Source organism: Leptosomus discolor, chromosome 2 (genome assembly GCF_034619465.1).
Source record: "Leptosomus discolor isolate bLepDis1 chromosome 2, bLepDis1.hap2, whole genome shotgun sequence".
NCBI classification, from domain to species: domain Eukaryota; kingdom Metazoa; phylum Chordata; class Aves; order Leptosomiformes; family Leptosomidae; genus Leptosomus; species Leptosomus discolor.
In genome coordinates, this window is record NC_141392.1 from 9,784,505 (window position 1) to 9,856,349 (window position 71,845).

Sequence of the window (71,845 nt, forward strand, 5' to 3'; positions counted from 1 at the left end):
GACTGGGCCTCCCCCAGACACCCCGGGCCCAGCAGCAGGCTGCAGGCAGAGGGAACAACCCTGCACAAGGGCCCCCCCAACGGAAAACGCGGGAGTTTGGCCTAGACAAAGAGTTTTCACAAATTTGCGTTAGTATTTCCTTCCAGTTTAATAACTGTTGTTCCAAGAATCACGCTCTCTCGGCATTGCCCACCAAGGGGCCGAGGGGATACCCTGGACTTCATTCACGATTGACGGAAGAGCAGGAGATGTCCAGGGAGAAGCCCCAGCACGTCCTGGTTCGTATTGACTGGTGACTGGGAGAGAAGAAGAACAAGCAAGATCTGATGTTAGTTCTACAGCAGACCTGACCCAGGAAGGCAACTCTCCACTGTGACAGGGCACCGGAAAGTTCGGCGGGGGTTTACACCCACCAGAGGAAACAGAGGAGGAAAGGGACACAGGCAGAGGAAGAAATAAGGTGGTCCTCGTTTCGTTTCACCGTCAGGCAACTAGCTTGCCAAAGCCCATGAAGGAAATCCCGGAGCCCGCGCACAACAAACGAACCCGCGCAAACCCCACGAATGGCATCTGCTTCCACTTCAGACCCCCGAGACCTCTTTGCCTTCAAGAGCCCTGTTTTCCCAGCTCCGTCCTTCCCAAGGGGAGACAGGTAGAACTTGTCCTGCCAAATCACTTTCTTTCTACACCCACCGTATTCGGACAACGTCTCAAAAGCAAATCAGCGCTATGGCACCTCGGGACTCCCAAGGAACAACGGTCCTGAAACAGATTCGATTCCTCTCTGGAGAATCAGCTTCGTGTTTTGAGTCTCCAGCTAACAGGACCTGCTTTGTGCTCTGCAGGATAAGCAAGCAACTTCTTTCCTCTAGTGCCACCTGGCCAGCAATCCCCTAGAGAAGACTTCCACTATTTCAGCGTGGCAGGCAAAGCCCAACCGTCATCCCCAACCCACCCGACCACCGAAGAATCACACCTGCAGCTGCTCATATGAGCCCGAGGGCTTTGCGCTTCGTCCCCTGGTCTGGCTCCGGCTCTTTGCCCTGGGACTGAAGAGTCGGCACGGCTGCTCCCGAGGGCTCTTGAGTGTGGGCTTCTGCTAGCCTCTCAGCGGCCCTGTGAAAAATGCAGGAGCGTGCAGGAATGACTGTTGCTCATACTGGCACAAAGGTGTTCCCCGAGTGTGGCAGTGCACTGTTGGACTTGCGAGCCATCCAAGTGTCCTGCTTCTCAGCCTTCCAGGCAATCTCTGTTGCGCCTTTGCAGCACCTTTCCTAGAAGGCAGCAAGGACTCTGGCTTGAGTTTACCTCCTCCCGCTGTGAACTCCAACTGAAGTTTGAGGCTGCACCGTCGTAACGGCAGCTGACTAGATTCTTTCTGCCTCACAGGCTGCTGTTCTGTGCCCTCTGCCTTTCCAAGTGGCTCTATCCTAGGTTGGAGGGTAACAGGAGCAGCAATGAAGCTCCTCCTTTCCACCGTGCATGTGGGAAGGAGATGGCTACAGAAAAGTGTGAAAAGAAAACTTAACTGAAACATCCTCTAGAGAGGCCTGAGTAGTTTTCTTGCTTCAGGGTCAGTAAAGAGAAAGGAAAACAGGCCTCAGTACTGGGGGAGCCTCTTTTGAGAGGTACGCTGTCTTGAAGGGGCACACATCATGCTGACCCCATCCAAGAACGGGGCGTGGGACGGCAAAGCCACGACGAAAAGGCTCGTGGTGTATTAGGTGGGGGAAAAAAGAGAACGTTTGGACTCACTTTTCCACTGTGTTTGTGAGCTGTCTCATCATTTCCATGCCAACCAAATAACGCTTTTCGGAGCTTTTCCGCTCTGCCGGCGCATAGGCCAGCTGCAGTGTGGTCTCCTCCTGCACGCTCCGTGCTGTCTCCAGACCTGATTCCAGAGCTCCGATCCTCTGCTGCAGCTGTCTGCTCCAAGAGGCGTTGATGGTGTCGACCTCTTCTATCCTGGCTTCAGCGGCTGCCTGTGTCTAAAGCAGAAGAGGCGACTTCAAGAAACAGGAAGAAAAACACACTGCCCACCCCTCTCAGAAAACCTGCTCCTTCCGCCGTCTTTAGAGGAAAGCCAGGATTAAACAGCCTACAGCGCTGTACGGACGAGGACGAGGGAAAGGCTGGCTACTGCTCACACGCACGGGTCCCACGACACGCACAGACGCCCTTTGACGCAGCCTTTTGCAGCCCCCAGCTTCCCTGCAGGAAAGCCAAACCCACAGCCCTACCAGAGAGAGCCACGTGCCCGAGACCAAGCGCCTAAAAGCCGCGACCACAGATGAGGGCAACGCCGACTGCCGACACAAATGGCACACACACTGACCTGCAAGGGCAGACTGACATACTGCTTCTCTCGCGTGTCTTCTTGCGCTCCCTGCTCACGCTGTTCTCCACGAGGCGCTGCTGTGGCATGGCCCAGCCCAGGAGTCCCCAGGTGATGTGGCAGAAGATCCACCAACTTTTTCAGCTCCTGATTGGTAGCTTTGAGCTGCAGACATCTTTGGGACTCCAGCTGCAGCTGCGCAGAGAGATCGTTCACCTGTATGGGGGGAAAAACAACCTGCCTTAGGCAGAGGGGTCCAACAGCTCTGTGAAACTCAATCAGACGTATGGGTGGAGGTCACAGCTGTAATCCACCGAGTCTGCATTGCAAGCCAGGGAAAAGGCACTTGGAGTTCTGAAAGTAAGCGCTCCTTTCGAGCCCTTGCCAAAAAGACTGCTCCAGCTCCATCCATCCCTCCTTTCCAAGAAGGCACCACGGCAAAGGCGCTCGACTGCTCCTCCAGCATCCTACAGCACCCACGCCTGGGAAGATGCTCTTTTGCATCTCATCCCATTCCCCGCATCTCATGTTGCTTCCGTCGCACTCCTGTTCCGGCCCGTTCCTTCTCACACACCCACCCCTGTGCTAATGCCGGGGACAGACAGTGGCAGGGGAAGAGACAAGAAGGTCGAGGCCTTACTTAGAGGCAGGGTGCAGCCCAAGGCAAACAGAAGGTTACTTGCCTTCCCCCAAAACACCACTACCAGGCCACTAGACACCACCCTTGTGCAGAGAGCGAGAGAAGAAAAACTCTGCAAAGAAAGCAACCAAGCCCAGAGACATCTGGGAGCGTGAGACTTGTCATATGACATCATGGCCACAACATTTGGACCGTCAGAAGAGAAGAGAGTCTTGAAAGACCACAGCCGCTTTGTTCTTCCCCACCCAGGTGCTGCTCCCCACACACTGCTTTCTCCCTCAGCCTATAAAAGAGTTCCCTGAAGAGCCGGTTGAGTTTTTGAAGGCGAGAGGGGAGCAGGCAGGGACAAGAAAGGAGCTAAAGGCACCCCCTAGTCAGGAAAACGATTGTTAATGGTGTTGGAGCTCGTCACGTCCTCAGACAAATCTGTTCTTCACTATTGGTTCCCAGAAGAACGTCTTCTCTTCTGGTGACTGAAGGAAAAGTGCAGCTTCACGCGCACTAACATGTTTACAGACGTTGTGTACCTTGGCATTAGCCTTGTCCAAGTCCTCTTGCAAGCGCGGGTTTTCTTCCTTTAGGTAGTTGCACTGCTGTGTCGAGGCTTTCAGCGAAGCTTCTGCTGTCCATTGCTTCTTGCAGGTATCAGAGAGCTCTCCTTTCAGCCGTCCCACTTGTCTCTAGGGAAGCCATGGCACAGGAGCACAAAGGAAAAGGTCAGAAGCCAACAATGTTACTTTCAGTTACTCGTTAAGACGCCGAGATCAGTTTTCTAAGTGCATCGCAAAGTGAAGGAATCTCCTCCACGGGAAGATGATGGCATCTGCACAGCTGATCATCTCTAGCCGTCCTCGGACACTGAAGGCAGCTAAAGAAGTGTCATCCCTCCATGGTGATTTCCGTCTCCTAGCACGTTCTTCTCGGAAGATGCCGAGACTGTGCCTTCGTGGGGTTTGGCTTGTTTCTTAAGAGAATGCTAAAATCTAATCGGGGACCAATGCAAGAGCTGGAGTTGGACTGCAGCCCTTTCTCCAGCCATCAGAGGCAAGGCCTCCTATAGCCGACTCCATGGATCATCCTTGACGCTATTCCGCTGCTGCTCCACAAGCGAAAACCAACGAATGCCTCAGCGTTTCTAGATACATAGGTGTCTATCAGCGTGTCCTGAGGCTTGCCAGAACCTGCCGCAATCCCAACACGACCAGGACAAAACCGAAACAAGCCCAGCCATGGACTCCTGTGCACCTACCTTCTACCTGCTGACGTTTGGAAGCGCCAGACAACCTTGGGAACTGCTCTCCTTTAAGGCACTCTTGCTCAGTGCTCACCCCACCCCTTTATCTCCTCTGATGGCCTCGCATCCTAAGGCATCACTCACCGTTCGTGCTTGGACAAACTCCCGCGCCTCTCCCAGATGCCGACGGAGGAAAAGGTTTTTACTTTTCAGCTGGGCCACTTCCTCCTGCAGCCCTTCTGCCTTCTCGATGATGTGTTCTCTCTCCTGGCCTTTCTGAAGTAGTAGAGCATGCCACTCCCTTGCTTGCCTCTGGACTTGATGTAATTCTCTTTCTTTTGCCTCTAACGCCCATGTCTTCTCCGAGAGGGCTTTTCTTAGTTCCTCCACTTCCTTTTCCAGGCTCATAGCTTCTCTTGCATCTTTGCTCAGCTGCTGAGGCAAGCTCCGCTTGGTTTCTTGCACCGGAGACATGTCCTCATGCACACTAAGCCGTCGCTCACCCACTCCCTGAAACACTCGCGCCTCAACATGTTCTGATGGCTGACGACTTCCAGGGCTCAGGTGGGAAGGGGGCGAATCCGACCCTGTCTGTTCAGAGAGAAAGAGCACAGATTGGCAGAACCTAAGAAACCGGCTCAAAACAGGGGGGATAGGGGCAGCATTTCAGAGAACCAGGACTCTCACCAGCTTGACGTCAGATTAGAAAAGAGTTTTCAACAACTCTGCATCAGACCTTATTCGAGGAAACATCTGATTTCGTGCTAGCATGTAGTGCCATCCTAAGAGGAGGACTGCAATTTAAAATCTTTGTTTTTACATACCTTCCCCCCAAAGCTTTTGCTCTCCTCGACGGCTTCTTGGTCTCCTGGCGACTTATGGAGGGCAGACTGCGAGTGTACGGCAGGCTCACCTACGTTAAAAGCACATGGTTTGGGAACCAGAGTGAGCTGATACAGCTTCCTGATGCCCAGGGTGCTTTCCGCATCCTCGTGCTTCCAGAGACAACCGGAGCACAAGCACACGCCCCAAACCCCTGAGATCCCAGCGAGCGACCTCTCAAAACGCAGGGTCAAAATGCATCTCTCTTCCTGCTTGGGAATTGGATTCCTCCAGCACGCACGCCTTTCCCGTGGGCCAGGGAGATCGCTCCAATGATCAGAAAGGAGCCCAAAGGGAACCAGCGCCTCAAGACATCTGTTCTCCAGGGACAATGCCTGGCAGCGCCTTTTCTCCTGGCTCGTACGCAAGACCACACCGTCCTTTTCCAAGGATCCTCTCTCGAAGGCAACCCACCGGAAGGGCAGGCAACAGCCCTTTTCTCCATCACCGCCCTCACCCCAAGAGTCCTACCTGCTCTCCCCAGAGCGGGTGCAGGCTGCGTAACTCCAGCAGCTCCTGCCCGATGGCCAGCGTTGTCTTTGTCCCAGCAGCCGGTGTCATGGCCGTGCGGCCGGAGCTCATCGGCACCAGAGGTCCCAGAGGGCTCGGGTGCCACCCGCGCCGTCCTGCGCCGCAGGAACCGCCAGATCCTCTTCATGGCCCGGTGGGAATGGGCTCTGCACGGCCTCGCCTCCCCTCTCCCCGGGCAGCAGGGGCAGGCAGGACTTGGCGGGCACTGCCGGGTGCTGGCTGCGAGCGGCGGAGCCGAGCCCCGAGGATCAGCAGGGCACGGGCAGCTGCCTGTGGGCTGAGCTCCACCACCAGCACCAGCTCCACCAGCGACACGAGCACCAGCACCACTTCCACCAGCTCCACCAGCAGCAACAGCACAAGCAGCACTGGCAGCACTGGCTGCACCAGCACCAGCACCACCAGCACCAGCACAACTGGCACAGCACCAGCAGCACCAGCACGACTGGCGCAGCACCAGCAGCAACCAGCAGGTACTGTGTGTGCAGGGACTGTGCCAGCGCCCCAGGTCTAGTGGACCTGCGCGCTGACATCATAAACGGCTGCGTAACAGCATAAGGGTCAGGGGGCTGGGCGGGGCTGGCTCAGAGGCCGGCGGGGCAGAGGGCCCCGCGTGCTCAGAGCCCTTCTGCACACACGCAGCCCACGGGGCCAAGGGGAACGGCCGCTGGCGCACTGTGGCCAGGGGCACAGGCTTGCCCAAGGCCACCTCCCCAAGGCTCCCACCTCCCTGCGTGCTCTGCGCTCCCACCGTCCCCCTCTCCTCTCCCAGCCCCTCCGCAGCGCTCGCCTGCGTGGGAGACGGATGGGCTCGGCAGAGCGGGCTCTCTCCGGCCAGGCTGCCTGGAAGCACAGGCGATGGTCCTGCACACCCCCCTCTGCCTTCTTGTGCTTCCTGGGATCTCGGCATCACTTTTGGGGCATCCTGCACCCCTGGCTGTGTCCCCTCCGCGTCCCTGGAGCCCTGGCTGTGGCTTTGAGGGTACCCCAAGCCCTCGGGGTCCATTTTGGGGTACCCCTACGCCTGGCTTTGCTTTCTAGTGTGCTCGTTCCCTGCGAGCGTGCCTTTCAGCGCAGCCTGCACCCCTGAGTGTGATGTTGGGTCTCCCCACGCCCCTCAATGTGCCTTTCAGCGCACCTGAAACCCCTGGGTGTGCCCTTTGGTGCACCCTGGAGCCTTCTCTTTCTTTGCTAGAGGGCTGCCCCAGGCCACCTAGGGTACGTTTTGGGCTGGGCAGTGGCCTACAAGGTGGAGTGAGGGCATTTGAGCACCCAGGATGGGAACCGAGGAGGAGATTTGAGCATGCCTGGCAGGAAAGAATGGACTGTGAGCCTCCCGGGAGGAGAAGGGAGGGCACCGGACCACCATGGGTGGGACAGAAGGGGACGTGCGCATGGACGAAGGAGAAAGGGGGAGCTCAGAGCCTGCAGGCAGGGTCGGAGAGGAGACGTGAACGGACATCGTGGGCAATGGCGAGAATCTGAGTGCTCCCAGAGGGGAAGGAAGTGCCCGGCTGTGCCCTCGGAGGGGAACCGAGGCTTTCTGAGTGCTGGCAGGGCCACCGAGTCTGTGTCATCATATTCAAAGCGGCCACCAAGCTTGTATCATCATGTTCAAAGCTGGAAGCGCTCTTAGCGTCACCGATGCTGAAAGCGTTGTCAATTCCAATCACAGCCAGACCGAGTTTGGGGAGCTCCCCCAGAAACCAAGAGTCCTGCCAAGCTTGACCGCCAGGTGCTGTGCTCAACACTTTCATGCACACCCGGCGTCCTGGTTTGGGCTAAAGCAGAACCGATCCTGTTTTAGTGCTTTAACTTTTCATTTAAGTCTCCTCTAACTAACGGCACTTTCTGAAACAGCAGCCTGTTTTTCCAGGCAGGGACTGCTCCCAGCAGTGCTAAGGCCTGAGGTTTCCAGTCAGTCCCAAGGAATGGGATGCAGAGAGGCCCTTGCTTATCCTTGTTCTTAGAGCGACCAAGGTCGCTGCTAAACCTTGGACTCCGTGTTGGGGTGCCGGGAGTGAAAAGGGTCGCAAGCACGTAAAAGGTGGCCCCTGCAGGGAGGAGCGGACTGGACAGGTGACCCAAAGCTGAGCAACAGAGTATTCCATCCCATAGACGTCATGTTCAGCATAAAGCTGAGAGATCACGAGGGCCTCTCTCTCTCTTCTCGGACTGCCGACATCTGAGGAGGACTCTGTCTGTTCTTCTGTCATCCATCCCGATCCGTGCATCCCTGAATCCAGTGCCTGAGTCCAGCTCCTGCATCCCGTCCCTGCCTGCTGCCGAGTCGAGCCTGGGACTGCCCCAGGGCCATCCCTGCAGCGTGCTGGTGACGTGTCGTCACCGGGCTGGGGGCAGTTGGGTTCGGTATTGGTGTTGTATCTGTTTGTATCTATTTGTACATATTGTATATATTTCCTTATTTCCTTATTCTTATTACTATCTTTTCTTTTGTTGTTATTGTTTCATTAAAGCTGTTTCAGTTTTCTTTTCCAAACCGTAAAGTCTCTCTCCCTTGTTCTCTCTCCCTTTCGCTTTTGGGAGGGGAGAGGGGTTGATAGGGAGCGTCTGTCATTCGTTAGTGGCCGGCCCAGCCTCAACCCGTGACACCCGGTCCGCCAGGTATTTAGCACTGGCTGTAAGTAATGCCTCAGCATGCCCCACGTGCACCCCAGGCACCACCTGCATCTCCACGCACACGTGAGGCAGAGGTAATAGCCAGCTTGCAAGGTCCTGCTGCTGGGGAGGGCATCAAACGAGCCTGTCTTTGGTGCGTGTCAGCTTAATTATTACAACCGCACCATTCATCCAAAGCTGATGAGTGGGTAAGTCACAAGAGCCACGGCTTCCCCGGCTCGAAGGTTGGAGCCATCACATTCTACCACCTTGCAGCCAAGGTACGGCAGGGTGTTCAGATCTGTGTAATATTCCCCATTGCCAGCTGTGAGAAATCCAGAGGCGCAGCCTCTGCAACAGCAGAAAGAGGAGGCACCTCGGTAAACTGGCTTCTTCAAGGCTGCCCTGCGTTGGGGACACTTCAGAGAAACCCAGCTCGTGTTCGGTACGCTCTTCTGAGCAGTCACGAGTGAAAACCATCCCTTTCGAAAGGTATTTCCTTTCCTAGTAGGAGGGGACCTCTTTGTCAGGCTTTCTTGTCTCTTTTGCGTGATGGAGCCTGCCTTGCCCTTCTTCTTCTTCTTCTTGTCCTAGTCCACCTCTTCTCTGTTTCCTTTGTCTTCTCAAGGGCTGGGGTGGACCTTCCCTCCAGGGGCTTGACCCAGCTCCTTCTGTGAAGGCTTTTTCTGTGAATATAAGCACGTCCCTAGTGCTCCTGATCGGACAGTGTTTCCAGCTTACCGTCCGTCACAACTTTGGAAGCCCCTTTTTGGCAATATCTCGGGTGCTGCTTTTAACACGTGACTTAACAAGCGCCCAGCTTCTTTTCAGAAGAGCCTTTCTAAACAGGCCGTGGACGTGCCTCCGACACCTGCACCAGACACTGCAGCAAGACCGTTGCTGGCCTGAGCTCTGTATTCGTGTTCAAGGACAGGTCCCCACCAGCTTTTACCGCCCCTGTTTAGGGGTGGTTTCTTCAAATATCAGAGGCTTCCAGGGCTGAAGATGCAGCTTCGCAATCTCCTTTCCCAAAGCCAAAGGAGATGTGCTTGTTCTGGTCTGTCTTTGAACGGTGGCCGCGTCAATGTGCTGGCATTCCACCCGCTGGAACACAGCACACTACGGAGAAAAGCTGGACACGAGCCGGCAGTGTGCGCTCGCCGCCCAGAAAGCCAGTCACGTCCGTGGCGGCATCAAAAGCAGCGTGGCCAGCTGGTGGAGGGAGGGGATTCTCCCTCTCTACTTTGCTCTGGTGAGACTCCACCTGCAGTGCTGCGTCCAGCTCTGGAGCCCTCAGCACAGGAAAGACGTGGAGCCGCGGAGTGGGTCCAGAGGAGGCCCCAAAAATGACCGGAGGGGTGGAGCACCTCTCCTGTGAGGACAGGCTGAGAGAGTTGGGGTGGTTCAGCCTGGAGAAGAGAAGGCTCTGGGGAGACCTTACTGCAGCCTTTCAACGCTTAAAAGGTGCTTATGAGAAAGACGGAGACAAACCTTTTATCGGGGCCCGTTGCCATAGGACAAGGGGTAACGGTTTTGAACTCAAAAAGGGCAGCCTCAGACTAGATAGAAGGAAGAAATCTGTTACAGTGAGGGTGGTGAACCAGTGGCACAGGCTGCCCAGAGAGGCTGTGGGTGCCCCATGCCTGGAAACATTGGTGGTTCGGTTGGACGGGGCTCTGAGCAACGTGATGTAGTTGCAGATGCGCCTGCTCACTGCCGGGGGTTGGACTAGATGGCCTTTAACGGTCCCTTCCAACCCAAACCGTTCTATGATGCCATGATTCTTCTCTCCCCTGCTCCACTGCCAAGCCTGCACTTGGGAGGCTTCTACTCAGCTGTCAAATTTCTGTGCCCAGCCACGTCACTGCACCAGCAAGATGCTTCTTTCTACCGTTCCCTGTTGCAGCCATGATGCCACTTTTGTAGAGCCTGTCCTTGTCCGGGTTCATGTTTTGAAGATCGTCAGGGGAAAACGGCCCCTCCACTGCCCCGTCATCACTAAGCAGTACACCGGTACCCGTCCTCTTCTCACCATTTCAGCCGCTACGAACGTTTCCTTTCTAAATGTTTGTTCATAACCTTTCTCAAACCTTCCATCATTCTAGACACCCTGACGCCGTCTCCCTCTTTGAGCAGAGGCACGGAACCTTTGAAAGCACCGGCTATGCACTTTTCTAACCTCTTGATGAGTTTGAAGCGTTCACAGCTGCAGGCCTGGCTCTGGTAGTGCTGTGGGAGCTCTGGTTCTAGCTCTTGATGAACTCCGACAGCAAATCGTGTAGCACTAGGCGGTGCGTGCTGTACAATACCTCCGCATCTCTGTTCTGAGCACCCCGTTAAAATGCTCAACGACGGAGGCTTTTCCCCCATTGTAAAATCTCTGTGAAACTCAGTCAATCTCACTATGGATCATAGCAGTATTCCGCCCAGTTTGGCTTTCTCCGCAGGGAAATCCTGCTTGGATTTTTGAACGCAAGCACGCCTCGCAAGCCCTTGCCTCCCCGAAACACCCCTGGCCCCAGGGAGAGTCTCCGGGGAGCCCACCTCACCCCATGACCTGGACTGGGCCTCCCCCAGACACCCCGGGCCCAGCAGCAGGCTGCAGGCAGAGGGAACAACCCTGCACAAGGGCCCCCCCAACGGAAAACGCGGGAGTTTGGCCTAGACAAAGAGTTTTCACAAATTTGCGTTAGTATTTCCTTCCAGTTTAATAACTGTTGTTCCAAGAATCACGCTCTCTCGGCATTGCCCACCAAGGGGCCGAGGGGATACCCTGGACTTCATTCACGATTGACGGAAGAGCAGGAGATGTCCAGGGAGAAGCCCCAGCACGTCCTGGTTCGTGTTGACTGGTGACTGGGAGAGAAGAAGAACAAGCAAGATCTGATGTTAGTTCTACAGCAGACCTGACCCAGGAAGGCAACTCTCCACTGTGACAGGGCACCGGAAAGTTCGGCGGGGGTTTACACCCACCAGAGGAAACAGAGGAGGAAAGGGACACAGGCAGAGGAAGAAATAAGGTGGTCCTCGTTTCGTTTCACCGTCAGGCAACTAGCTTGCCAAAGCCCATGAAGGAAATCCCGGAGCCCGCGCACAACAAACGAACCCGCGCAAACCCCACGAATGGCATCTGCTTCCACTTCAGACCCCCGAGACCTCTTTGCCTTCAAGAGCCCTGTTTTCCCAGCTCCGTCCTTCCCAAGGGGAGACAGGTAGAACTTGTCCTGCCAAATCACTTTCTTTCTACACCCACCGTATTCGGACAACGTCTCAAAAGCAAATCAGCGCTATGGCACCTCGGGACTCCCAAGGAACAACGGTCCTGAAACAGATTCGATTCCTCTCTGGAGAATCAGCTTCGTGTTTTGAGTCTCCAGCTAACAGGACCTGCTTTGTGCTCTGCAGGATAAGCAAGCAACTTCTTTCCTCTAGTGCCACCTGGCCAGCAATCCCCTAGAGAAGACTTCCACTATTTCAGCGTGGCAGGCAAAGCCCAACCGTCATCCCCAACCCACCCGACCACCGAAGAATCACACCTGCAGCTGCTCATATGAGCCCGAGGGCTTTGCGCTTCGTCCCCTGGTCTGGCTCCGGCTCTTTGCCCTGGGACTGAAGAGTCGGCACGGCTGCTCCCAAGGGCTCTTGAGTGTGGGCTTCTGCTAGCCTCTCGGCGGCCCTGTGAAAAATGCAGGAGCGTGCAGGAATGACTGTTGCTCATACTGGCACAAAGGTGTTCCCCGAGTGTGGCAGTGCACTGTTGGACTTGCGAGCCATCCAAGTGTCCTGCTTCTCAGCCTTCCAGGCAATCTCTGTTGCGCCTTTGCAGCACCTTTCCTAGAAGGCAGCAAGGACTCTGGCTTGAGTTTACCTCCTCCCGCTGTGAACTCCAACTGAAGTTTGAGGCTGCACCGTCGTAACGGCAGCTGACTAGATTCTTTCTGCCTCACAGGCTGCTGTTCTGTGCCCTCTGCCTTTCCAAGTGGCTCTATCCTAGGTTGGAGGGTAACAGGAGCAGCAATGAAGCTCCTCCTTTCCACCGTGCATGTGGGAAGGAGATGGCTACAGAAAAGTGTGAAAAGAAAACTTAACTGAAACATCCTCTAGAGAGGCCTGAGTAGTTTTCTTGCTTCAGGGTCAGTAAAGAGAAAGGAAAACAGGCCTCAGTACTGGGGGAGCCTCTTTTGAGAGGTACGCTGTCTTGAAGGGGCACACATCATGCTGACCCCATCCAAGAACGGGGCGTGGGACGGCAAAGCCACGACGAAAAGGCTCGTGGTGTATTAGGTGGGGGAAAAAAGAGAACGTTTGGACTCACTTTTCCACTGTGTTTGTGAGCTGTCTCATCATTTCCATGCCAACCAAATAACGCTTTTCGGAGCTTTTCCGCTCTGCCGGCGCATAGGCCAGCTGCAGTGTGGTCTCCTCCTGCACGCTCCGTGCTGTCTCCAGACCTGATTCCAGAGCTCCGATCCTCTGCTGCAGCTGTCTGCTCCAAGAGGCGTTGATGGTGTCGACCTCTTCTATCCTGGCTTCAGCGGCTGCCTGTGTCTAAAGCAGAAGAGGCGACTTCAAGAAACAGGAAGAAAAACACACTGCCCACCCCTCTCAGAAAACCTGCTCCTTCCGCCGTCTTTAGAGGAAAGCCAGGATTAAACAGCCTACAGCGCTGTACGGACGAGGACGAGGGAAAGGCTGGCTACTGCTCACACGCACGGGTCCCACGACACACACAGACGCCCTTTGACGCAGCCTTTTGCAGCCCCCAGCTTCCCTGCAGGAAAGCCAAACCCACAGCCCTACCAGAGAGAGCCACGTGCCCGAGACCAAGCGCCTAAAAGCCGCGACCACAGATGAGGGCAACGCCGACTGCCGACACAAATGGCACACACACTGACCTGCAAGGGCAGACTGACATACTGCTTCTCTCGCGTGTCTTCTTGCGCTCCCTGCTCACGCTGTTCTCCACGAGGCGCTGCTGTGGCATGGCCCAGCCCAGGAGTCCCCAGGTGATGTGGCAGAAGATCCACCAACTTTTTCAGCTCCTGATTGGTAGCTTTGAGCTGCAGACATCTTTGGGACTCCAGCTGCAGCTGCGCAGAGAGATCGTTCACCTGTATGGGGGGAAAAACAACCTGCCTTAGGCAGAGGGGTCCAACAGCTCTGTGAAACTCAATCAGACGTATGGGTGGAGGTCACAGCTGTAATCCACCGAGTCTGCATTGCAAGCCAGGGAAAAGGCACTTGGAGTTCTGAAAGTAAGCGCTCCTTTCGAGCCCTTGCCAAAAAGACTGCTCCAGCTCCATCCATCCCTCCTTTCCAAGAAGGCACCATGGCAAAGGCGCTCGACTGCTTCTCCAGCATCCTACAGCACCCACGCCTGGGAAGATGCTCTTTTGCATCTCATCCCATTCGCCGCATCTCATGTTGCTTCCATCGCACTCCTGTTCCTGCCCGTTCCTTCTCACACACCCACTTGTCATATGACATCATGGCCACAGCATTTGGACCGTCAGAAGAGAAGAGAGTCTTGAAAGACCACAGCCGCTTTGTTCTTCCCCACCCAGGTGCTGCTCCCCGCACACTGCTTTCTCCCTCAGCCTCAAAACGAGCTCCCTGAAGAGCCGGCTGAGTTTTTGAAGGCGAGAGGGGAGCAGGCAGGGACAAGAAAGGAGCTAAAGGCACCCCCTAGTCAGGAAAACGATTGTTAATGATGTTGGAGCTCGTCACGTCCTCAGACAAATCTGTTCTTCACTATTGGTTCCCAGAAGAACGTCTTCTCTTCTGGTGACTGAAGGAAAAGTGCAGCTTCACGTGCACTAACATGTTTACAGACGTTGTGTACCTTGGCATTAGCCTTGTCCAAGTCCTCTTGCAAGCGCGGGTTTTCTTCCTTCAGGTAGTTGCACTGCTGTGTTGAGGCTTTCAGCGAAGCTTCTGCTGTCCATTGCTTCTTGCAGGTATCAGAGAGCTCTCCTTTCAGCCGTCCCACTTGTCTCTAGGGAAGCCATGGCACAGGAGCACAAAGGAAAAGGTCAGAAGCCAACACCTACAATGTTACTTTCAGTTACTCGTTAAGATGCCGAGATCAGTTTTCTAAGTGCATCGCAAAGTGAAGGAATCTCCTCCACGGGAAGATGATGGCATCTGCACAGCTGATCATCTCTAGCCGTCCTCGGACACTGAAGGCAGCTAAAGAAGTGTCATCCCTCCATGGTGATTTCCATCTCCTACCACGTTCTTCTCGGAAGATGCCGAGACTGTGCCTTCGTGGGGTTTGGCTTGTTTCTTAAGAGAATGCTAAAATCTAATCGGGGACCAATGCAAGAGCTGGAGTTGGACTGCAGCCCTTTCTCCAGCCATCAGAGGCAAGGCCTCCTATAGCCGACTCCATGGATCATCCTTGACGCTATTCCGCTGCTGCTCCACAAGCGAAAACCAACAAATGCCTCAGCGTTTCTAGATACATAGGTGTCTATCAGCGTGTCCTGAGGCTTGCCAGAACCTGCCGCAATCCCAACACGACCAGGACAAAACCGAAACAAGCCCAGCCATGGACTCCTGTGCACCTACCTTCTACCTGCTGACGTTTAGAAGCGCCAGACAACCTTGGGAACTGCTGTCCTTTAAGGCACTCTTGCTCAGTGCTCACCCCACCCCTTTATCTCCTCTGACGGCCTCGCATCCTAAGGCATCACTCACCATTCGTGCTTGGACAAACTCCCGCGCCTCTCCCAGATGCCGACGGAGGAAAAGGTTTTTACTTTTCAGCTGGGCCACTTCCTCCTGCAGCCCTTCTGCCTTCTCGATGATGTGTTCTCTCTCCTGGCCTTTCTGAAGTAGTAGAGCATGCCACTCCCTTGCTTGCCTCTCGACTTGATGTAATTCTCTTTCTTTTGCCTCTAAAGCCCACGTCTTCTCCAAGAGGGCTTTTCTTAGTTCCTCCACTTCCTTTTCCAGGCTCATAGCTTCTCTTGCGTCTTTGCTCAGCTGCTGAGGCAAGCTCCGGTTGGTTTCTTGCACCGGAGACATGTCCTCATGCACACTAAGCCGTCGCTCACCCACTCCCTGAAACACTCGAGCCTCAACACGTTCTGATGGCTGACGACTTCCAGGGCTCAGGTGGGAAGGGGGCGAATCCGACCGTGTCTGTTCAGAGAGAAAGAGCACAGATTGGCAGAACTTAAGAAACCGGCTCAAAACAGGGGGGATAGGGGCAGCATTTCAGAGAACCAGGACTCTCACCAGCTTGACGTCAGATTAGAAAAGAGTTTTCAACAACTCTGCATCAGACCTTTTTCGAGGAAACATCTGATTTCGTGCTAGCATGTAGTGCCATCCTAAGAGGAGGACTGCAATTTAAAATCTTTGTTTTTACATACCTTCCCCCCAAAGCTTTTGCTCTCCTCGACGGCTTCTTGGTCTCCTGGCGACTTATGGAGGGCAGACTGCGAGTGTATGGCAGGCTCACCTACGTTAAAAGCACATGGTTTGGGAACCAGAGTGAGCTGATACAGCCCCCTGATGCCCAGGGTGCTTTCCGCATCCTCGTGCTTCCAGAGACAACCGGAGCACAAGGACACGCCCCAAACCCCTGAGATCCCAGCGAGCGACCTCTCAAAACGCAGGGTCAAAATGCATCTCTCTTCCTGCTTGGGAATTGGATTCCTCCAGCACGCACGCCTTTCCCGTGGGCCAGGGAGATCGCTCCAATGATCAGAAAGGAGCCCAAAGGGAACCAGCGCCTCGAGACATCTGTTCTCCAGGGACAATGCCTGGCAGCGCCTTGTCTCCTGGCTCATACGCAAGACCACACCGTCCTTTTCCAAGGATCCTCTCTCGAAGGCAACCCACTGGAAGGGCGGGCGACAGCCCTTTTCCCCATCACCGCCCTCACCCCGAGAGTCCTACCTGCTCTCTCCAGAGCGGGTGCAGGCTGCGTAACTCCAGCAGCTCCTGCCCGATGGCCAGCGTTGTCTTTGTCCCAGCAGCCGGTGTCATGGCCGTGCGGCCGGAGCTCATCGGCACCAGAGGTCCCAGAGGGCTCGGGTGCCACCCGCGCCGTCCTGCGCCGCAGGAACCGCCAGATCCTCTTCATGGCCCGGTGGGAATGGGCTCTACACGGCCTCGCCTCCCCTCTCCCCGGGCAGCAGGGGCAGGCAGGACTTGGCGGGCACTGCCGGGTGCTGGCTACGAGCGGCGGAGCCGAGCCCCGAGGATCGGCAGGGCACGGGCAGCTGCCTGTGGGCTGAGCTCCACCACCAGCACCAGCTCCACCAGCGACACGAGCACCAGCACCACTTCCACCAGCTCCACCAGCAGCAACAGCACAAGCAGCACTGGCAGCACCGGCTGCACCAGCACCAGCACCACCAGCACCAGCACCACTGGCACAGCACCAGCAGCACCAGCACTACTGGCGCAGCACCAGCAGCACCAGCAGGTACTGTGTGTGCAGGGACTGTGCCAGCGCCCCAGGTCTAGTGGACCTGCGCGCTGACATCATAAACGGCTGCGTAACAGCATAAGGGTCGGGGGGCTGGGCGGGGCTGGCTCAGAGGCCGGCGGGGCAGAGGGCCCCGCGTGCTCAGAGCCTTTCTGCACACACGCAGCCCACGGGGCCAAGGGGAACGGCCGCTGGCGCACTGTGGCCAGGGGCACAGGCTTGCCCAAGGCCACCTCCCCAAGGCTCCCACCTCCCTGCGTGCTCTGCGCTCCCACCGTCCCCCTCTCCTCTCCCAGCCCCTCCGCAGCGCTCGCCTGCGTGGGAGACGGATGGGCTCGGCAGAGCGGGCTCTCTCCGGCCAGGCTGCCTGGAAGCACAGGTGACGGTCCTGCACACCCCCCTCTGCCTTCTTGTGCTTCCTGGGATCTCAGCATCACTTTTGGGGCATCCTGCACCCCTGGCTGTGTCCCCTCCGCGTCCCTGGAGCCCTGGCTGTGGCTTTGAGGGCACCCCAAGCCCTCGGGGTCCATTTTGGGGTACCCCTACGCCTGGCTTTGCTTTCTAGTGTGCTCGTTCCCCGCGAGCGTGCCTTTCTGCGCAGCCTGCACCCCTGGGTGTGATGCTGGGTCTCCCCACGCCCCTCAATGTGCCTTTCAGCGCACCTGAAACCCCTGGGTGTGCCCTTTGGTGCACCCTGGAGCCTTCTCTTTCTTTGCTAGAGGGCTGCCCCAGGCCACCTAGGGTACGTTTTGGGCTGGGCAGTGGCCTACAAGGTGGAGTGAGGGCATGTGAGCACCCAGGATGGGAACCGAGGAGGAGATTTGAGCATGCCTGGCAGGAAAGAATGGACTGTGAGCCTCCCGGGAGGAGAAGGGAGGGCACCGGACCACCATGGGTGGGACAGAAGGGGACGTGCGCATGGACGAAGGAGAAAGGGGGAGCTCAGAGCCTGCAGGCAGGGTCGGAGAGGAGACGTGAACGGACATCGTGGGCAATGGCGAGAATCTGAGTGCTCCCAGAGGGGAAGGAAGTGCCCAGCTGTGCCCTCGGAGGGGAACCGAGGCTTTCTGAGTGCTGGCAGGGCCACCGAGTCTGTGTCATCATATTCAAAGCGGCCACCAAGCTTGTATCATCATGTTCAAAGCTGGAAGCGCTCTTAGCGTCACCGATGCTGAAAGCGTTGTCAATTCCAATCACAGCCAGACCGAGTTTGGGGAGCTCCCCCAGAAACCAAGAGTCCTGCCAAGCTTGACCGCCAGGTGCTGTGCTCAACACTTTCATGCACACCCGGCGTCCTGGTTTGGGCTAAAGCAGAACCGATCCTGTTTTAGTGCTTTAACTTTTCATTTAAGTCTCCTCTAACTAACGGCACTTTCTGAAACAGCAGCCTGTTTTTCCAGGCAGGGACTGCTCCCAGCAGTGCTAAGGCCTGAGGTTTACAGTCAGTCCCAAGGAATGGGATGCAGAGAGGCCCTTGCTTATCCTTGTTCTTAGAGCGACCAAGGTCGCTGCTAAACCTTGGACTCCGTGTTGGGGTGCCGGGAGTGAAAAGGGTCGCAAGCACGTAAAAGGTGGCCCCTGCAGGGAGGAGCGGACTGGACAGGTGACCCAAAGCTGAGCAACAGAGTATTCCATCCCATAGACGTCATGTTCAGCATAAAGCTGAGAGATCACGAGGGCCTCTCTCTCTCTTCTCGGACTGCCGACATCTGAGGAGGACTCTGTCTGTTCTTCTGTCATCCATCCCGATCCGTGCATCCCTGAATCCAGTGCCTGAGTCCAGCTCCTGCATCCCGTCCCTGCCTGCTGCCAAGTCGAGCCTGGGACTGCCCCAGGGCCATCCCTGCAGCGTGCTGGTGACGTGTCGTCACCGGGCTGGGGGCAGTTGGGTTCGGTATTGGTGTTGTATCTGTTTGTATCTATTTGTACATATTGTATATATTTCCTTATTTCCTTATTCTTATTACTATCTTTTCTTTTGTTGTTATTGTTTCATTAAAGCTGTTTCAGTTTTCTTTTCCAAACCGTAAAGTCTCTCTCCCTTGTTCTCTCTCCCTTTCGCTTTTGGGAGGGGAGAGGGGTTGATAGGGAGCGTCTGTCATTCGTTAGTGGCCGGCCCAGCCTCAACCCGTGACACCCGGTCCGCCAGGTATTTAGCACTGGCTGTAAGTAATGCCTCAGCATGCCCCACGTGCACCCCAGGCACCACCTGCATCTCCACGCACACGTGAGGCAGAGGTAATAGCCAGCTTGCAAGGTCCTGCTGCTGGGGAGGGCATCAAACGAGCCTGTCTTTGGTGCGTGTCAGCTTAATTTTTACAACCGCACCATTCATCCAAAGCTGGTGAGTGGGTAAGTCACAAGAGCCACGGCTTCCCCGGCTCGAAGGTTGGAGCCATCACATTCTACCACCTTGCAGCCAAGGTACGGCAGGGTGTTCAGATCTGTGTAATATTCCCCATTGCCAGCTGTGAGAAATCCAGAGGCGCAGCCTCTGCAACAGCAGAAAGAGGAGGCACCTCGGTAAACTGGCTTCTTCAAGGCTGCCCTGCGTTGGGGACACTTCAGAGAAACCCAGCTCGTGTTCGGTACGCTCTTCTGAGCAGTCACGAGTGAAAACCATCCCTTTCGAAAGGTATTTCCTTTCCTAGTAGGAGGGGATCTCTTTGTCAGGCTTTCTTGTGTCTTTTGCGTGATGGAGCCTGCCTTGCCCTTCTTCTTCTTCTTCTTGTCCTAGTCCACCTCTTCTCTGTTTCCTTTGTCTTCTCAAGGGCTGGGGTGGACCTTCCCTCCAGGGGCTTGACCCAGCTCCTTCTGTGAAGGCTTTTTCTGTGAATATAAGCACGTCCCTAGTGCTCCTGATCGGACAGTGTTTCCAGCTTACCGTCCGTCACAACTTTGGAAGCCCCTTTTTGGCAATATCTCGGGTGCTGCTTTTAACACGTGACTTAACAAGCGCCCAGCTTCTTTTCAGAAGAGCCTTTCTAAACAGGCCGTGGACGTGCCTCCGACACCTGCACCAGACACTGCAGCAAGACCGTTGCTGGCCTGAGCTCTGTATTCGTGTTCAAGGACAGGTCCCCACCAGCTTTTACCGCCCCTGTTTAGGGGTGGTTTCTTCAAATATCAGAGGCTTCCAGGGCTGAAGATGCAGCTTCGCAATCTCCTTTCCCAAAGCCAAAGGAGATGTGCTTGTTCTGGTCTGTCTTTGAACGGTGGCCGCGTCAATGTGCTGGCATTCCACCCGCTGGAACACAGCACACTACGGAGAAAAGCTGGACACGAGCCGGCAGTGTGCGCTCGCCGCCCAGAAAGCCAGTCATGTCCGTGGCGGCATCAAAAGCAGCGTGGCCAGCTGGTGGAGGGAGGGGATTCTCCCTCTCTACTTTGCTCTGGTGAGACTCCACCTGCAGTGCTGCGTCCAGCTCTGGAGCCCTCAGCACAGGAAAGACGTGGAGCCGTGGAGCGGGTCCAGAGGAGGCCCCAAAAATGACCGGAGGGGTGGAGCACCTCTCCTGTGAGGACAGGCTGAGAGAGTTGGGGTGGTTCAGCCTGGAGAAGAGAAGGCTCTGGGGAGACCTTACTGCAGCCTTTCAACGCTTAAAAGGTGCTTATGAGAAAGACGGAGACAAACCTTTTATCGGGGCCCGTTGCCATAGGACAAGGGGTAACGGTTTTGAACTCAAAAAGGGCAGCCTCAGACTAGATAGAAGGAAGAAATCTGTTACAGTGAGGGTGGTGAACCAGTGGCACAGGCTGCCCAGAGAGGCTGTGGGTGCCCCATGCCTGGAAACATTGGTGGTTCGGTTGGACGGGGCTCTGAGCAACGTGATGTAGTTGCAGATGCGCCTGCTCACTGCCGGGGGTTGGACTAGATGGCCTTTAACGGTCCCTTCCAACCCAAACCGTTCTATGATGCCATGATTCTTCTCTCCCCTGCTCCACTGCCAAGCCTGCACTTGGGAGGCTTCTACTCAGCTGTCAAATTTCTGTGCCCAGCCACGTCACTGCACCAGCAAGATGCTTCTTTCTTCCGTTCCCTGTTGCAGCCATGATGCCACTTTTGTAGAGCCTGTCCTTGTCCGGGTTCATGTTTTGAAGATCGTCAGGGGAAAACGGCCCCTCCACTGCCCCGTCATCACTAAGCAGTACACCGGTACCCGTCCTCTTCTCACCATTTCAGCCGCTACGAACGTTTCCTTTCTAAATGTTTGTTCATAACCTTTCTCAAACCTTCCATCATTCTAGACACCCTGACGCCGTCTCCCTCTTTGAGCAGAGGCACGGAACCTTTGAAAGCACCGGCTATGCACTTTTCTAACCTCTTGATGAGTTTGAAGCGTTCACAGCTGCAGGCCTGGCTCTGGTAGTGCTGTGGGAGCTCTGGTTCTAGCTCTTGATGAACTCCGACAGCAAATCGTGTAGCACTAGGCGGTGCGTGCTGTACAATACCTCCGCATCTCTGTTCTGAGCACCCCGTTAAAATGCTCAACGACGGAGGCTTTTCCCCCATTGTAAAATCTCTGTGAAATTCAGTCAATCTCACTATGGATCATAGCAGTATTCCGCCCAGTTTGGCTTTCTCCGCAGGGAAATCCTGCTTGGATTTTTGAACGCAAGCACGCCTCGCAAGCCCTTGCCTCCCCGAAACACCCCTGGCCCCAGGGAGAGTCTCCGGGGAGCCCACCTCACCCCATGACCTGGACTGGGCCTCCCCCAGACACCCCGGGCCCAGCAGCAGGCTGCAGGCAGAGGGAACAACCCTGCACAAGGGCCCCCCCAACGGAAAACGCGGGAGTTTGGCCTAGACAAAGAGTTTTCACAAATTTGCGTTAGTATTTCCTTCCAGTTTAATAACTGTTGTTCCAAGAATCACGCTCTCTCGGCATTGCCCACCAAGGGGCCGAGGGGATACCCTGGACTTCATTCACGATTGACGGAAGAGCAGGAGATGTCCAGGGAGAAGCCCCAGCATGTCCTGGTTCGTGTTGACTGGTGACTGGGAGAGAAGAAGAACAAGCAAGATCTGATGTTAGTTCTACAGCAGACCTGACCCAGGAAGGCAACTCTCCACTGTGACAGGGCACCGGAAAGTTCGGCGGGGGTTTACACCCACCAGAGGAAACAGAGGAGGAAAGGGACACAGGCAGAGGAAGAAATAAGGTGGTCCTCGTTTCGTTTCACCGTCAGGCAACTAGCTTGCCAAAGCCCATGAAGGAAATCCCGGAGCCCGCGCACAACAAACGAACCCGCGCAAACCCCACGAATGGCATCTGCTTCCACTTCAGACCCCCGAGACCTCTTTGCCTTCAAGAGCCCTGTTTTCCCAGCTCCGTCCTTCCCAAGGGGAGACAGGTAGAACTTGTCCTGCCAAATCACTTTCTTTCTACACCCACCGTATTCGGACAACGTCTCAAAAGCAAATCAGCGCTATGGCACCTCGGGACTCCCAAGGAACAACGGTCCTGAAACAGATTCGATTCCTCTCTGGAGAATCAGCTTCGTGTTTTGAGTCTCCAGCTAACAGGACCTGCTTTGTGCTCTGCAGGATAAGCAAGCAACTTCTTTCCTCTAGTGCCACCTGGCCAGCAATCCCCTAGAGAAGACTTCCACTATTTCAGCGTGGCAGGCAAAGCCCAACCGTCATCCCCAACCCACCCGACCACCGAAGAATCACACCTGCAGCTGCTCATATGAGCCCGAGGGCTTTGCGCTTCGTCCCCTGGTCTGGCTCCGGCTCTTTGCCCTGGGACTGAAGAGTCGGCACCGCTGCTCCCGAGGGCTCTTGAGTGTGGGCTTCTGCTAGCCTCTCAGCGGCCCTGTGAAAAATGCAGGAGCGTGCAGGAATGACTGTTGCTCATACTGGCACAAAGGTGTTCCCCGAGTGTGGCAGTGCACTGTTGGACTTGCGAGCCATCCAAGTGTCCTGCTTCTCAGCCTTCCAGGCAATCTCTGTTGCGCCTTTGCAGCACCTTTCCTAGAAGGCAGCAAGGACTCTGGCTTGAGTTTACCTCCTCCCGCTGTGAACTCCAACTGAAGTTTGAGGCTGCACCGTCGTAACGGCAGCTGACTAGATTCTTTCTGCCTCACAGGCTGCTCTTCTGTGCCCTCTGCCTTTCCAAGTGGCTCTATCCTAGGTTGGAGGGTAACAGGAGCAGCAATGAAGCTCCTCCTTTCCACCGTGCATGTGGGAAGGAGATGGCTACAGAAAAGTGTGAAAAGAAAACTTAACTGAAACATCCTCTAGAGAGGCCTGAGTAGTTTTCTTGCTTCAGGGTCAGTAAAGAGAAAGGAAAACAGGCCTCAGTACTGGGGGAGCCTCTTTTGAGAGGCACGCTGTCTTGAAGGGGCACACATCATGCTGACCCCATCCAAGAACGGGGCGTGGGACGGCAAAGCCACGACGAAAAGGCTCGTGGTGTATTAGGTGGGGGAAAAAAGAGAATGTTTGGACTCACTTTTCCACTGTGTTTGTGAGCTGTCTCATCATTTCCATGCCAACCAAATAACGCTTTTCGGAGCTTTTCCGCTCTGCCGGCGCATAGGCCAGCTGCAGTGTGGTCTCCTCCTGCACGCTCCGTGCTGTCTCCAGACCTGATTCCAGAGCTCCGATCCTCTGCTGCAGCTGTCTGCTCCAAGAGGCGTTGATGGTGTCGACCTCTTCTATCCTGGCTTCAGCGGCTGCCTGTGTCTAAAGCAGAAGAGGCGACTTCAAGAAACAGGAAGAAAAACACACTGCCCACCCCTCTCAGAAAACCTGCTCCTTCCGCCGTCTTTAGAGGAAAGCCAGGATTAAACAGCCTACAGCGCTGTACGGACGAGGACGAGGGAAAGGCTGGCTACTGCTCACACGCACGGGTCCCACGACACGCACAGACGCCCTTTGACGCAGCCTTTTGCAGCCCCCAGCTTCCCTGCAGGAAAGCCAAACCCACAGCCCTACCAGAGAGAGCCACGTGCCCGAGACCAAGCGCCTAAAAGCCGCGACCACAGATGAGGGCAACGCCGACTGCCGACACAAATGGCACACACACTGACCTGCAAGGGCAGACTGACATACTGCTTCTCTCGCGTGTCTTCTTGCGCTCCCTGCTCACGCTGTTCTCCACGAGGCGCTGCTGTGGCATGGCCCAGCCCAGGAGTCCCCAGGTGATGTGGCAGAAGATCCACCAACTTTTTCAGCTCCTGATTGGTAGCTTTGAGCTGCAGACATCTTTGGGACTCCAGCTGCAGCTGCGCAGAGAGATCGTTCACCTGTATGGGGGGAAAAACAACCTGCCTTAGGCAGAGGGGTCCAACAGCTCTGTGAAACTCAATCAGACGTATGGGTGGAGGTCACAGCTGTAATCCACCGAGTCTGCATTGCAACCCAGGGAAAAGGCACTTGGAGTTCTGAAAGTAAGCGCTCCTTTCGAGCCCTCGCCAAAAAGACTGCTCCAGCTCCATCCATCCCTCCTTTCCAAGAAGGCACCACGGCAAAGGCGCTCGACTGCTCCTCCAGCATCCTACAGCACCCACGCCTGGGAAGATGCTCTTTTGCATCTCATCCCATTCCCCGCATCTCATGTTGCTTCCGTCGCACTCCTGTTCCGGCCCGTTCCTTCTCACACACCCACCCCTGTGCTAATGCCGGGGACAGACAGTGGCAGGGGAAGAGACAAGAAGGTCGAGGCCTTACTTAGAGGCAGGGTGCAGCCCAAGGCAAACAGAAGGTTACTTGCCTTCCCCCAAAACACCACTACCAGGCCACTAGACACCACCCTTGTGCAGAGAGCGAGAGAAGAAAAACTCTGCAAAGAAAGCAACCAAGCCCAGAGACATCTGGGAGCGTGAGACTTGTCATATGACATCATGGCCACAACATTTGGACCGTCAGAAGAGAAGAGAGTCTTGAAAGACCACAGCCGCTTTGTTCTTCCCCACCCAGGTGCTGCTCCCCACACACTGCTTTCTCCCTCAGCCTATAAAAGAGTTCCCTGAAGAGCCGGTTGAGTTTTTGAAGGCGAGAGGGGAGCAGGCAGGGACAAGAAAGGAGCTAAAGGCACCCCCTAGTCAGGAAAACGATTGTTAATGGTGTTGGAGCTCGTCACGTCCTCAGACAAATCTGTTCTTCACTATTGGTTCCCAGAAGAACATCTTCTCTTCTGGTGACTGAAGGAAAAGTGCAGCTTCACGCGCACTAACATGTTTACAGACGTTGTGTACCTTGGCATTAGCCTTGTCCAAGTCCTCTTGCAAGCGCGGGTTTTCTTCCTTTAGGTAGTTGCACTGCTGTGTTGAGGCTTTCAGCGAAGCTTCTGCTGTCCATTGCTTCTTGCAGGTATCAGAGAGCTCTCCTTGCAGCCGTCCCACTTGTCTCTAGGGAAGCCATGGCACAGGAGCACAAAGGAAAAGGTCAGAAGCCAACAATGTTACTTTCAGTTACTCGTTAAGACGCCGAGATCAGTTTTCTAAGTGCATCGCAAAGTGAAGGAATCTCCTCCACGGGAAGATGATGGCATCTGCACAGCTGATCATCTCTAGCCGTCCTCGGACACTGAAGGCAGCTAAAGAAGTGTCATCCCTCCATGGTGATTTCCGTCTCCTAGCACGTTCTTCTCGGAAGATGCCGAGACTGTGCCTTCGTGGGGTTTGGCTTGTTTCTTAAGAGAATGCTAAAATCTAATCGGGGACCAATGCAAGAGCTGGAGTTGGACTGCAGCCCTTTCTCCAGCCATCAGAGGCAAGGCCTCCTATAGCCGACTCCATGGATCATCCTTGACGCTATTCCGCTGCTGCTCCACAAGCGAAAACCAACGAATGCCTCAGCGTTTCTAGATACATAGGTGTCTATCAGCGTGTCCTGAGGCTTGCCAGAACCTGCCGCAATCCCAACACGACCAGGACAAAACCGAAACAAGCCCAGCCATGGACTCCTGTGCACCTACCTTCTACCTGCTGACGTTTGGAAGCGCCAGACAACCTTGGGAACTGCTCTCCTTTAAGGCACTCTTGCTCAGTGCTCACCCCACCCCTTTATCTCCTCTGATGGCCTCGCATCCTAAGGCATCACTCACCGTTCGTGCTTGGACAAACTCCCGCGCCTCTCCCAGATGCCGACGGAGGAAAAGGTTTTTACTTTTCAGCTGGGCCACTTCCTCCTGCAGCCCTTCTGCCTTCTCGATGATGTGTTCTCTCTCCTGGCCTTTCTGAAGTAGTAGAGCATGCCACTCCCTTGCTTGCCTCTGGACTTGATGTAATTCTCTTTCTTTTGCCTCTAACGCCCATGTCTTCTCCGAGAGGGCTTTTCTCAGTTCCTCCACTTCCTTTTCCAGGCTCATAGCTTCTCTTGCATCTTTGCTCAGCTGCTGAGGCAAGCTCCGCTTGGTTTCTTGCACCGGAGACATGTCCTCATGCACACTAAGCCGTCGCTCACCCACTCCCTGAAACACTCGCGCCTCAACATGTTCTGATGGCTGACGACTTCCAGGGCTCAGGTGGGAAGGGGGCGAATCCGACCCTGTCTGTTCAGAGAGAAAGAGCACAGATTGGCAGAACCTAAGGAACCGGCTCAAAACAGGGGGGATAGGGGCAGCATTTCAGAGAACCAGGACTCTCACCAGCTTGACGTCAGATTAGAAAAGAGTTTTCAACAACTCTGCATCAGACCTTATTCGAGGAAACATCTGATTTCGTGCTAGCATGTAGTGCCATCCTAAGAGGAGGACTGCAATTTAAAATCTTTGTTTTTACATACCTTCCCCCCAAAGCTTTTGCTCTCCTCGACGGCTTCTTGGTCTCCTGGCGACTTATGGAGGGCAGACTGCGAGTGTACGGCAGGCTCACCTACGTTAAAAGCACATGGTTTGGGAACCAGAGTGAGCTGATACAGCTTCCTGATGCCCAGGGTGCTTTCCGCATCCTCGTGCTTCCAGAGACAACCGGAGCACAAGCACACGCCCCAAACCCCTGAGATCCCAGCGAGCGACCTCTCAAAACGCAGGGTCAAAATGCATCTCTCTTCCTGCTTGGGAATTGGATTCCTCCAGCACGCACGCCTTTCCCGTGGGCCAGGGAGATCGCTCCAATGATCAGAAAGGAGCCCAAAGGGAACCAGCGCCTCAAGACATCTGTTCTCCAGGGACAATGCCTGGCAGCGCCTTTTCTCCTGGCTCGTACGCAAGACCACACCGTCCTTTTCCAAGGATCCTCTCTCGAAGGCAACCCACCGGAAGGGCAGGCAACAGCCCTTTTCTCCATCACCGCCCTCACCCCAAGAGTCCTACCTACTCTCCCCAGAGCGGGTGCAGGCTGCGTAACTCCAGCAGCTCCTGCCCGATGGCCAGCGTTGTCTTTGTCCCAGCAGCCGGTGTCATGGCCGTGCGGCCGGAGCTCATCGGCACCAGAGGTCCCAGAGGGCTCGGGTGCCACCCGCGCCGTCCTGCGCCGCAGGAACCGCCAGATCCTCTTCATGGCCCGGTGGGAATGGGCTCTGCACGGCCTCGCCTCCCCTCTCCCCGGGCAGCAGGGGCAGGCAGGACTTGGCGGGCACTGCCGGGTGCTGGCTGCGAGCGGCGGAGCCGAGCCCCGAGGATCGGCAGGGCACGGGCAGCTGCCTGCGGGCTGAGCTCCACCACCAGCACCAGCTCCACCAGCGACACGAGCACCAGCACCACTTCCACCAGCTCCACCAGCAGCAACAGCACAAGCAGCACTGGCAGCACTGGCTGCACCAGCACCAGCACCACCAGCACCAGCACCACTGGCACAGCACCAGCAGCACCAGCACGACTGGCGCAGCACCAGCAGCAACCAGCAGGTACTGTGTGTGCAGGGACTGTGCCAGCGCCCCAGGTCTAGTGGACCTGCGCGCTGACATCATAAACGGCTGCGTAACAGCATAAGGGTCGGGGGGCTGGGCGGGGCTGGCTCAGAGGCCGGCGGGGCAGAGGGCCCCGCGTGCTCAGAGCCCTTCTGCACACACGCAGCCCACGGGGCCAAGGGGAACGGCCGCTGGCGCACTGTGGCCAGGGGCACAGGCTTGCCCAAGGCCACCTCCCCAAGGCTCCCACCTCCCTGCGTGCTCTGCGCTCCCACCATCCCCCTCTCCTCTCCCAGCCCCTCCGCAGCGCTCACCTGCGTGGGAGACGGATGGGCTCGGCAGAGCGGGCTCTCTCCGGCCAGGCTGCCTGGAAGCACAGGCGATGGTCCTGCACACCCCCCTCTGCCTTCTTGTGCTTCCTGGGATCTCGGCATCACTTTTGGGGCATCCTGCACCCCTGGCTGTGTCCCCTCCGCGTCCCTGGAGCCCTGGCTGTGGCTTTGAGGGCACCCCAAGCCCTCGGGGTCCATTTTGGGGTACCCCTACGCCTGGCTTTGCTTTCTAGTGTGCTCGTTCCCTGCGAGCGTGCCTTTCAGCGCAGCCTGCACCCCTGAGTGTGATGTTGGGTCTCCCCACGCCCCTCAATGTGCCTTTCAGCGCACCTGAAACCCCTGGGTGTGCCCTTTGGTGCACCCTGGAGCCTTCTCTTTCTTTGCTAGAGGGCTGCCCCAGGCCACCTAGGGTACGTTTTGGGCTGGGCAGTGGCCTACAAGGTGGAGTGAGGGCATGTGAGCACCCAGGATGGGAACCGTGGAGGAGATTTGAGCATGCCTGGCAGGAAAGAATGGACTGTGAGCCTCCCGGGAGGAGAAGGGAGGGCACCGGACCACCATGGGTGGGACAGAAGGGGACGTGCGCATGGACGAAGGAGAAAGGGGGAGCTCAGAGCCTGCAGGCAGGGTCAGAGAGGAGACGTTAACGGACATCGTGGGCAATGGCGAGAATCTGAGTGCTCCCAGAGGGGAAGGAAGTGCCCGGCTGTGCCCTTGGAGGGGAACCGAGGCTTTCTGAGTGCTGGCAGGGCCACCGAGTCTGTGTCATCATATTCAAAGCGGCCACCAAGCTTGTATCATCATGTTCAAAGCTGGAAGCGCTCTTAGCGTCACCGATGCTGAAAGCGTTGTCAATTCCAATCACAGCCAGACCGAGTTTGGGGAGCTCCCCCAGAAACCAAGAGTCCTGCCAAGCTTGACCGCCAGGTGCTGTGCTCAACACTTTCATGCACACCCGGCGTCCTGGTTTGGGCTAAAGCAGAACCGATCCTGTTTTAGTGCTTTAACTTTTCATTTAAGTCTCCTCTAACTAACGGCACTTTCTGAAACAGCAGCCTGTTTTTCCAGGCAGGGACTGCTCCCAGCAGTGCTAAGGCCTGAGGTTTACAGTCAGTCCCAAGGAATGGGATGCAGAGAGGCCCTTGCTTATCCTTGTTCTTAGAGCGACCAAGGTCGCTGCTAAACCTTGGACTCCGTGTTGGGGTGCCGGGAGTGAAAAGGGTCGCAAGCACGTAAAAGGTGGCCCCTGCAGGGAGGAGCGGACTGGACAGGTGACCCAAAGCTGAGCAACAGAGTATTCCATCCCATAGACGTCATGTTCAGCATAAAGCTGAGAGATCACGAGGGCCTCTCTCTCTCTTCTCGGACTGCCGACATCTGAGGAGGACTCTGTCTGTTCTTCTGTCATCCATCCCGATCCGTGCATCCCTGAATCCAGTGCCTGAGTCCAGCTCCTGCATCCCGTCCCTGCCTGCTGCCAAGTCGAGCCTGGGACTGCCCCAGGGCCATCCCTGCAGCGTGCTGGTGACGTGTCGTCACCGGGCTGGGGGCAGTTGGGTTCGGTATTGGTGTTGTATCTGTTTGTATCTATTTGTACATATTGTATATATTTCCTTATTTCCTTATTCTTATTACTATCTTTTCTTTTGTTGTTATTGTTTCATTAAAGCTGTTTCAGTTTTCTTTTCCAAACCGTAAAGTCTCTCTCCCTTGTTCTCTCTCCCTTTCGCTTTTGGGAGGGGAGAGGGGTTGATAGGGAGCGTCTGTCATTCGTTAGTGGCCGGCCCAGCCTCAACCCGTGACACCCGGTCCGCCAGGTATTTAGCACTGGCTGTAAGTAATGCCTCAGCATGCCCCACGTGCACCCCAGGCACCACCTGCATCTCCACGCACACGTGAGGCAGAGGTAATAGCCAGCTTGCAAGGTCCTGCTGCTGGGGAGGGCATCAAACGAGCCTGTCTTTGGTGCGTGTCAGCTTAATTATTACAACCGCACCATTCATCCAAAGCTGATGAGTGGGTAAGTCACAAGAGCCACGGCTTCCCCGGCTCGAAGGTTGGAGCCATCACATTCTACCACCTTGCAGCCAAGGTACGGCAGGGTGTTCAGATCTGTGTAATATTCCCCATTGCCAGCTGTGAGAAATCCAGAGGCGCAGCCTCTGCAACAGCAGAAAGAGGAGGCACCTCGGTAAACTGGCTTCTTCAAGGCTGCCCTGCGTTGGGGACACTTCAGAGAAACCCAGCTCGTGTTCAGTACGCTCTTCTGAGCAGTCACGAGTGAAAACCATCCCTTTCGAAAGGTATTTCCTTTCCTAGTAGGAGGGGACCTCTTTGTCAGGCTTTCTTGTCTCTTTTGCGTGATGGAGCCTGCCTTGCCCTTCTTCTTCTTCTTCTTGTCCTAGTCCACCTCTTCTCTGTTTCCTTTGTCTTCTCAAGGGCTGGGGTGGACCTTCCCTCGAGGGGCTTGACCCAGCTCCTTCTGTGAAGGCTTTTTCTGTGAATATAAGCACGTCCCTAGTGCTCCTGATCGGACAGTGTTTCCAGCTTACCGTCCGTCACAACTTTGGAAGCCCCTTTTTGGCAATATCTCGGGTGCTGCTTTTAACACGTGACTTAACAAGCGCCCAGCTTCTTTTCAGAAGAGCCTTTCTAAACAGGCCGTGGACGTGCCTCCGACACCTGCACCAGACACTGCAGCAAGACCGTTGCTGGCCTGAGCTCTGTATTCGTGTTCAAGGACAGGTCCCCACCAGCTTTTACCGCCCCTGTTTAGGGGTGGTTTCTTCAAATATCAGAGGCTTCCAGGGCTGAAGATGCAGCTTCGCAATCTCCTTTCCCAAAGCCAAAGGAGATGTGCTTGTTCTGGTCTGTCTTTGAACGGTGGCCGCGTCAATGTGCTGGCATTCCACCCGCTGGAACACAGCACACTACGGAGAAAAGCTGGACACGAGCCAGCAGTGTGCGCTCGCCGCCCAGAAAGCCAGTCACGTCCGTGGCGGCATCAAAAGCAGCGTGGCCAGCTGGTGGAGGGAGGGGATTCTCCCTCTCTACTTTGCTCTGGTGAGACTCCACCTGCAGTGCTGCGTCCAGCTCTGGAGCCCTCAGCACAGGAAAGACGTGGAGCCGCGGAGCGGGTCCAGAGGAGGCCCCAAAAATGACCGGAGGGGTGGAGCACCTCTCCTGTGAGGACAGGCTGAGAGAGTTGGGGTGGTTCAGCCTGGAGAAGAGAAGGCTCTGGGGAGACCTTACTGCAGCCTTTCAACGCTTAAAAGGTGCTTATGAGAAAGACGGAGACAAACCTTTTATCGGGGCCCGTTGCCATAGGACAAGGGGTAACGGTTTTGAACTCAAAAAGGGCAGCCTCAGACTAGATAGAAGGAAGAAATCTGTTACAGTGAGGGTGGTGAACCAGTGGCACAGGCTGCCCAGAGAGGCTGTGGGTGCCCCATGCCTGGAAACATTGGTGGTTCGGTTGGACGGGGCTCTGAGCAACGTGATGTAGTTGCAGATGCGCCTGCTCACTGCCGGGGGTTGGACTAGATGGCCTTTAACGGTCCCTTCCAACCCAAACCGTTCTATGATGCCATGATTCTTCTCTCCCCTGCTCCACTGCCAAGCCTGCACTTGGGAGGCTTCTACTCAGCTGTCAAATTTCTGTGCCCAGCCACGTCACTGCACCAGCAAGATGCTTCTTTCTTCCGTTCCCTGTTGCAGCCATGATGCCACTTTTGTAGAGCCTGTCCTTGTCCGGGTTCATGTTTTGAAGATCGTCAGGGGAAAACGGCCCCTCCACTGCCCCGTCATCACTAAGCAGTACACCGGTACCCGTCCTCTTCTCACCATTTCAGCCGCTACGAACGTTTCCTTTCTAAATGTTTGTTCATAACCTTTCTCAAACCTTCCATCATTCTAGACACCCTGACGCCGTCTCCCTCTTTGAGCAGAGGCACGGAACCTTTGAAAGCACCGGCTATGCACTTTTCTAACCTCTTGATGAGTTTGAAGCGTTCACAGCTGCAGGCCTGGCTCTGGTAGTGCTGTGGGAGCTCTGGTTCTAGCTCTTGATGAACTCCGACAGCAAATCGTGTAGCACTAGGCGGTGCGTGCTGTACAATACCTCCGCATCTCTGTTCTGAGCACCCCGTTAAAATGCTCAACGACGGAGGCTTTTCCCCCATTGTAAAATCTCTGTGAAACTCAGTCAATCTCACTATGGATCATAGCAGTATTCCGCCCAGTTTGGCTTTCTCCGCAGGGAAATCCTGCTTGGATTTTTGAAAGCAAGCACGCCTCGCAAGCCCTTGCCTCCCCGAAACACCCCTGGCCCCAGGGAGAGTCTCCGGGGAGCCCACCTCACCCCATGACCTGGACTGGGCCTCCCCCAGACACCCCGGGCCCAGCAGCAGGCTGCAGGCAGAGGGAACAACCCTGCACAAGGGCCCCCCCAACGGAAAACGCGGGAGTTTGGCCTAGACAAAGAGTTTTCACAAATTTGCGTTAGTATTTCCTTCCAGTTTAATAACTGTTGTTCCAAGAATCACGCTCTCTCGGCATTGCCCACCAAGGGGCCGAGGGGATACCCTGGACTTCATTCACGATTGACGGAAGAGCAGGAGATGTCCAGGGAGAAGCCCCAGCACGTCCTGGTTCGTGTTGACTGGTGACTGGGAGAGAAGAAGAACAAGCAAGATCTGATGTTAGTTCTACAGCAGACCTGACCCAGGAAGGCAACTCTCCACTGTGACAGGGCACCGGAAAGTTCGGCGGGGGTTTACACCCACCAGAGGAAACAGAGGAGGAAAGGGACACAGGCAGAGGAAGAAATAAGGTGGTCCTCGTTTCGTTTCACCGTCAGGCAACTAGCTTGCCAAAGCCCATGAAGGAAATCCCGGAGCCCGCGCACAACAAACGAACCCGCGCAAACCCCACGAATGGCATCTGCTTCCACTTCAGACCCCCGAGACCTCTTTGCCTTCAAGAGCCCTGTTTTCCCAGCTCCGTCCTTCCCAAGGGGAGACAGGTAGAACTTGTCCTGCCAAATCACTTTCTTTCTACACCCACCGTATTCGGACAACGTCTCAAAAGCAAATCAGCGCTATGGCACCTCGGGACTCCCAAGGAACAACGGTCCTGAAACAGATTCGATTCCTCTCTGGAGAATCAGCTTCGTGTTTTGAGTCTCCAGCTAACAGGACCTGCTTTGTGCTCTGCAGGATAAGCAAGCAACTTCTTTCCTCTAGTGCCACCTGGCCAGCAATCCCCTAGAGAAGACTTCCACTATTTCAGCGTGGCAGGCAAAGCCCAACCGTCATCCCCAACCCACCCGACCACCGAAGAATCACACCTGCAGCTGCTCATATGAGCCCGAGGGCTTTGCGCTTCGTCCCCTGGTCTGGCTCCGGCTCTTTGCCCTGGGACTGAAGAGTCGGCACCGCTGCTCCCGAGGGCTCTTGAGTGTGGGCTTCTGCTAGCCTCTCAGCGGCCCTGTGAAAAATGCAGGAGCGTGCAGGAATGACTGTTGCTCATACTGGCACAAAGGTGTTCCCCGAGTGTGGCAGTGCACTGTTGGACTTGCGAGCCATCCAAGTGTCCTGCCTCTCAGCCTTCCAGGCAATCTCTGTTGCGCCTTTGCAGCACCTTTCCTAGAAGGCAGCAAGGACTCTGGCTTGAGTTTACCTCCTCCCGCTGTGAACTCCAACTGAAGTTTGAGGCTGCACCGTCGTAACGGCAGCTGACTAGATTCTTTCTGCCTCACAGGCTGCTGTTCTGTGCCCTCTGCCTTTCCAAGTGGCTCTATCCTAGGTTGGAGGGTAACAGGAGCAGCAATGAAGCTCCTCCTTTCCACCGTGCATGTGGGAAGGAGATGGCTACAGAAAAGTGTGAAAAGAAAACTTAACTGAAACATCCTCTAGAGAGGCCTGAGTAGTTTTCTTGCTTCAGGGTCAGTAAAGAGAAAGGAAAACAGGCCTCAGTACTGGGGGAGCCTCTTTTGAGAGGTACGCTGTCTTGAAGGGGCACACATCATGCTGACCCCATCCAAGAACGGGGCGTGGGACGGCAAAGCCACGACGAAAAGGCTCGTGGTGTATTAGGTGGGGGAAAAAAGAGAACGTTTGGACTCACTTTTCCACTGTGTTTGTGAGCTGTCTCATCATTTCCATGCCAACCAAATAACGCTTTTCGGAGCTTTTCCGCTCTGCCGGCGCATAGGCCAGCTGCAGTGTGGTCTCCTCCTGCACGCTCCGTGCTGTCTCCAGACCTGATTCCAGAGCTCCGATCCTCTGCTGCAGCTGTCTGCTCCAAGAGGCGTTGATGGTGTCGACCTCTTCTATCCTGGCTTCAGCGGCTGCCTGTGTCTAAAGCAGAAGAGGCGACTTCAAGAAACAGGAAGAAAAACACACTGCCCACCCCTCTCAGAAAACCTGCTCCTTCCGCCGTCTTTAGAGGAAAGCCAGGATTAAACAGCCTACAGCGCTGTACGGACGAGGACGAGGGAAAGGCTGGCTACTGCTCACACGCACGGGTCCCACGACACGCACAGACGCCCTTTGACGCAGCCTTTTGCAGCCCCCAGCTTCCCTGCAGGAAAGCCAAACCCACAGCCCTACCAGAGAGAGCCACGTGCCCGAGACCAAGCGCCTAAAAGCCGCGACCACAGATGAGGGCAACGCCGACTGCCGACACAAATGGCACACACACTGACCTGCAAGGGCAGACTGACATACTGCTTCTCTCGCGTGTCTTCTTGCGCTCCCTGCTCACGCTGTTCTCCACGAGGCGCTGCTGTGGCATGGCCCAGCCCAGGAGTCCCCAGGTGATGTGGCAGAAGATCCACCAACTTTTTCAGCTCCTGATTGGTAGCTTTGAGCTGCAGACATCTTTGGGACTCCAGCTGCAGCTGCGCAGAGAGATCGTTCACCTGTATGGGGGGAAAAACAACCTGCCTTAGGCAGAGGGGTCCAACAGCTCTGTGAAACTCAATCAGACGTATGGGTGGAGGTCACAGCTGTAATCCACCGAGTCTGCATTGCAACCCAGGGAAAAGGCACTTGGAGTTCTGAAAGTAAGCGCTCCTTTCGAGCCCTCGCCAAAAAGACTGCTCCAGCTCCATCCATCCCTCCTTTCCAAGAAGGCACCACGGCAAAGGCGCTCGACTGCTCCTCCAGCATCCTACAGCACCCACGCCTGGGAAGATGCTCTTTTGCATCTCATCCCATTCCCCGCATCTCATGTTGCTTCCGTCGCACTCCTGTTCCGGCCCGTTCCTTCTCACACACCCACCCCTGTGCTAATGCCGGGGACAGACAGTGGCAGGGGAAGAGACAAGAAGGTCGAGGCCTTACTTAGAGGCAGGGTGCAGCCCAAGGCAAACAGAAGGTTACTTGCCTTCCCCCAAAACACCACTACCAGGCCACTAGACACCACCCTTGTGCAGAGAGCGAGAGAAGAAAAACTCTGCAAAGAAAGCAACCAAGCCCAGAGACATCTGGGAGCGTGAGACTTGTCATATGACATCATGGCCACAACATTTGGACCGTCAGAAGAGAAGAGAGTCTTGAAAGACCACAGCCGCTTTGTTCTTCCCCACCCAGGTGCTGCTCCCCACACACTGCTTTCTCCCTCAGCCTCAAAACGAGCTCCCTGAAGAGCCGGCTGAGTTTTTGAAGGCGAGAGGGGAGCAGGCAGGGACAAGAAAGGAGCTAAAGGCACCCCCTAGTCAGGAAAACGATTGTTAATGATGTTGGAGCACGTCATGTCCTCAGACAAATCTGTTCTTCACTATTGGTTCCCAGAAGAACGTCTTCTCTTCTGGTGACTGAAGGAAAAGTGCAGCTTCACGCGCACTAACATGTTTACAGACGTTGTGTACCTTGGTGTTAGCCTTATCCAAGTCCTCTCGCAAGCGTGAGTTTTCTTCCTTCAGGCAGTTGCACTGCTGTGTCGAGGCTTTCAGCGAAGCTTCTGCTGTCCATTGCTTCTTGCAGGTATCAGAGAGCTCTCCTTGCAGCCGTCCCACTTGTCTCTAGGGAAGCCATGGCACAGGAGCACAAAGGAAAAGGTCAGAAGCCAACACCTACAATGTTACTTTCAGTTACTCGTTAAGACGCCGAGATCAGTTTTCTAAGTGCATCGCAAAGTGAAGGAATCTCCTCCACGGGAAGATGATGGCATCTGCACAGCTGATCATCTCTAGCCGTCCTCGGACACTGAAGGCAGCTAAAGAAGTGTCATCCCTCCATGGTGATTTCCGTCTCCTAGCACGTTCTTCTCGGAAGATGCCGAGACTGTGCCTTCGTGGGGTTTGGCTTGTTTCTTAAGAGAATGCTAAAATCTAATCGGGGACCAATGCAAGAGCTGGAGTTGGACTGCAGCCCTTTCTCCAGCCATCAGAGGCAAGGCCTCCTATAGCCGACTCCATGGATCATCCTTGACGCTATTCCGCTGCTGCTCCACAAGCGAAAACCAACGAATGCCTCAGCGTTTCTAGATACATAGGTGTCTATCAGCGTGTCCTGAGGCTTGCCAGAACCTGCCGCAATCCCAACACGACCAGGACAAAACCGAAACAAGCCCAGCCATGGACTCCTGTGCACCTACCTTCTACCTGCTGACGTTTGGAAGCGCCAGACAACCTTGGGAACTGCTGTCCTTTAAGGCACTCTTGCTCAGTGCTCACCCCACCCCTTTATCTCCTCTGATGGCCTCGCATCCTAAGGCATCACTCACCGTTATTGCTTGGGCGAACTCCCGCACCTCTCCCAGATGCTGACGGAGGAAAAGGTTTTTACTTTTCAGCTGGACCACTTCCTCCTGCAGCCCTTCTGCCTTCTCGATGATGTGTTCTCTCTCCTGGCCTTTCTGAAGTAGTAGAGCATGCCACTCCCTTGCTTGCCTCTGGACTCGATGTAATTCTCTTTCTTTTGCCTCTAACGCCCATGTCTTCTCCGAGAGGGCTTTTCTCAGTTCCTCCACTTCCTTTTCCAGGCTCATAGCTTCTCTTGCGTCTTTGCTCAGCTGCTGAGGCAAGCTCCGGTTGGTTTCTTGCACCGGAGACATGTCCTCATGCACACTAAGCCGTCGCTCACCCACTCCCTGAAACACTCGCGCCTCAACACGTTCTGATGGCTGACGACTTCCAGGGCTCAGGTGGGAAGGGGGCGAATCCGACCCTGTCTGTTCAGAGAGAAAGAGCACAGATTGGCAGAACTTAAGAAACCGGCTCAAAACAGGGGGGATAGGGGCAGCATTTCAGAGAACTAGGACTCTCACCAGCTTGACGCCAGATTAGAAAAGAGTTTTCAACAACTCTACATCAGACCTTATTCGAGGAAACATCTGATTTTGCGCTAGCATGTAGTGCCATCCTAAGAGGAGGACTGCAATTTAAAATCTTTGTTTTTACATACCTTCCCCCCAAAGCTTTTGCTCTCCTCGACGGCTTCTTGGTCTCCTGGCGACTTATGGAGGGCAGACTGCGAGTGTACGGCAGGCTCACCTACGTTAAAAGCACATGGTTTGGGAACCAGAGTGAGCTGATACAGCTCCCTGATGCCCAGGGTGCTTTCCGCATCCTCGTGCTTCCAGAGACAACCGGAGCACAAGCACACGCCCCAAACCCCTGAGATCCCAGCGAGCGACCTCTCAAAACGCAGGGTCAAAATGCATCTCTCTTCCTGCTTGGGAATTGGATTCCTCCAGCACGCACGCCTTTCCCGTGGGCCAGGGAGATCGCTCCAATGATCAGAAAGGAGCCCAAAGGGAACCAGCGCCTCGAGACATCTGTTCTCCAGGGCCAAATGCTGGCAGTGCCTTTTCTCCTGGCTCATACGCAAGACCACACCATCCTTTTCCAAGGATCCTCTCTCGAAGGCAACCCACCGGAAGGGCAGGCAACAGCCCTTTTCCCCATCACCGCCCTCAACCCGAGAGTCCTACCTGCTCTCCCCAGAGCGGGTGCAGGCTGCGTAACTCCAGCAGCTCCTGCCCGAATGCCAGCGTCGTCCTTGTCCCAGCAGCCGGTGTCGCACTTCTGCACCAGCTGCAAGAGGGCCCAGTCGATGGTGGTGGCCGCAGGCTGCAGCTGGTCCAGGCCGTGCGGCCGGAGCTCATCGGCACCACAGCTCCCAGAGGGCTCGGGTGCCACCCGCGCCATCCTGCGCCACAGGAACCGCCAGATCCTCTTCATGGCCCGGTGGGAATGGGCTCTACACGGCCTCGCCTCCCCTCTCCCCAGGCAGCAGGGGCAGGCAGGACTTGGCGGGCACTGCCGGGTGCTGGCTACGAGCGGCGGAGCCGAGCCCCGAGGATCGGCAGGGCACGGGCAGCTGCCTGCGGGCTGAGCTCCACCACCAGCACCAGCTCCACCAGCGACACGAGCACCAGCACCACTTCCACCAGCTCCACCAGCAGCAACAGCACAAGCAGCACTGGCAGCACCGGCTGCACCAGCACCAGCACCACCAGCACCAGCACCACTGGCACAGCACCAGCAGCACCAGCACTACTGGCGCAGCACCAGCAGCACCAGCAGGTACTGTGTGTGCAGGGACTGTGCCAGCGCCCCAGGTCTAGTGGACCTGCGCGCTGACATCATAAACGGCTGCGTAACAGCATAAGGGTCGGGGGGCTGGGCGGGGCTGGCTCAGAGGCCGGCGGGGCAGAGGGCCCCGCGTGCTCAGAGCCTTTCTGCACACACGCAGCCCACGGGGCCAAGGGGAACGGCCGCTGGCGCACTGTGGCCAGGGGCACAGGCTTGCCCAAGGCCACCTCCCCAAGGCTCCCACCTCCCTGCGTGCTCTGCGCTCCCACCGTCCCCCTCTCCTCTCCCAGCCCCTCCGCAGCGCTCGCCTGCGTGGGAGACGCATGGGCTCGGCAGAGCGGGCTCTCTCCGGCCAGGCTGCCTGGAAGCACAGGCGACGGTCCTGCACACCCCCCTCTGCCTTCTTGTGCTTCCTGGGATCTCGGCATCACTTTTGGGGCATCCTGCACCCCTGGCTGTGTCCCCTCCGCATCCCTGGAGCCCTGGCTGTCACTTTGAGGGCACCCCAAGCCCTCGGGGTCCTGTTTTTCCAGGCAGGGACTGCTCCCAGCAGTGCTAAGGCCTGAGGTTTACAGTCAGTCCCAAGGAATGGGATGCAGAGAGTCCCTTGCTTATCCTTGTTCTTAGAGCGACCAAGGTCGCTGCTAAACCTTGGACTCCGTGTTGGGGTGCCGGGAGTGAAAAGGGTCGCAAGCACGTAAAAGGTGGCCCCTGCAGGGAGGAGCGGACTGGACAGGTGACCCAAAGCTGAGCAACAGAGTATTCCATCCCATAGACGTCATGTTCAGCATAAAGCTGAGAGATCACGAGGGCCTCTCTCTCTCTTCTCGGACTGCCGACATCTGAGGAGGACGCTGTCTGTTCTTCTGTCATCCATTCCGATCCGTGCATCCCTGAATCCAGTGCCTGAGTCCAGCTCCTGCATCCCGTCCCTGCCTGCTGCCAAGTCGAGCCTGGGACTGCCCCAGGGCCAGCCCTGCAGCGTGCTGGTGACGGGCAGTTGGGTTCGGTATTGGTGTTGTATCTGTTTGTATCTATTTGTACATATTGTATATATTTCCTTATTTCCTTATTCTTATTACTATCTTTTCTTTTGTTGTTATTGTTTCATTAAAGCTGTTTCAGTTTTCTTTTCCAAACCGTAACGTCTCTCTCCCTTGTTCTCTCTCCCTTTCGCTTTTGGGAGGGGAGAGGGGTTAATAGAGAGCGTCTGTCATTCGTTAGTGGCCGGCCCAGCCTCAAACCTTGACAGACGTGTATCCCTTCTGCTGGTCTTCCAATTGACCACCTTGTCTGTCATTCAGCTTCCGCCTTATTACAAAAGGAACTTTTCCAGGAGTACAAATAAACAGATCACCTGCACTGTGTTCCCTGTCTCCTCGAAGAATCCTTAAATTTTTCCTCCGTCCTTTGGCTCCTCACTCCTCCATTGCACTTTCAGTGTGTGTGTATTTACTTTGGTAATACATATTTCAAAGCAGGAAAACTATGATCGGTAGTAGCTTTTTCCTTTTTTATTTCAGTTTCACACCAGCAATAGGGATCGGCTTTGCGCTGTAGAGTCTCCTTCCTGTGGCTAATTGTGGCTTTTCTGCTAGTACTGTGACTGTTTCTGACACTGTTTTGCCTTGCACACTTGCACCCAACCGTAAATGAGTCTGAAACTGGCATGTCCTGTTTGCTTCCAGATATATGGTCCAAGAATATCCTCTTAAATCATCATCCATTGCTCCTGTGAGATCTTCTAAAACAGACATGCTGATGTGACCACCTTTGCCTGGGCTGTGTTCTTAACTTTGCTTCTCCATGCAGGGGTGTTTCAGATACTGAGTAACATTGGACAACAGATTGGTGAGGGGTTATTAAGAAGGAGATGATTAATATTACATTCATTTCAGTTTCAAAAGAATGAGAGTTTCCATGAATTTGCCAGGTGGACTTTGTGCTGGTTTGAGGTAGTTTCTTATGAATATCTAGCAGATTAAGTTGCTGACAGGAGTGGATAACAGGGTCCTGAAGTTGTAAATGCAATGTGATGGGTATGTCCCATCTGCCAAGTATGACTTGCATTTTGGATGTCTAATTAACTTTCCCAATCTTGCAGGTTTTGGGAACAGAAATCATCGCTGTGACACATGTGTAAAAATACTTAGCGCATTTTGACTACATTGACTACGTTTATGTTGTTGTAAAATAATAATAATATATAACAGTACCCACAGGCAGATCACATTATCTAGAGAGCAAGAATTTTTCCAAGAAAGGTTTAGTAAATGTCTCAACATATTAAAGTGAACCAGACAAACAGATAAAGATGATGGACAGATACACTGCTTTTTATGCAAGTGGAATGCTATTTAAAGTACAAAAGAGTACGTGTTGAGCATAATGGAATGGACTTTAGCAAGTTTCATTTTTTGATACCTTTCAGATTAGATAAGATTAGGTTATGAAATAATAGCAAAGAGGATATAATATCCATCTTAGAATAAATTCCATCTTAGGTTACTGCATGAAAAAGAGCAATACCCCAGCAGGGGTTAGTATCAAAGGTGTAATTCAGAATGGAGAGGAACCACAAAAAAAAAAACCAATGATCTTTAACGAAAACCATTTTTTTAAATGGACTAAAGGATCATTTTCTTCAAAAGACTATGTTCTTTACATATTTTCTTCCCTCTACAATATTTCACATATACCAGTGGGCTGAATAAAAGACAGTCATCTTGCTGAATTTATAGTGCCTCTTCAGTTCGAACTCAGCAGGTCTTTGCCATAAAGTGAAAAGTCTAAAAACTTATTCCTGTTTCTCCTGAAGAGAAAAAAGAGAACCTTATAGTTGGACCAAATCATTATACAGTGTGGTTAGTATTCATTGTCTCCCATGTATTGTCATCTGGCCAACAAAAACAGACATCCCAGGTCGCTCAGAGGATGTGGTATTCGTCACAGCCAATCTATGATCCCAAGTGAGCTGAGATGGTTTTGTAGGATGCATGATTTGCAAAACGCCCTAAACAAAGTGTGCAGACAGTTTACGCTTTATATATTGGTATGTATAGCACTGACTGCAACATGGGTTTGCAGATACAGCCTTCCCTTAAAGATTTATAGAAAAGAGGAAACACAGATGAAAGTTCAAATTGTTACCTGTCCTGACATACTGGCTCTTGAAATGAAGGTGGAAGGGTCCTAGTACATGGTACAAAAAAAAAAAAAAAAATAGTAGAGGGTAATAGTCCTTATATCATGAACTTTTTAAAGCACAAGGCAGTGAGCTGAATTAGCAGCAGGAGGTTTTCTAACGGAGCCCTGAGGCTTTGCTGGCCCCGGGGAGGTCACAGAGTCACTCACTGTTCCTGGGCATATGGCCTCCCTCCCTGCATCCCTGCCTGTGGTGCAAACAGACCAAGGAGAGTGGCTGCCCAAGCACCTCACCATGCTCTTCCCTGTTTCTGCGCTGCCATCACCCCATAACGCTGCACTCCCAAAGTCAGTTCCCGGTGGCCACAGGCTGCTGGGGGATGTACAGCCTCCCCCACCACTTGCAGCTTTCCCTGGGGCTAACAGTCTCAGAGAGAGAGGGCCTCAAACCTGAAATTCAAAATGCAGGATTTTTCTTTGAACATGTCTTTATTGATAACCACAATATAATAATAGACCCCTAGAGTTTTCCCCTGAATTTGCCCTTTTAAAGATCCCACAAGACATGAGTAGTGCTATTGTCCTGGCAGGGGCTTGCTGGAGCCACTCGCTAGAGTGACTTGGCACTGATCACTTGGGATAATATGTGGAGGGCTCTGCACCCCAAGTTTACAGTTACTCAACCAAAATGCTGTGTGCTGAAGTCTGCCAATGTCTTGTGTAATCCTAACAAATTCCAGCATTTCTGTGGAAAACTACAGGACATTTAAGAATTTTCTGGAAAATTTACCAGTTTCTTTTATATTCAGCTTTGGTTTTCTATAAACCGTCTGTCAGTTCTTACATGTAAGTTTGCGTTACCTGCAACCTTGAATTTTAAATTTAAATCAGTGTGTAATTGAGTTCCTGGGAGTAGCAATTAAATTACAGATTCTTTTGTTGTGTGTTTGCATATGTTTAAACAGAGACACTTTTATTGATATCCTGAGGGCCAGCAAGCTGTTTGGATAGAGAGCAATTGAATTGTTACCTGTTTCTGGCACTTCACCATCTCTGGAATATCAGACGGGCTCAGGGCTAATTGTTAGACAATGCTTTTTATTGTACTGCTTTCATAGTGAGCTGGTATCTTACCCACAAATAGCGTCTAAAGATGAAGAGAAGTATCAGAGAAACTTCCCTCTTTTGTTTCATGCTGGCAAAAAATCAGAACAAAATCTATACCTTCATCCCCCTCTTTCTTTCTATTCATGAGTCTCATGGCATATTATGTTATGTCTTTACCGTTCAGGGTATGGACTCAAATATGCTACCCCTGTAGCAATTAATATTGCAGCACTATAGTAGCAATATGGAAAACTGAACCATGAGACTTTGTAACTGGGAAAGAGGAATCTGACCCAAACCAAAACTGTTTTCACTCACTCACACTCTGTCACCCACATACTCACAAGATCCAAGTCACGTGTGTCCACGTAATCCGGCCGGCATGCAGGCACCAAGGCGCACGTGCCCAGGCGGTCTGGCTGGGGCTCCTGGCAGTGACCCAGAGGACAAGAGGCATCAGCTATTGAGTCTCTGTGAGATCTCCTGGTCTTTTCTTTGGATGGCAACCACATCTGCCACCACAACCTTCTGTAGCAGCAAGCTGCAGAAGTTCTGTACCTGCCACGCAGCAATGCTGTCCTCACTGTGTGCACACATGGAAGGGTTTTATAGTGACGGGCTGAGGGTTCCTGAGTCATTCTCAGCTCCTCCATGCTTGGCAGACTGGTCTCAATCTGACTCCCAGTATAATGGCTGAAAAAAAAAAAAAAAAAAAAAAAAAAAAAAAGGTAACTAGATGTAAGTCTATAAATAAATATAAATCCATAAATCCAGAGTGAATATGCTAGTGACTCTGTGTGTTCATGTTGTTTTCCTAACCTCTCCCTTACAGCTTCGATACAATTCCGTGTTTTGCCCAAGATGACCAGGAGTGGATTTTGGTTTCTAGCACATGTGCCAAACATTAGTGAAAGGATCCCTTTGTCTTCTGTTTGACATGTCAGTCTTGAGAATTGTTCTCATTTAATATTTTTATCAGAGTTTGCAATTCTTCAGCTTCTGATTGATTGATTCTTCTGAGCTTTAAATAACAATATTATGTAATGTAATCTTTGTTTTTATCTCTTCCCAGAGGGTGACCAAGAGAGCCAGACTTTTGGATTTTGTAGGGTGTCTTCTGTTACTGTTCTTTTGGGTTTTTTGGGGGGGACGGGAGCTTAGCTGGAAATAAAAATCCCCCACTAAAAAACGTGTAGAGCTTCAGTCACTAGTGTAACTTCAGAAAAGCTTTGACCTCACCAGAGGCATGACAGAGTTTGCTGGATGTCACTTTTAAGTGTGAAAGTCCCTAAACTACTATATTCTTGCAGTCTTTCCCCAAGACTTCTGCTGCCCACGGTCTGCATGGTGGGCTATAAGGTTGCCGGCTCTGACTGGTACAACCAACTTCAGGGGAGCTTCGCTCTCTTAAAATACATTATATGACACTAATGAAGGGCTCCCAGGTCCTTCGGTGCCTTTCAGGTCAGACTTCTGCCTTGAAGAAGGAACAAGGAGCCTCCGCGAGCTCCAGCAGTGGCTGAGCCTTCCCCGGGACCCGCGGCGGGGTCGGGCCCGCGAAGGAGCCGCGGCACTGCCGGGCGCCGCCGCTAGATGGCAACAGCTCCCCGGCGAACCCGCTGCCGAACGCCTCCCAACCGCCGGGCCCGCAGGATGCGGCGTGAAGCAGGATTTCAGCGTGTGGGAGAGGAAAAAAAGAAAAAAAAAGAAAAAAAAAAAAAAAAAAAAAGAAGTAACAGCTTTGAGGTACAAATTATGAATGTTTCATTCATCAAATAACGGAGGTCGTGAAACACTGCTTTAGATGCTTTTTTTTTTTTTTTTTTTTTTAACCTAGTACGACTTTAAATTAAACCCCCTAAGTAGCATCAAAGAGAACACGGAGAGAACCCCACACATCTTAGTTATTCCACTGCCTAGAGGTCACATCACCTGTACCACCATCGTTCTCAGGGGATACTTACCCAGCCTAGTCTTGGTTTCCAGTAGTGAGATATGCAGTTGTGTGCAACGAATAAGCGTTTTAATTCTATACTTTAATAGTAAGAGTTTTTTCCATTGCAGCTACTACTTTCATGTCTGACCTTGATAAGACAGTGAGAATAAGGCTTTCAGAAGTTCCTAATTTTTGGTGCTTGGGAACTGTATTTGCCTTTCTATCCTACATTATATTATTTTGTTCATCATCTTCATTTTCAGTGTAGCTCGGTCATTTTCCTCTCTCTTTCCAGCTCATTCCCCCATTCCCATACTCCCGTTTCAAGTCTGTACTAGAACTTCATTCCTTCAATGCTCAGAGACGTTTTGCTGCTCCCCAGTAAAACTGAGTTTGTGTATGCAAGCATTGTCTGTCACTTCTAAGATTTTCTGAAGCACTGATGTCTTTTTGAAATTATTATCAACAACCCCTCCATTTGGGAAGGGTAATTATTCACCTGATCTTATGAGATCTTTTAAACTATCAAACAGAAGTGCCAAATGATTGCACAGTATCTATGTGCTTGCTTTTGTTGACACAGAAATTTAGAGCTTCCTGTGTAGGCAAATGCTTTTATCACAATTTTTATTACACGGTGTTACACCTTCTGTCCTTCCTGTTTCAACTTTCTATTGGACCTAAGGACAAAAAGCACAGAGCTGATGGTATAAATACCTCTCTGATCATCATGAACTGGACATGTATTTGAGCTAAAGTCATTGCTTGGGTTAGCTTTGATTCTTTGTATATGATATTCGCCTGCAGCACCTGGATTTTGGATTTACCAGCTATCTTCTGTAGCACCATCTGACCCACCTCAAGAGCAAAACATAACAACGACAGAAATAACAGACTGGGCCAAGAAGAGGCCCCAAATGTGATGTAAATATTTAGTTTCAGTCACAGCAAGGAGGGTAAGAAGAAAGTGCATTTGAGAATTTGTAAGTAATAGTGCTTGCCTCCAAGCAGGATTGGTTTTATTTATAGAAGTTAATGATTAGGTCAGCTCTAATTAATAATGAACACTCAGTTAAGCATTTCTCCACATTTAAAATGGTATGTGCATTCTCTAGTAAATTAAAGTACTCCACAATGTTTCAGCAGCCTCTTTCATAAAATTTTCCTCTTACCCAAAAGATGCCTTAGTTGCTGTCATGCTGTAGAATGGCTTTTATGAAGTCATTTACATATAGTTCCTCCTACAATTAATTATTGTTGTGGGCTTGCCATAATAATGGAAATAAAACTGCTCTTTTTATGGCAGTCGTTAACTGACCAGAACAGCCATCATGACAAACACAGAGACAGCATGGAGTGTAAAAATAACACCCATCCGTCTCAGGCCCGAAGAGTTGCTCACACAGCCATCTTGTGCAGAGGCAGCCCTTGACCAAACCAGGCAGAGCAATGGCATCCTTTGAGGTGGTGCTGATTTACGGGACTCAGGTAATTCTGAGCAAATCTCCTGTCTTATGAAGGAACAATTATTTTCACACACGTGAATGAAATATTAGGCCGTGGCCCATTATTTAGGGCGTTTGGTCTTTCCTCTTTGTGTGACTGCTTGTGTACCTACAGACAAGCTGTGGAAACAGCGAAAGTCCTGGAGCGTATCATGGCTTATTTTTCCAGACTAAATATTCTGTTGCAACTGCTGGATTGATTTTGCCTTATTTTTGCTGTTGATGTTTTTGTTGGGCTTTTTAAGTGTGCTTTCAATTTGCTTCTCACCAAATAAACATAAAATCTTGTCAACAAGTTTCTCTTCCTCTACCCTGAAATCTGATGTAAAAAGAAAGGAAAAATGTCCCATACTCCCTCCTGTCTGCTGCTTCATAGATGGCAGAAGGCTGAATGAACAAATATTTTGCAGCGATTTAGCTGGCATTCTTCATTGCATGTCCATGGGGAAATTGTCCACAGAAAGCCTGTGATTTTCTAGAATATATTTGGTTTTCAAAATATATTCTCCAAGTGACTTTGGTCAGTAATCTAGTTACCTGGAATACTTGTGGTAAACGAGTGTTTAGTGACAGTAAATGTAATTTACTGTTGTGTTTAAGTGAATGCTTGTGGGACGTGTTGTAGGTATTTGCATGGGACTAGCACAAAGTCATTCGTAAAGAAGACTGGCCACCAAATCACAGTCCTTCATGAGAGGCATCCGAGTTGGGGTCTTATCAGTCCTCTGTCTGTGGTCCCTCTGGTCCTCCCACAGCTGCTGCGGTGTGGTATGTCAGCAGTTTCTCCTTGTGTGTGCCAGGCTGCCCCCCGCCACCACTGAGCTGCCCCACGGTGGGCTTTGCCACCACACCAAGCATCACAGGGGGATGCAGCCTTGGGGCAGCAGAGGCTGAAATGCAGCACCTTCTCTTCTGCTGTCTCTGATGCTGGTGTGTGCGCTTGCTGGAAAATGGAGCAGACAGCTGAAGAGCACAGGTGGCAGAAGGAAAAGTGATAATGTCATAAAATACGTAACTATTTGCTACAGCAGATGTGAATCAGAGGTTTCTGTTGGTTTAGTAAAGGGCACATTTTTCTGAATAGACTGAATTCTCCAAAGGGTCATGTTATAGTAAATCCATTACTTCTAGCACTGGAACAAAGGTACCACAGCCATACAGTGCAAATTCCTGATCCCATGTAAACTCACTTTGCTGTTTCAAATTTGTTCAATAACTTTCGACAGGTTAACTTTGCAATAGCAGACTACATGGATCAGATATTCCATGTCCTTGTGCAGCCCGAATAAAAACATAAATTTCAGCTCTTGTTACTTCAAAAGAAATTTGATTGTTTACCTATTTCTGATGTGAGTCAGATCTGTTGTGCTGTGATCGAACAGTGCCCAATGTCCAGCATCAGCAATTGTGGAACCATAGCCAGAGGATGCTGGTGAGAACATCCTGAAGGCTGTGTTCAAAGTCTCTAGACAACACTTTCCAACTGCTCTTGCTTTTGAATTACTAGTACGCAGAGTCAGTTTGTGGTTCTTACTCTTGTTGAGAGATTTCATATGCTTTGAAACAGTCTAATTAAATAGTAAATTGGTTTCTGTGAGCGATGACTCCTCACACTGGGTCGTCAGACACCTCTTCTTCCCGACTCCTTCATTCGTGTGGAAAAACTCGTCATCCCAGTGCATCCAATTTGAGCACTGCTACAGTGGGAACTCAGGTGGTTGCAATTTTCTTTTTTTTTTTAAATAATACCAAACACGGCATTTTGTATAATACCATCATGTTGTATGCAGCATTATCAGCAATAGTCATGCATTTGTTACTTATTAGCAGTATTTGCTACTACATTAGCAAGCAGTAAGGACCAATAGTAAATGTGTAGAGCAAAACAATGAATACCAAGAACTTGACATACAAGCTATGCATGTTGCAAGGTACTTAGTTTCACGCTAACTCCAGCCTGATCCCATTGACTAGGGGATCAGTCTTGGCTGGAGTAAATTAGGTGCATGCCTACGGCACACCTTTAAAAAGAGACTCAAGAAGCCCAGTTCATGCACGCCAAGACTACTCTAGGACGTGAACAAAAGTACAATACCTGGGGGCAACTCTTCTCATCAAAAATAGCCCTGATCAGAACTAAAATACTAATGTAGAGGTACCAGCTGATGTCCATGATGTGGGTCTTCGAAAAGAACATTTGTAACACTCTGAGGGGTTCTATCTGGGCCATTTGCTTAATATGCAAAGAAGTGTTGTTATGATTCAATTACTTTAAATAATACAAATTTTTCTCCAAGATTTACCTGGACAGCTGTATGCTTGCTCTTAGACAAAGTGTAACTTTCTCCCCCTATTTAAGTCAGGGAAGGCTGAATATCTTATAGATTAGGAAAAAGCTCTGTTGTGTGCCTAATGTGAGGACCGAGAGGGGTGCTGTGCTCACCCCTGGCCGGGTACGGAGAGTCATCATGGTATCAGCCCTTTCCTCAGCCAGTGCTGCACACCAGCTGCTGTCTTTGTGACTACATCAGGCTTTGTGAAATTAAATTCATTCCAGTTTAGATGGTGTTGGGCCCTCATGGGCAGCCTTGAAAATGCCTTTTATTCAAGCCAGCCTCTGGTAGTGTGCATGGATCGTGCTCTGAACAGTGAAAACAAAATGAGGAAATGTCCTTTAAAAAAATCATCCATGTGTAATCATCATCTCCGAGATTTGCAAAAGCGCCCGTACAGCAATCTGCACAAAGATGCAGTAGCACTTTATCTGTATTTGTAACACTGTAAAGCTGTGTCATGCACATCTGTGATATGGACTACTATTCAGGACTATCTTGTACATCAGGAAAAAGGGAATAAGCTATACTTTGAAAGCAGCAGAAGTTTGCCCGCTTCAGTGGTTACATCAGCACAGCTGCCTTGGGAAAACATTGCTTTCCCTAATCAGCCCAATCGTATCAGTATCAAGCAGAAAAAGATTCTTTCCAGGGGCTTTCACATTACCAGATGATACTCAGAGGACATCTGCTTCCCCTTTAGTGTTGCTAATACATCCTGTTTTCCGCTGAAGGAACCTGATACATAACACTTCCTTTCTTGAACAGGGCAAAATAGTTGTCCAGAATGTGATATCTGATGTGTGACTGTCTTATTTCTTGAGCCTTACAATGCTGAGTGTCATGATGCTGAAGTACATTGATGGATCTACAGTTTGGTGTTTGAAAGTGCTATCCACCCACTTTTTGCAGACTGCTGTGGGGAGACCTTTCTGCTACAGGTGGAAGCAAAGGACCAATCAATTCTTGACCTTTATATCTTCATGCCACCGTCTGCCTGGTAATTACACTTTTGTTTAGCTGAACAAAAACCACACAGGAAATCATATCACAGAATAGTGTAAGAAGGAACCTCTGGAAGTCTGTAATCCACTACTCCTACATGAAGTTTAGGGTGCTCAGAACCTTATCTCCAGCTGACTTCCATGTATCCATAAATATGGAGGCTTCACAGCCTCTCTGAACTCCTGGTCCTAGTGTCCTGTCCCTCATGGTAAATAATCTTTTCTGTACATCTAAGGAGAAATTCTCATGTTCCAGCTTCAGTTCTGGACGTTGAATTTAAGATTGGTGTCGTTTCATACCTTTATGAGGGCTAATTAAAATGAACTTGATATTTTTAACAGGTCTCAAAAACTTACAGTCATCTTCAATAAATGCCACTGCTGGTCGTGAATGGAAGAGCCTCTAGGAGGTAATCACAGAGACAGAAGGTATGCTTTGTCTGTGGAAGATTTCAGGTCACGTGATGTGTACTGTCAGAACAGATTGCAAAAGTTGTACAGAGGATGTGAAACTTGAAGGCCACCAATAAAACCAGATTTTTGGAGGACATTAATCAAAATATAAATCCAGTTCTTAAAACTGAAGCAGTTTAAATTTTGAATCAGAGAGGCCTGGTATATTGACTGGCCATCTAAACTGCCCCTTTTCAACTTTGTGGTCTTCCTTCATGACTAGAATAAATTTCCTGTAACACCCGTCTCCTTCCCATCTTCCTGCACCCGTATTCCAGGTGGAGATGACTTTTTTGAGGTAAATTCCGCTGGACACACAGACAAAACCAGAGAGCATAACGCTCACATTTGAAAAAGGGAGGAACCAATTTTATATACAGCAGGTGGAAACCAGATGTACTTGGAACTGGGGTGAAAAGAAGCAGAAGTGTTCTGACAATTGAAAATGATCGTTTCCATCAGGTTACACAGCTCTGTATTTCCTAGACCACATACCTGGACTTAATAAGGGCTTTCCAGAAAGAACCTCGTTCTTTTTATTCTAATTTTTTAAAAATTAACTTATTCATAATACTTTATTAGAAAATGAAGTCCGATATTTTTTCACAGAAATGACTGGAAAGTTCCTAGGATTCTCATTTAAAACCTGACTGTTGATTAGCATGTGGATCTGCCTTATGGGAGAGTAGGAGCTCTACTGTAGTGTAAAAAACCTTCTCTTTAAAAGGCATTTTTTTTCCTGCATGTATTTTTGCAGCTTGTTTTGAAATCTGATGGCCTTGGGGATGTTCTTAGTCCCAAGGTGACAGTCCCAAGGCAATAATCCTGCCATAAAACCCTTTATTAAGGTCAACAGTCACGTGACTGTTCAGCAGTTCCTTGTGAGACAAGCCCTGGCCCAGTGGGGCACCAGACAGCCATGGGGGCATGGTGTTGACCTCTGAGCCGCGTAGGGCTGGCTGGCCATTTTGGCAAGCAGCCCTGAGCACAGCGTTGAGTGAGGGTGTGGGCTGGGAGGTGAGCATGATGGCCGTGGGCTAGCTGAGGAGTGGGTAGGACGCTGTCCCCCACCCTGGCCGTATCTCCCACCCCACAGACATGAAATGAGCCTGTGCCAGGTCAGAGAGTGGTCAGGGGACAGAGAAAATCAAAGCTGTCCTTTACATTTCTTCTGGGAGTGCCAAAATCCGGGGAAGCCAAGCACTTTATCGTGTTTTCAGCCTCCCTACTTCTCTTTGACTGAAGTGACACTAGAAGACAACATACTTTATTGCAAATGTTACCTGAGCTGCCTTTGGTTTTATTGCATCTGTTCTTTGGGAGAATGGCAATGGAGATGGAGGCGGACAGACAGAAGGGACTCACTGAACTTTGGGGGTAGGAAGAAGGCAAAAATGACCACAGGGGAAAAGACGTGTTTGAGGAATGCTTGAAGGTTTGGTAGATCTTTACTGAAAATAAGTGTATAGTCAGTCACTGTGCATATCTGCAACCAGACACTTTAGATTTTGAGAGATCCAAGAGGCCTCTTTTGTTGCCCATCAGCAAAACAGAATAGTGTCCCAGTCTGTAGTCAGCAAACAAGGGTTTTTTGTAGCTTCCTAGTTCAGGTTCTGTTACCATTCTTAATATTGAGTTTGCCATAGTCACTTGAAAGGAACAACCTCACATTAATAAAGGCTTAGTACTGAGAACATTCCTCACAAAGAAATGTCCTTCCAGTGCATTTCTGGAGAGATATCCACAGGGAATGATGTGACTGAAGCATCTGGAGAGAGCTTTGGCACTATGCTGTGTGAGAAGAGTCCCCTTCTACCCTGCGAATGTGGAAGAGAAGGTCAGGAGGAGAAAAGGGGAAGAGAAAGCAGAGGAAATGCAGAGTTAATGCTAAAATGCTATAACTAACCATTTGAAAGATCATATTGCACTTACTCTTGTGGAGTCAAAGTGTAACGCTGTGACCTAAGGAACCACCACTACTACAGTTATGAGGAGGAAGAAAATAATTACTTTATCGACAAAGCACTGGGAAAACAGTGACAGTAAAAACCACAGGGCATATTTGTAGCTGTAAAAATAAATTAATGAAAACTAGTTGTGGAGGATAAGTTGTGTAGTTATCCACATGTACTCCTGCAATTTCTATTTTTGACTTAAGGTGATTGTTTTTATTATTGGGCCTGTACAGTAGGTTCACCCAAAAAAGCACTGTTAGTCTATGGAGTCGGCAAGCAGCACTAACCGAGATAGTGTCTGGGGTTACTTTATCTGGGCTGCATAGCAAAAGGTGCAAAAGCTGGGGATGTTTTGGAGCTGGACCACCCACGGGGAGAGAGCAACAGATGTTCTGTGATTATACGTAACAAATATTTATATTCCTGGCACCCTTTATTCCTTGCTAAAACCTATACCTTTATTACATGCACGACTGACTTTCTGCTAAATATGAAACAAGGACACACTTTCTCATTCAGTTACACAAAGGAGGTTGCTAGACACATAACTGGGTAAAGCTGTGGCTTCTCAGTAATTGTTCATTGAGCGAAAGTAATGAAGCTTTTGCAAAAATCACAGCAAAACACAGCTGGTAAATGGGTGGGCACCTTCTGTTACTAACGTATTTCCTTATGTACGTGGGACTGAAGCTGGCTCTTACACCTTCAGGAGAAAACTAGAATTCCTTGTTCTTCTACTTACATCAGGAATTCCACAAAAATAATTTTAAAAAAAGCTTATCTCAGGTTTGTGGATTAACCCAGTGTACCTAGTCTTTATGATTTATTGCAGAGAAAATATTGAAGATACATCCCCCTGCCCTATTTGCTCAAAAACTATCAAGTAAATGAAGAGAATCTAAAAGCATGATCACTTTTAAGAGTAACCTCACGGTTTTTGCTGGCTGACTCATGTCTTTTGAACTCCCGTTCAAAATAATAATACTGAGAATTAACTCTAAGTCCCATCATGTGTCACAGATGACTTGCTTTTAGTACTGATTTTGTAGCATGATGAATTATATAAATTCATGGAGTTTTGCTGTGTTCCTCAGCTCTCTTTCATTGCTCTTCATAAATGTTATCTTGTCATGATATTGACAAGAATTGATTTATTCCACAAACATAATGGCTTTGTTTCCACTCACAAGACACTGGCGTATTAGTATCTGGTAGATATTTTTAGTAATTTACAAACTGTATTAAGAGGTTTCCTACTTATTTTTCCTTACTTGTAAACTTCTCTTTAGTTTTTGTTTTGAGAATCCGTTGTTCATTATTTGTTTGGTGGTATTATTTCTGATGATTGATTAAATGAACTTTCAGAAAGCCTCAAAAATGATGGCCTATTTGGTTTCTGGACGTAAACACTTCCACGTATGAATAGTATGATTACGTTTTCTCCTTGTATGGCAGCTCTTGCAAATGATGTCCTGAATTCATCTAAACTTTTGCAGGCTGTAAATAAATTTCAACTCCTACTGCTCAGACAAGATTGACGTACTTTTTCGTTCAGAAAAATATATTTTAAAAGAAATACGCAAACCGATCTAATATTTGTCTTGCCTTAGCTGATAGAATGCCAGCCGCTGGGAATCGTCGTGTTTTAATTCTAGCCAGCAACTAAACACCATGCAGCCGTTTGCTCAGGACAGAATTGATCTTCTAATTATGACCGCAGAGTTAAAGAATGGTTACTAAAGGAAAAGACAAAAAGCAATGAAGAATGACAGAATTGGTATAACTGGAAAATTCCCTCTTTATCCATCTGAGAAACTGCATATGTTCACAAAGGATATTTTTTGGAGGTTACAAGGTATTGAGAGGAACAAAAGTGATCCATTGCTCTGATCAAAAAATCTCAAATAGGTAATGTTATCTCTCTCTATGTTTGTATATATTTGAATGCACTTATATTTCTGTTCAGATTTAGAAGAGAAAAGAGAGAACAAGAAAATTGTATTTAAACTGTACAAGAATGATCAGTTAGGAAAGAATAACCAGAGTAGAAGTGGAGGAAGACAGAAAAGAAGGAAAAGATACAGAAGAGGAGAAGATATAAAAGAAGAAAACACTTGAACTACCACAAGGAAAAAAGAAAAAACAAAACCAAAACCAACCAACCAACCAAACAAACAAACAACAACAACAACCAAAAAAAAAAAAACCCACCAAAAAAAACAAACAAAGAAAGATGCAAAGACTTCACTTATTCCCTAGCATGTATTCACTGTATTCACACCTTCTCCCAGAGGGGAAGGAACAGAAAATCTTCATCCTACCCTTATCTCTGCCCACCTATATTCAAAGCTTCAAGAAGCTATGCAAGAACATGAAATTCAATCTTATTCCTCCATGGAGTAAGTTTAGACTGTGATCAAAGACTAAATGATTCTTCCAGCAATCTTATCAACACTGCCTTTCTCTGATTTATCAATCTGGTGTTGCAAATCTTCTTTCCTAAAAGGAATGGACAGTTCTTTAGACATGAGTGCCTGAAGTAGACCTTCTAGTTCTCTTCTTGTTTTGAAAGGAATAAATGCCATTTTTTGGCAGCAGCCGTTTTTCTTTAAAACAAGACAAAAAGTTGTATTGGGTCATTCTCCCTAAAAGCAAAGGACTGCTGCAGTTTTACTAAGCTTGGTCTTACCTGGTGTTTGTGAGCAACCTCAGATTATTTTACAAATTCCAGAGTAATTTCTGATTTGATGATTTTCTAGGAAAACACAAAGAGGAAACATATCTCCTGTACTTCAAAGCTTTTCTTATTCTGGAAAATATGTTTTAAAGTTGGTTATTATAAGACCAGAGTAGACAAGTACTATAGGACACAGTTGCTCTCCATGCCATCCAAAGGGCAGATGACAGAAGTGCCCTGCTCTTTCTCAGTATGTGTCCTGCTGACTGCGGTCATTAAATGCTGCTTCTTGTCATTTGGTAGCTGTCAGCCACTCAGAAATTCTGCAGCTTGCTACTGTAGCTACTCTCTAAACTGTGAATGTGTTCCTCAAGCAAATGTCAGATGTGTCTTCATAAATGGTGGTGGTTGGCAGATGGAAGAAAGAAAATGAAGGAAATTTGTTTTTTCTTTTTTTCTGATACATCCTTTAAATCTCTGAGATTACCCCAGGGATTCTCACCTCTTCTGCAGCTGAGTTAATACCTCCTAACAAAACTTATTGTTCTTCCGATCCTCTCCAAACACACAGCCAAATATTTCAGCAGTTGTTCTGTTGTTAGTATACATTAAACCTCATGAATTTTGTGATGGATCGTCTCCCCGGCAGCTTGGAGTCCATGGCTCCATATTTGTTGATACAGCCTGTTGAGATCTAAGGTCTTTAATTTGCAATTGCAACATGTAATTTTCTAGAAATAAATGCAATTCAGTCACAGGACATTCAGAATCACTCAATTCTAATCTATAATGTCAGCAAGCCCATTTCACTGACATTATTGTTTTGACACTGAGTGTAATAGAAATGATTAAGCCAGGAAGAGAGCAGCACTTACTTGACTGCTGTCAGCTACTGAACCACAATAGCCCAGCACACAGACTCTATTCAGCTGATGAAACGTGAAACTGGATATGCTGCTGCAATAACCACAATGCTATATTTCAATCCCTACTTGATTTTATAAATGTTTAGTCTCACTCTGTTAGACCCAGCCTCATACAAAAGCAATTCCTGTTTCACAACTGGAAGGAATAGCAACCAAGCATCTTTCTTTTAAATTCATTGTAACCAGGCATGTGTCAAGGCCTTTTTTAATTAATTTGTCAAATGGAAGAGTATATTCAGATGGGGGATAAAAATGGAAAGGATATGAACAATAGTAGCCCTTGTGACTTTAATGTGAAGATTAAGATTCATGATGGTAGGCATGTAATGTGATAGAAATATATATCATGGCCCTTCTACCCTTCCAGCAGAATGTATACTTTGTTCTGAAATAATTTGTTATTGCTAAGCTTGGAGATGCAGGCACTTGATCTGAGTGCTAAGTGGGCGTTTCAAAATAGGTGTTTGCTTTCCTTTACATTTTATATAATTTTATATCATTATGCTGTCAAGTGTCCTGTGGTATGCGGCCAACAAACTGGACACAGACAGGGCTGTGTAATGTTCTAAGTAAATACCTCTGTCTCTCTTTTGTGTCTGAAGAGAAAACTCCTTTTCCTCTTAGCTATGTGCACAGAAGATCCATAGTGTTACTTCAAGATATTTCAAATCATACTTACAAGCATTTTCAACATATTTTTTTTCTGATTTTGTAGTTCAAAAGGGTTTAGTTGAGACTGCTCAGTTGTTCACAAAAGTATTATCCACACATTGTCTAAGGCACTGCAGAATAAGTTTTTTATTCACAGAATGCAGATTATCTTAAGGATTTGGAAAGAATAGGTGAGAAATAACGAGACATGCCACATCCTATGAGACAGAGCTGACTCAGAAGGTACTGAGCATCCTCTGTAACAGGGAGAGCTGTCACCAGTGGAGGTAAGCAGCATCTTCAGATGACCAGTACTTGCCATCACTCTGACCTGTTATGCTTTTCTGCTATTGCTGATAGAAAGGATCTGACATTGTGTAAGGAAGAACCAAATGTCTGAAAACAAGAAGGCTGCATACAAAACTTTCAGCAGAGTAGAAGCCCTCAGGTTTCTTATAAAGCAATTATGTCGTTACCTAAATGGCTTTCTAAGTTTACCACTTAAATAAAACATCACCTCAGGGAAGAGTCTGATTTATTTTACTGCTTTGTAAATAACGAATATGTTTGTATTAGTTAGATCACATCTATAACACCTATGATTGTCGCCTTTCCGTGTACCGTAGTATGTTCAAGATTCAAAGATTTTCTTCTTGATGGGAGTGTAAGCATTTCCTACTGACGTGCAATCTGTCACAAGGTGTTGTTCATAATTTCAGTTCTTCTTAGCTTTGTTGTCTTCTCATTACCAGTACTCAGCCAGACAGCTGAAACACTGAGTCAGAGGAGAATGCAGAAGAGTTCATATCTTTTACGTTGTGGTGCGTTTTTAGCATTATTTGAGCAGTGCTGTCAGAGATCTGGGAGAACTTCAGCATAGACTTAGAGATTTAGATAGATATAAAACCCTGGATTAACTGGAAATGCTATAGTACTCTAACTAATAAAATTATTCACGAAGATAAATGATAGAAAGGGAGACATACATGCAAGTGGACATTGGGTTATATGTCTTGGGCTATATAATACTTGCCATAATTTATATGTTAAAGAAAGTAGAAAAGAACTGGCTAAAACAGGGAAGCAGCATGAGTGGGGCATGAGTTCATGTTTTCGAGCAGGGAATTTGGCGTTTCATCACTGGCGATTGCTGTAATTTTTGGCATGCCAAAACTCAGTAACTTAATTTTCTCTTCTGAGAAATGGTCATACTACTGTGCAATTTCCAGGGCTGTAACGAGACTAAAGGAAATGACAGTTATAAAGTGGTATAAATTCTTCACATCAAAGCTCATATAGGAAGGATCTTTCCTTCCATGACAAGTGATTGTAGCAGACCATAAGAGAGCTGGACTTCTACCAGAGGAAGAGCTTGTGTGAGGGGACAGCAGGTAACCGTGCATGCCACGGCAATGATTTGGTAAATCCTGCCGAAGAGAGCCAACCTCTGTGTGGCTTTGCTCCCATGTTGACTGCACAAATGCGGACAGAGAAGAGAGAGTACAGGCAGGAAAGGGGCTGACTAGAGCTGGGTAGGAACCCATTTCTTCTTCCCTTTCTCTCATCATGCAATAATTTTTGAGTTTTAAAGAAAATTGATCCTGTTCCACGTGCAACTCAGCCAAAAAAAGAAAACAAAATGCTGAGCTGCCTGTCTACAAAAACAATCAGAAATGCTGAAATGTTTTATTTTTATACTCACAGCATTTTGAAGTTAAACTTTTTAAACTTTTTCAACTTTTAAAAATATTTCCTGCATTTTCTTGTTGTGAGTTAACTCACATATGATGATTTATTCTGAATGAAAAGCATGAACTTCTCTGTGGCAGGAATAGCTACAAGAAGGCAGCTCTACTTTTCCTCAGTGACTTGTGCGGAGTTCCTAGCTGAGAACATGCCGATATCTGCGTACACACACACTTCTGTGCATGCTTCAGTTCCCAGACATAATATATCGTTAGTAAAGGTTTGGGGTTTTGTGCTTTGGGCTGGCCTAGCTAGGAGTGAAGAAAGGGAGACTTACTCTGTGGTTTCACAATTGGCTAAGCCCATCTAACTGTGGGCTCTCACTGAAAGCAGCGTTCCCGCTCTTCCCCGCTGTGGGAGCAGGTTGCTTTGCAGCCGGCTCCACGAGCGGACTGTGCTCTGATCTCGCAGCATCTGCGTTTTTTTCAGGCAACAGATTAAGTCAATAGTCTTTGGTGGGGACAAAGCGCTTTTCGAGTTGGGAATCAGTAGAATCAATATTGGCCATGTATATATTGAATTCTGGAGGGATGCAAACGGGCATTGAAACAATCACAACAGAAGACTGTTGCTTCTTGCCCTGGCAGATCAGTTTTTAGTGGTGGTAGGGACCTGAAGTCTCAGGACAGCTTTGTGTCCATGTTTGTTACTAAGATCAGAGATTTTACACTGTGGGGGAAAATAAAGGCTTTAGTCAGAGTGGCTTTAAAGTGAGCATCAAGTTTATTTAAACAAGGTTATATGCAGGAACTGTCCATTCTAATAAATGAAAAACGACACTGGAAAACTTTGTATGACAATATAAGGGCGATGGCTTTATGAGGTAATAATTTGATGTCCAAATGATAAGGATGACAGATGTAATGCTATTTTGTTGATACAATACTATAAAATAAAATAAAATAAAAGCTTATGAAAAGAAGAAAGTAGCAACACAACCAGCAAACTCTCTCCTAGTATCTGTTTGCACATGTATGTTTATTTCTGTTTCCCCCACAAAAAAGACATATAAATATTTCTATGGTAGCTTTTGAATTTATGGTACTTTTTTTTATCTGATTTCCTTGGGCTTAGGTGTAGGATAATGTGTGTGTCACCTCTGTTTTCAGAATTTGTCTTTTACCTCTGCTTTGCAGCTTCACACCAGCATTTTGTATAGTATTTTAACAAGGGCTGACTTCCAATTATATTAAAATATAGTGGTGTGTTACAGAGGAAATGTCAGACAATTCTACTTATTTTCATTTTTGCCCTGTGCTTTCCATATGTCTTCTTTTAATCTTGGTGCTAGTAAAATGCAGGGATGGGATTTTAATTTAAAATTGCGAAGTTGCAGTGAGCACAACCGAGGCCGTAGTCAAGCCAGGCTCGGTAGTAAGTGAACATGCCTGATATCTTGTAAAAAGCTCTCCGCATCTTGCAGAATGTGTTGTGTTGATCTAATACCACAAAGAAAAGCTATATTAAATTGGTAGTACTTAGCGAATGTGGCCATCAATGTTTGCAAGTCATCTATGACAAAATGCTCCTTCCTGAGACTCAATAAAGCCAAGAGTAAGGCGGATGTGTAGAAAGAAGAGGGAAAACATTGTGCTTTAGAGAGCAGATTGCCACGTCGGTGAATTGAATTCGGTCCCTTACCCTGCTAGTGAGCTGTTGGCAATGGTGGGCAAATTACACACCAGCACTTTCACAGGTGGTCACTGACCGCGTTTTCCTCAGATTTGAGCACCCAGTTCAAGATACCTGAGGTCTGTCTTTTAGAAGTGCTGAGCTCTCAAAAAGGCAGCTGAGTCAATAGAAGCTGTGCTGTGAAAGTGTAACATGCTATAAAATGTCAAGTACTCAAAAAAATCAGGTCCAAGTCATCTCCTGTTAGGTACTCAGCCACCCTTGGTTATTCCCAGTTTTAAAACAGGACCAACATTATGCCTTATATTGGCAGATGCTGGAAGATAAATTCAGGATAAACTATCCAGATCCTGTGACAGTAAGCACCTCATAGTGGAATTAATAATTCTTCATTTTTCTCAGAGCTTGACTAACATATGGTTATAACTAGGAAGAACACTCCCACACTGGGTATTTATATCCTGCATAAATGATCCCAGTGTCCAGGAAGGCACTGTGACAGAGTGGATACCTAACTATAAGCGGAAGGGTGACTCCATTGCACAACAACAAGAAATAGGTGCTTTTTAAATTTTGCTTCCGTTAAGTGCTTTTTAAAATGAGAAACTAAATATTTTTAACCAAGAATTTTACAGTCTAGTTCTATTTACAGTAGTGTGATTGCAATAGATCCCAGATTAACTGGGATGGCTTTATGTTGCAAGTTTGTCATAAGAGGGATAAGTTATCTTTTTACCTATGTTTTAAATGAGAAAATCCCGTTTCAAAATATGTACATCCTATTAGTTTAATATCAAACTCTTAGCACAGTACAGAATATCTAGGACTTGGTGTTACAGTACCACATGTTCACCGATGGTGTTCAGTGACGATACTGACTTAAAATATTCCTTCTTCTCCTTTGTTCCACCCTTGGCTGCCAGGTACAACTTTGAACAGGGAAGCAGTGTCCCTACCCTTGGTTGCATCAGTGCAACTTTTGGTGTAGATTCTCTGTGAGGCAAATCTGACCTAGTCCAGCTGAAAATGAAACATAAACATTTTTTTCAGACAATTTCCTTACTCAAAGAAATTAAGCCCAAACTATTGAAAACCAGCATCTTTTAGACGTGGTCTGTTAGTGTCTCCTAGACTCATGCTAACTGTATTTGGATAAACACTTTTCTTAGTACTGGTACAGACTCACATTTTCAAATCAGTCTCTATGCTGTAGGTAATTTATATTGCATCCTCTTATGGTAAATAGCTAGTGTCTATATATGGAGGTTATTCTTTTATTACTATGTATTAAGCTGTCTGAACAGAACAGGTAGAATATTGCCTGTTTGCTGTGTATCAATGGCAAAGCTCCAATTAACTTGGAGCAGACCTTTCCTGAGTGTTTGTAGGGCTTCATAATCAGTAACTTATTTTCCTCTGTCCCATTGACTCCCATGAAATCAAAAGGAATTTTTATTTCTCAAAACATTGGTGCAGACTGGACACCTAACTGCCTTGTTTACCAATGAGCAGTTTATTTTTCAAATAACACTTATAGTTTATTTTCCATTTTGTGTCTCCATGACCCTCTTAAATAATTCATAAAGTCTAACAAAAAGATTACTGTAGAATTTTCTTTTCTAAGTATGAAAACTAAATACAAATGCCCTTCTCCAATTATTTTCCACACTCATGGTGTTTGTAGCTATTGCAGTGCAATTATCTTTCTGACACTGTACAGGTATCTTCCTTCCTTCCTTCCTTCCTTCCTTCCTTCCTTCCTTCCTTCCTTCCTTCCTTCCTTCCTTCCTTCCTTCCTTCCTTCCTTCCTTCCTTCCTTCCTTCCTTCCTTCCTTCCTTCCTTCCTTCCTTCCTTCTTTCCATGAGATACAGCCCAACTAACAACTTGAGTATATAGTTCTATGTTTGGAAGGCATGCTTAATGATGTATTAAAAGGTCTTATGCATCCTGACTGATTATAATAATCAATAAATAGATTTTGTTCTCTCATCAAATATATCCTTTGCTAAAACAACGGCAGACCAAAAAAACCCATCACTGTGTTCAAATATAACAACCTTTGCAAACTCCTTTTTCAATAATATGACTTTAAGTCTTGCTAAGCTTTATTTTTAAATCATCACATAAATCAGATCACAAATTCCTCTTCTGTATCTAAAGGTTGTGTTGTTTCCTAATTATAAGAAGAATGTATATGGGGCAATGGCCGCATCTACGTTCTCTTAAATGATTCAGACCTCAAATCGGTTAATACAAATCAAAGATAAAAGTTAATTTTTAGGGTAAATGCTAAGATACACATGCGGACTTTCTGTTTTGGGAAGCCAATGACAAATGAAGTGTTTATCCCACTTAAGATAAAGAAATTTCTGCCAAAACTATTATTGTGATTCATCTTGCTGAAAGATAAACTGTTTTCACTTGTAAATGAAATTTTACATTCAGCAATCAGAAAAAAAAAGTCCTTTGAAGACTCAAGGGGACTACTTCAAGAATACAGTGTCAAGCATGTGCAGACTTTTTGTATTGTTACGGATTGGGAGTGACTGGTTATAGGGTAAAAAAGTTCTTGTAGATTCTTTAAAAGTTTAAAGGAAACAGATAAAATACAGATGTTTCTTCACCGTAAAATCAGTGACCATGCCTGGGTTAAGTAGGGTCTGAATTTTTTAGGTATACACTCGTGCACAAATCTCTGCCACTTTAATGAACTGTATAAGTGTAAACAAATTTTGCAGCAATAAGCTGTTCTGCCTGAATGATTTAAATTCAGCATATTCATAAATAATTAAAAACTGGTCCTTATAATGGGAAATATGAGACAATTCTAGCTCCTGTTGGTTTGACAAGCTGTGCCTGAAGAGCAGAGCTGATGCTAACCCCTTGTGTTCAAACTTGACTCCAGCTGTCATTCACTGGAGTTGTGTACATTCATCTGAGGAATTCGGGTTGTGATTAAGGTATACAATTATAATGAGCAGATGTACCATATTTTGGTACTGATAACGTAGTGGGGGGCAATTTTAGACCTAGTTTAACCAAGTCTAAATTAGTGCTAAACTCCCTTATCCCTTCTCTGAATTGGCCCAAACAGATGGAACCACAGAGGATTTTGTTATCAAATCTGCACATTTAGGCTGCCATCTTAGCAGCCGAGAGGCTAATTTCTGGCTTGATGCTGGCTAAAGTGTGGTTAACCTCACAGAAATGTAACATTCCAGCAACAAGAATTCATTTTTACCCACTGTTGCCACTAACTAAATGCTAACATTTTACTTTGGAGAGCACAATATTATTCAAGCTGTCTTGCAATACTCCAAATGTTTGTACCATTAAAAACTGATGACAAACTGATTCGTTCATTACATCTTAAACGTAACTGCCAAAAATTCTATTCCCAATTTAAATGCTGCTTTTTGAGGATTAATTCAGCGTATGTGTATAGGTAGGAAGCCAGAATTAAACACAAAAATCTGGCTTCGTTCTGAGCAAAACCTGCCTTTTTTTTTTTTTTTTTTTAAGCTCTGTATGAAGAGAAAAATGCTTTTTCTGAATCACTGTGGTCTTTCAGAGCATCCAGAGATGCGTCTCTGGTCAAGGCTGTCAGAGCTCATGTTGGACGGGTGCAGCATAGGCCATCCTGGGAAATACTCTGGGAAAAGGCAATGCAGTTCCAGGAGGCACAAAAGGGACATTGATTCTCTTCCCCTTCTCAGAGGTGGTCTGTGATTTCTTTCCTCCTGGCCAACTTTGAAAATACCAAACCATCCCTGGAGCTAGCAAGGGTAGGCAAAGTAAGAGAGCCTAAACAGTGAAATACCTGAGCAGAGAAGGGATCATAGGGGAAGAAAAAGCCTTTGTTATATTTAATCTTTGTCTTCTGCACTGTTCTCTCTTATCTGATGAAAAAGCAACAGCAAACCTGCTAAAGCAAAAGGGATGCCTTATTGGTAGTCCCTGAGAAGCTTTCTTTTCTAGTGTTTCCTAGTGTTGCACACCCTATCTGTCTTATATATGTCATTTATTTCCTTCTCTTATAATAGGGAAATCAATTTCTGTGGACTGGAATTTGATCTTTTAATGGAAATGTTTTTGTATATTCGCTAACCTTGCAAGGTATTTCAAACATTTCATCTCTTCACCCAGGAAAAACAACTTCATTCAGCAATTCTCAGACTCCTTTGAACTTTGCACAGGAAACCACCTGGAAACGTATGATAAAACACACAGTTAAAGCAGTGGAAAAAGCAAAGCACATCAGAGCCTAATATAGCCTAGTATAAACAGAATATTCCGTCCATGCACAGTAAATATGCCTTTTTTTCTCAGGGGGTTACACTCAGTTTAGACCAACCTACTTCTGATTTCACCTTTCACTAGTTACCATATGAAACTGCTTTAGCTTACTGCTACTTATTTAATAATATGCATGTATTTATGTTTTAAAATTCATCTGTATAAAACTGAGACCTAGCAGGGTTCTGACTTACAAAGCCTGTGTTCAGAGTTTCCGTCCAGGCACTCTCCTCTTTATACTGCTTTAAATTTTTGTATGTGATTGCAGTTATCCTGCTCTCCCAGGTTGTCCTACAAGCTGGAGAGTCATCCTGCTCAGGTCCTTTGGGAACATTTCGTGTTAGCGATGTGTCAGGCTCAAACCTGCTCCACTGAAGCCAACTGCCAAACTCCCACTGGATTTGGGCTCTATCTCAGCTGTAAGGAAGACAGTGATGGTCTTTGAAAATGTTTTCTCTTCTTCAACACATAAAATTTCTCATCTTTTGGCTTTTACTTTTATTCTTTACCTGAGAAGAAGGTAAAACTGTGGTCAGGTATCCCTCTGTATTAGGGTGGGCTAAACATCAAGTACACATGCATAGTTCTTCACACTTATTCTATGCTGGGGCCACGTTAAGCGACCAGCAACAAGGTGCTGCTCAGAGAAAATGTGCTGGAGCACCTGAACACCAAGTGTTGGCAAACAAAGGCCTCAGGGTCTGCCAGCACCAGCTCTCGTGGGTCATCCTGGCTGCTGGCTGCACACCGAGCCCAGACCTTCCCAGGCTGGAGCCAAGGGGACTCATGGAGAACAACTGCTATTGCCACCCATGAACCCTTCTTATCCTCTCTGAGGTATGTGGTATGTGTTTTGTGGTTTTCAGCCGTGCAAGGGCTTGGTATGTAATTTATAGGCTCACTTGAAGGCTGGGATTACTTGAGCTTTAATCTAGTTATATGCAGTTTCTTTCAAGTATCTTCCTTCTGCAACATGCCAGGTTTTATCACCGCATGCTTTTCCAGCTCTGCCACTTTGTGTAAATAACACCCAAACACAACACATCCGAATGTCGGCAGAGGGAACGGGGCATACAGCAGCCTTGGCACTGGATGCCAGCTTGGACAACCCTCCATCCAGACGACCCAGAATTTGGCGGCTGCTTTGCTGAATGCTGTTCTGAGCTGAAGCATCTGCTTTGGCTGCGCTAGCAGTGAAAGTTTTCACAGCTGCCAGACTGGGCTCCATTTACTCTGATTTTACATGCTTTTTAGGAGCTGGCCTAGCTTGCAACAGCATATAACTTTAACATTAGACTTATAAAATGAGCCTTTGATGCTTTGGAGCTACATGTGTGTACTCTCTCCTCAAGAAGGAATAGCTGAACAGGAAGCCCAGGCTGATGAATACTGCCATATTACTGAGTGAGTAATATTAGTTGCTCTGTCCGTTTCATAATGTTTCTGAATAGAAGAAACAAAGCATTGACATTCACAACAGAGAACTGAAGCAAACGATGGGTCTCTCACATAAAAAATGGAGCTAAGCCTTGCTTTCCCAAAGGGAGAGACATTTGTACATATGTCAGTTTGTCCTGCTCAGAACATTTTACAGTTACGAGACAGAATATGAACATGGTACTTAAATTTCTGTAGGGCAGAACTGTTGTGGTGAATGTAGGAATATACTAATTGTAAGTAATTTCAGAACCGTACAATTCTTGCAGCTAATGGTACAATCCTTTAATTTTTTGTGATCGTTTTGTTAAAGTGGACACCAAAATGCCATGACTAACTGTGTGTTTACCATCTGTTAGCAATATCTCCATGTGAATTAATTAGGAAGGGCCTGAGAGCCCTCTGTTTACAGTCTTCGATGAAAGTAATACTGATTGGCACTGACACAGTATTAAATTGCTTCCCCTTCTAATATGTCCTTTTTGACAAAAGATTAGCCCTGCCACCTGTCCCCTTGGCTGGTGATTACTTTTCTCAAATATTCATGTTCTGAGCTGAAACTTAATATATACAAGGACATTTTACCACTGTAATTGTTTACTGATACCAAGAGCATTAAGATGATCCTCACTGTTGTCAGTGTCTCACTCTGAGACTACTACTCTCTTAAGGAGAACTGAAGATAGAAAATGCTTTCAGTTAATGTTCCTGCCAGCCTATTTCAAATATATCTCCTACACTGAAACAGCTTATTGCTTTATCTATAAGGCAAACAGCAAAACATTCAGGACTGAATCTGTTTTGAGCAGACACCTACAATCTCCTGGTTTCTGGATGAGCCTGATTGCTCTGAATAGTTTCACATGTGAGCACTTGAAGTCCTGAATCTGATGCTTTGCAAATATCCTGTGATACTGATTTACAGCCTACTACTCCAGCAAATGCTGCTGCAATATATTTCCAGAAAATGAAAAAAGGTCAAAAACACAAACAAGGCAAGTTCATTAACCCTCCCAACACCCTTCCCTCAAGCTCCCCCTCGGCTGAAATCTTTAGAAGACTTTCAGCAAATATTTTTGGAAGTATTCCTACACCTCTAATCAGATGGCAAAAGTGTTTGTTTTATTTAATCATGGCTGTGAAACTGAGCCTTTACTTTTTTTCTTATCTTCCTTTTTTCATAAGGACCTTTTTGATTTACTTCTCTCTTCATGACCACATGAAATTTGGCTAGTGATGAAAAGACCAAATGGGGCCCACTGAAAACTTTCAGAACATGCAGAGCTCAGCTCGGGGGGCTGGCAAGTCTCTGGAGAAGCTGTAGATTAACACTACTCAACTCATATCCAGAAATCATGCTAATTTCAGTATGTGCAGTTACCGACTATGTGTAAAGAGCCATGCACAATCTCAGTAGCTGGAAGGGAGCTCCTGCCTATCTTGTGTGGGAAGTTAGTATGGTCACAAAACTGACAATATGGAGCTCAGGAGGAAGACCATGTGTCTTTGAAAAGATTGACTTCTGAAAACTGCTTTTGCAGAAGGAGAGGTCGCAGTCCTGAACAAAGTCTAGGAGAAAAGCAAGGTTGGGGAGAGCTGTTAACATGAAAATTTTGCCTCCTGAGTGCTCTCTGCAGGAGGCACCTGGTTTGGGGTCCCAGCTGAGTTGCTGCTTAATAGCTCAGCTGGGTGCCAAAAAGCTGTTTCATGACATTCTTGGCTTAAGCATTGTGAAAGCAGTGGAACATTTTTGCTAAACAGAGCCTTTAGTCTTTAAATCATTGCTTTCTAGATGAAAACGCAAGAAAATTGAGAGTCAAAATGCTGAAACTGTAGTGTTCAGGCACAGTTTTGTCCTGAATCTCAATGGCTGGCTCCAAAGTTTCCCAGTGTGTATGTTAGCAAATAGCTGTCCTTTTGTATGAATAGCAATCTGCCATGTCCTCTGAGCATCATGGATGAGCTCGTGTTCCATCAAGTGCGCCTCCAAAAACTACTTTAAGCTCAGCTAATGAATCTTGTGTTACTTCTAACATTAATACTTGGGAGATTTAAAAACATTCACTAAATGGAACTTGCCCAATGTGCAGCTGGAAAAACCAGGACATATTATTCTTCTGGAAAAGCAATAAAAGCTTGGACACTTTTCAGCTATATTTCTGTGCAGGATGCGTCAACTGTTCTGGGCTCAGTTAAGAATTCTAGAAATGCTCATGAAGTCATTCCTGACAAGAGGAGCATAAACTTCTTTTGCTAAACAACTGCTTACAGGCCAGTTCAGTGACCTGTGATTTATTGCACGTAGGTGCCCAAGACACTTTTTAGTAGTAAGTCTTTTTCTGTTGTCCTTTATAATTTTTTTCTCATTTCTTCTGAATGCTCTGACTATAAGATTGAGTGTAACTAATGATGGGGACAGGGAGAAGGCATGCAGTGTCTTTTGGTCCCGTGGGGGAGAACACGAAATGCACATACAGGATCATTTCATAAATTAAACAGACAGATAGAATTGACTTCCCCAGGATGACCCATATCAGGAAGATGCTGAACTAACGTTTTTAGGCTAGATGTCTTCTTACCAACATTTTGTGTATTGTAGTCATATCTTCTGTATTTTTTCCACACTAAAGTTGTACTCATAGAAGAGCAACTGCACAGCAGTATTTTAACAATTTCATACTGATTCGTGGGTTAAAAATTTGTAATTAGTCAGACAAAATATGTTATCAATTTAGCTTTATTTCCCATCTGTGCTCACCTGTCATTTTTAATTATTATTTTCAGGATCCTGGTGATGATGTCATCCCCCTAAATTTCCCAAAAGCTCCCCAGTGTTCATTCCAAATGATTAATGAAGGTATGAAAACTATGAGTGCTTCCAAATCAAATATGTGTATAAAGGTAAGCAGTGCACAGGAAAAGACGATTAACATAAAGAATTGTGTGTTTCCTTGAAATTCACCAGCCCTTTGATACTGCAGCAGTTCAGATCTCAGTGGAACTTTTGTGCAATCCACTGAATACTTTTTCTGTGGGGGAAAAATATCTAGAGAAACTCAACTGTTAGACCGATTTGAATTTTATTTTATGGCTGTGCGTTTCACATCTTTGTGACGTTAAAAGGACAAAAATGGGCTCTGTGCTAACGTGACAGGTCTGGCAAATCCATACATCAGTTGTCTTGAAAAGTGTGGGTCTTGAGACTTATTTAATTTTGAATGTGCATTTTTAATGATGAAAATTTAGTAAATTGATATTCTGAATTTTTGGCTTGCGTTAGGAAGCTAAAAGGTAAGCTGTGCAATGCTGTGTATTAATAAGCACTCAGGAGTCAGATTTGTCAGGAGAGAAAGTGCAGCACTTTTTATTAACTGAATGGACATTGTGTTTAGCTGGGCTTTGCCAAGGCCTCTGGAAATGTCTAATTCACGTGGAAGCAGGCTCCGATGCTTAACTACTAAAGTAGCATAGTGTTTTCCATTCTAACAAAGCGTTGTCTTAAAAAAGCCATTCCCACTCTAAACTTAGTGTCTATCCCCTCAGGGTATGAACTTCAAATGAAGCAAAATTGTTTAAGTCACAATAAGAGTGGAAAACCTGGAAATTATTATTCCTTTAGCAGAAGGTGAAACGTCAGATTGCTTCACAATTTCTATCAAACATAGCATACAATTATTCTATATTAAATGTATACTTTCACAGCAAGAGTCTATATGCCATTTTATTAAAATATCACAATGTTCATCAACAAGGTCAACAAAGGCAGGGTCCAGAAAAAGCCTTAAGTAATAAAAGCATCATTTTTTTAGAACCAGAGTGTCTAAGTCCAAAACTATCATTCAAAAGGGCCTGTTCAGCTGCTATCTAGCAGTAGAGCAAATTCAGTTCTGTATGTGTCTGGGGAGGGATTCATCAGAACATACTGATACCTACATTGTGGTTAACTACATCCAAGCCAGATTGTCTTCAGCCAGTGGAAAGAAACGGAAGTTTTTTCAGGGCATGATTTGTTTCCTAAAGTAGGTGCTAAAAGAAGTAAAGGACACAATGAAAAAAAAAACCCAACAAAATCAGGTAAATACAGTGGATAATTTGTGATCCTAACATACTGAATGTCTAAGAATGTCTATTTCTCTGCAATAGCCTTCAAGGATCTCGAGACATTAATTCTTTAGGTAAAAATTTCAGTTGTCCCTAGAATTTTGAGCAGGTCTAAACTGGCCTGATTTGACCAGCTAAGTAATTGTGTCCCCAGTCAGCCCAAATGACATGCTGAAAATAGCTTTTGTTCTATTAAAATCTCATGAGGAGCTTTATCTTGTAGCTCTTTCAAGAGACTCATGCAGCAAAATAATCTGGTCCCTCACAAAAATGTCATCTTGGTCACTTTCTCTTGAGATGGTCATGATGATGGCACATGGTGTTTGTGAATGAATGCTGTGGTGAGAGTTCTTGCCCAGAATGGGGAACACATGATTTCTATGCTTTCCTCAGGTAGAGATTCAAACCCACACATTCTCACTTCTAGGTGTGCCTAACCACAATGTCATGGGGAAAATGAGTTTTCTTAGTGACACTGAGTGTTTTTTCAAAATGGGGGAATAAGAGAGTTGATGATCCAGAGATGTGAGCAGAGAAAGAACATGCCTGTGTAGCCTATTGCTCAGGTTACTAAGGCAGAAGGGTGAAGACCTAGTTTCCAGTCCCTATTCAAAGAAAAGTTTGTGATTTTTATGTTCACTGATTAAAATGTGCAAAAAGGCATTGGAGTGAAGACCTCCCCTTCTGGATGAATTTCCTAACCACGACCTGTTTCATGTGAGAGTACTTTTGAGGGTTTTATAAACACCACTTAAAGAGCCAATAGCAAAACAGAGGCCCAGGCTCACTCTTTTAAATGCAGCGACCACCTGGTTATTGAGTCTGAAAGAAGGGGACCCAAAGATGTGTATGTTGTTCTTTGTTTAGGGATCGTGTTTGCTGGGTTAGCCCTGGCTGATGACCAAACAACCACCCAGCCTCTAACTCCCTCCCACCTCAAGTGGGACAACAGTTATTAAACTGGAAAGAAATACTAATGCAAATTTGTGAAAATTCTTTGTCTAGGCCAAACTCCCGTGTTTTCCCATCGCTGTCCCTCAGCCGGCTGTTGGGTCTGCCCTTGTGCAGGGTTGTTCCCTCTGCCTGCAGCCTGCTGCTGGGCCCAGGGTGTCTGGGGGAGGCCCAGTCCAGGTCATGGGGTGGGGTGGGGTCCCCGGAGACTCTCCCTGGGGCCAGGGGTGTTTCAGGGAAGCAAGGGCTTGTGAGGCGTGCTTGCTTTCAAAAATCCAAGCAGGATTTCCCTGCAGAGAAAGCCAAACTGGGCGGAATACTGCTATGATCCATAGTGAGATTGACTGAGTTTCACAGAGATTTTACAATGGGGGAAAAGCCTCCGTCGTTGAGCATTTTAACGGGGTGCTCAGAACAGAGATGCGGAGGTATTGTACAGCACGCACCGCCTAGTGCTACACGATTTGCTGTCGGAGTTCATCAAGAGCTAGAACCAGAGCTCCCACAGCACTACCAGAGCCAGGCCTGCAGCTGTGAACGCTTCAAACTCATCAAGAGGTTAGAAAAGTGCATAGCCGGTGCTTTCAAAGGTTCCGTGCCTCTGCTCAAAGAGGGAGACGGCGTCAGGGTGTCTAGAATGATGGAAGGTTTGAGAAAGGTTATGAACAAACATTTAGAAAGGAAACGTTCGTAGCGGCTGAAATGGTGAGAAGAGGACGGGTACCGGTGTACTGCTTAGTGATGACGGGGCAGTGGAGGGGCCGTTTTCCCCTGACGATCTTCAAAACATGAACCCGGACAAGGACAGGCTCTACAAAAGTGGCATCATGGCTGCAACAGGGAACGGAAGAAAGAAGCATCTTGCTGGTGCAGTGACGTGGCTGGGCACAGAAATTTGACAGCTGAGTAGAAGCCTCCCAAGTGCAGGCTTGGCAGTGGAGCAGGGGAGAGAAGAATCATGGAATCATAGAACGGTTTGGGTTGGAAGGGACCGTTAAAGGCCATCTAGTCCAACCCCCGGCAGTGAGCAGGCGCATCTGCAACTACATCACGTTGCTCAGAGCCCCGTCCAACCGAACCACCAATGTTTCCAGGCATGGGGCACCCACAGCCTCTCTGGGCAGCCTGTGCCACTGGTTCACCACCCTCACTGTAACAGATTTCTTCCTTCTATCTAGTCTGAGGCTGCCCTTTTTGAGTTCAAAACCGTTACCCCTTGTCCTATGGCAACGGGCCCCGATAAAAGGTTTGTCTCCGTCTTTCTCATAAGCACCTTTTAAGCGTTGAAAGGCTGCAGTAAGGTCTCCCCAGAGCCTTCTCTTCTCCAGGCTGAACCACCCCAACTCTCTCAGCCTGTCCTCACAGGAGAGGTGCTCCACCCCTCCGGTCATTTTTGGGGCCTCCTCTGGACCCGCTCCGCGGCTCCACATCTTTCCTGTGCTGAGGGCTCCAGAGCTGGACGCAGCACTGCAGGTGGAGTCTCACCAGAGCAAAGTAGAGAGGGAGAATCCCCTCCCTCCACCAGCTGGCCACACTGCTTTTGATGCCGCCACGGACGTGACTGGCTTTCTGGGCGGCGAGCGCACACTGCCGGCTCGTGTCCAGCTTTTCTCCGTAGTGTGCTGTGTTC